At 44.8% G+C, this 71,632-nt stretch overlaps 2 protein-coding genes across 6 annotated transcripts in view; both read right to left on the bottom strand.

Moving 5' to 3' along the window:
* Positions 1-2,787: 2,787 nt before the first annotated feature.
* LOC143485693 (uncharacterized) lies at positions 2,788-27,173 on the bottom strand. 3 transcript variants are annotated; one of them, XM_076985226.1, is made up of 4 exons: positions 8,930-9,774; positions 8,375-8,650; positions 7,150-7,176; positions 2,788-7,042 (listed from the first exon to the last, which is right to left on the bottom strand). In XM_076985226.1, the coding sequence occupies exons 1-4, from the start codon at positions 8,963-8,965 to the stop codon at positions 6,566-6,568; spliced, it is 816 nt and encodes a 271-aa protein (XP_076841341.1). In that variant the 5' UTR covers positions 8,966-9,774; the 3' UTR covers positions 2,788-6,565. The 3 variants fall into 3 exon arrangements, with proteins under 3 accessions (XP_076841341.1, XP_076841342.1, XP_076841343.1); XM_076985228.1 differs by lacking the exon at positions 8,930-9,774 and adding an exon at positions 27,023-27,173 and having other exon boundaries at positions 2,790-7,042; XM_076985227.1 differs by lacking the exon at positions 7,150-7,176 and having other exon boundaries at positions 8,930-9,777.
* Positions 27,174-38,533: 11,360 nt separating this feature from the next.
* The window catches only part of crebbpa (CREB binding lysine acetyltransferase a), a 44,636-nt gene continuing 11,537 nt past the window's right edge, over positions 38,534-71,632 (bottom strand). The window contains exons 2-31 of one of the 3 annotated variants that reach the window (XM_076985173.1): positions 67,506-68,137; positions 61,335-61,493; positions 60,766-61,003; positions 59,976-60,089; positions 58,699-58,962; positions 58,477-58,582; positions 58,014-58,151; positions 56,214-56,331; positions 55,794-55,965; positions 53,143-53,205; positions 52,824-52,945; positions 52,439-52,612; positions 52,036-52,281; positions 51,561-51,728; positions 50,712-50,895; positions 50,440-50,558; positions 49,302-49,541; positions 48,650-48,738; positions 47,993-48,073; positions 47,830-47,886; positions 47,254-47,331; positions 47,105-47,172; positions 46,765-46,915; positions 45,696-45,842; positions 45,475-45,588; positions 45,218-45,383; positions 44,962-45,129; positions 44,404-44,565; positions 43,987-44,268; positions 38,534-41,910 (exon numbers count right to left, since the gene is read on the bottom strand). In XM_076985173.1, coding sequence (XP_076841288.1) covers positions 39,667-41,910; positions 43,987-44,268; positions 44,404-44,565; positions 44,962-45,129; positions 45,218-45,383; positions 45,475-45,588; positions 45,696-45,842; positions 46,765-46,915; positions 47,105-47,172; positions 47,254-47,331; positions 47,830-47,886; positions 47,993-48,073; positions 48,650-48,738; positions 49,302-49,541; positions 50,440-50,558; positions 50,712-50,895; positions 51,561-51,728; positions 52,036-52,281; positions 52,439-52,612; positions 52,824-52,945; positions 53,143-53,205; positions 55,794-55,965; positions 56,214-56,331; positions 58,014-58,151; positions 58,477-58,582; positions 58,699-58,962; positions 59,976-60,089; positions 60,766-61,003; positions 61,335-61,493; positions 67,506-68,137 — 7,064 coding nt within the window. In that variant the 3' untranslated portion in view covers positions 38,534-39,666. Of the gene's footprint in view, positions 41,911-43,986; positions 44,269-44,403; positions 44,566-44,961; positions 45,130-45,217; positions 45,384-45,474; positions 45,589-45,695; positions 45,843-46,764; positions 46,916-47,104; positions 47,173-47,253; positions 47,332-47,829; positions 47,887-47,992; positions 48,074-48,649; positions 48,739-49,301; positions 49,542-50,439; positions 50,559-50,711; positions 50,896-51,560; positions 51,729-52,035; positions 52,285-52,438; positions 52,613-52,823; positions 52,946-53,142; positions 53,206-55,793; positions 55,966-56,213; positions 56,332-58,013; positions 58,152-58,476; positions 58,583-58,698; positions 58,963-59,975; positions 60,090-60,765; positions 61,004-61,334; positions 61,494-67,505; positions 68,138-71,632 lie in introns of all 3 variants that reach the window. The other 2 variants (XM_076985172.1, XM_076985174.1) reach the window with 2 other exon arrangements.

Here is a 71,632-nt window from a genome sequence, read left to right on the forward strand (position 1 = left end):
CCCCCCGCTCAACAGATTACACTCGCCACCCTGTGTCAGTATGACAGTGTCCTTGTTTTTTGTCAGACCTAGGTGGCAACCCTAGTCCCGGGTAATCCCATACTTAGGTTGGGGGGGGGGGGGGGGGGGGGGGTTGGTGTCTTTGCTTGGGGCCCCCAAATACCTTGAAACGGCACTGTATATGGGTAGACAAAACTGAGTTGTCATGTGTGAGGAGTAAACTCACATCACTCTGCAGGCACATTTTGAGGCAGAGCAGTTCATCAGAACCAAACAGGGCAAGACTAGGCTGAGAGCAGATGCTGTTCCCACCATTTTTGTGCATCGCCCCGCACTCAGAAAGAGGAAGCCCCCTGCACTACGATGCACCACTGGACCTGTAAAGACAGGGCCCATAGCTGCTGATCACAGCTATAGTGTTGACACAGGTATAATAAGTATGAACTCCTAATAATTACAGGACTGTCTCAGAAAATTAGAATATTGTGATAAAGTGCTTTATTTTCCGTAATGCAATTAAAAAAAATGAAATGTCATACATTGTGGATACATTACAAATCAACTGAAATATTGCAAGCCTTTAATTGTTTTAATATAGCTGATTATGGCGTACAGCTTAAGAAAACTCAAAAATCCTATCTCAAAATATTAGAATATTTCCTCAGACCAAGTAAAAAAATAAAAAATATAACAGCAAAACAAAATCAAACATTTGAAAATGTCCATTAATGCACTCAGTACTTAGTTGGGAATCCTTTTGCACAGATTACTGCATCAATGCGGCGTGGCATGGAGGCAATCAGCCTGTGGCATTGCTGAGGTGTTATGGATGACCAGGATGCTTCAATAGCGGCCTTTAGCTCATTTGCATTATTGGGTCTGGTGTCTTTCATCTTCTTCTTCACAATACCCCACAAATTCTCTATGGGGTTCAGGTCAGGGGAATTGGCAGGCCAATCAAGAACAGCAATGCCATGGTCAGTACACCAGTTACTGGTGGTTTTGGCACTGTGGGCAGGTGCCAGATCATGCTGGAAAATGAAAGCATCATCTCCATAGAGCTTTTCAGCAGATAGAAGCATGTAGTGCTCTAAAATCTCTTGGTACACAACTGCATTTACTCTGGACTTGATAAAACACAGTGGACCAACACCAGCAGCTGACATGGCTCCCCAAACCATCGCTGACTGTGGGAACTTCACACTGGATTTCAAGCAACTTGGATTTTGCTCCTCTCCAGCCTTTCTCCAGACTCTGGCGCCTTGACTACCAAATGACATACAAAACTTGCTTTCGTCTGAAAAGAGGACTTTGGACCACTCTGCAACTGTCCAGTGCTTCTTTTCCATAGCCCAAGTCAGACGCTTCTTCCGTTGTCTTGAGTTCAGAAGTGGCTTGACCATGGGAATACGGCTATTGTAGCCCATTTCCCGGACACGTCTGTGAACAGTGGCTTTTGATACCTGGACTCCAGCTTCAGTCCACTGTCTTTGAAGCTCCCCCAAATTCTGGAAGCGGCTCTTCTTCACAATGTTGTTAAGGCTGCGGTCATCCCTCTTGGTTGTGCAGCGTTTCCTGCCACATTTCCCCCTTCCAACAGACTTTTTGTGAATGTGCTTTGAAACTGCACTCTGTGAACAGCCTGCTCTTTGAGAAATTTCTTTTTGTTTCTTACCCTCCTGATGGAGGGTGTCAATGATGGTCCTCTGGACAGCAGTCAGATCAGCAGTCTTCCCCATACTTGAGATTTAGTTTACTGAACCAAGCTGAGTGTTTTTCAAGGCTCAGGAAACACTTGCAGGTGTTTCGAGTTAATTAGACGATTCAAGTGATTAGTTGAATAGCCTACTAGGATACTTTTTCAAGATATTCTAATATTTTGAGATAGGATTTGAGTTTTCTTAAGCTGTACGCCATAATCAGCTATATTAAAACAATTAAAGGCTTGCAATATTTCAGTTGATTTGTAATGTATCCACAATGTATGACATTTCATTTTTTTAAATTGCATTACGGAAAATAAAGCACTTTATCACAATATTCTAATTTTCTGAGACAGTCCTGTATATTATTTCTTTAAGTGATAGAATATTTAAAACTTAATCACACTAAATAGTATACGTCTTTTATATCCAGCAGTTTCAAAAACTGAGGAAATACGTTAATAAAATAAAATAAAAAAAACGAAATAAAAAGGAAAATAAAATAAATAAAAGGATAAATAAATAAAATAAAAGGAAATAAAACGTTAGCTGGTACTCCAAAATGGATATCCTCATTTCACCTCCTCGACCCAACACACTCTACAATCACACTCAAATGTTATATTTAACCAATACTTAGCTACCCCGCAAAAATATCGCGTTTAGGTGAAATGGCATTAAGAGAGGAATTTACTATTAATAGGCTGTCAGTCGTTAATGTGAAATCTCGCTAACCGTATTCACGTCGTCTTAGCATAGATTTAGTTCCCTAAATCTGCTTATTAAGAAGTGGATAATTCACTAAAATGCTTTAGTGCACATTTTAATGCACATGTTAATTTGATTCTGATGTCCTTATAATACACAATCTGATTTTTAAGCGTACTAACCTGTAAAAGTGTATCACAGATGGTCCACTGCTCCAGTTTGACTGCGCTGCTTGTATTTGCTGCTAACTTCCGGGAACTACTGACAGGCTCCACGATCCGCCATTGCTGTAAAAAACTGGTCCATTGGAGTGAACGGAGTTGACGCGACTCTCTCTCTATAGGGCTCTGATGTAGGCTATGCATCACATTGTGCTCTGGAGGACAGCAAGAATTTCATGAGCTGTAGGCCTACATGAACAGGCCAAGCTTTTGCTGTTTACACAGCTAGTTTTGAGCTACTGTTGAACTTCGCTCTCTCCACAGCAGGTGGCGCTATAGCTTATAAGCACATGCTCATAGGCAAAAAGCCACATAGGCCTATTCTGACCTGACTGTTCACATGGCCCCTAATCAGAAAAGAATCCGATCTAGGACCACATAGCCTACATTGCAACGTGATGCAAATCTAATGTGAAATTATTGGATAGGTGAGTCTATACAGGACTGAAAAAAAAATCAAATGTGTCCAATTAAAACACAAATACCTACATAATTAAACCAGATTTTGTCACTTCAGGGTAATATGAGCGTAGCCTGAAGACCAAATGTAGTCTTTTTTTCTCCACGTGACAGATTATGATTATTTGGTTGGCAGTACGAATACCAATCAATCATTTTCAATTCTTATTTGGGTCACTTTCAATCTGGATTATGTGGTAAATTACTCGTCATGCAGACCAACCAATGACACTACAACTCCCAGAATTCCCTGTGACCTCCTCCCCTCAATATTAAAGTTCACCTGTTTCCTATTTAAGCACCACTATATAACCTATACATCAGAATATTCAATCACTTCTTTGTGAAGTATTGCTGACAGTATAGCCCACCCTGTTTTTGTTCATTTCCTGAGTCTTCATGGTTTGACCTGGTTTATTGTTCACTCTTCTGTTTTGGCTTTGCCCTTATGTACCCTTTATACTGTTTTGTGAGAATACCAACCTGGGTATTCAAAACGATTAATGCACAGTTTTGTGGTGTTTCCTTGGCATACGCCTGTTATGAACATCAAAGAGGAATTCTACAACATCGCAGGTTTGTCTTTCATTAACAAGGACAAGGAATAAATGAAGCAAAGGAGAAGCAATATATAATGAAATTCATTCCATTTATTTTTTAAGGATTTCCTAGAGTCATTTCCTAAAGTCACGGCCACTTTATTAGGTTCATCTGCCCAACTGCTCACTAACGCCAATGTCGAATCAGCCAATCACATGGCAGCAACTTTATGCATTTAGGCATGTAGACATGGCCAAGACGATCTGCTGCAGTTCAAACCGAACATCAGAAAGGGGAAGAAAGGTGATTTAAGTGATTTTGAACGTGGCATGGTTGTTGTTGCCAGACGGACTGGTCTGAGTATTTCAGAATCTGATGATCTACTGGGATTTTCACACACAACCATCTCTAGGGTTTACAGAGAGTGGTCCGTAAAAGGGAAAATATCCAGTGAGCGGCAGTTCTATGGGTGCAAATGCCTTGATGTCAGAGGAGAATGGCCAGACTGGTTCGAGCTGATAGAACAGTAACTCAAATAACCAGTCGTTACAACCGAGATATGCAGAAGAGCATCTCTGAATGCACAACACATCGAAACCTTGAGGCAGATGGGCTATAGCAGCAGAAGACCACACCAGGTACCACACATGTCAGCTAAGAACAGGAAACTGAGGCTGGAATTTGCATAGACTCACCAAAATTGGACAATAGAAGATTGGAAAAACATTGCCTGGTCTGATGAGTCTCAATTTTTGCTGCAACATTCAGATGGTAGGGTCAGAATTTGGCGTCAACAACATGAAAGCATGGATCCATCCTGCCTTGTATCAACAGTTCAGGTTTGTGGTGGTGGTGCAATGGTGTAGGGGATATTTTCCTGGCACACTTTGGGCCCATTACTACCAACTGAGCATTGTGTCAATGCCACAGCCTACCTGAGTATTGTTGCTGACTATGTCCATCCCTTTATGACCAGTGTACCCATCTTCTGATGGCTGCTTCCAGCAGGATAACGCGCCATGTCATAAAGTGCTGATCATCTCAAACTGGTTTCTTGAATAGGACAATGACAATGAGGTCACTGTACTAAAATGACCTCCACAGTCACCAGATCTCAATCCAATAGAGCACCTTTGGGATGTGGTGGAACAGGTGATTCACATCGTGGATGTGCAGCCGACAAATCTGCAGCAGCTGTGTGATACTATCACGTCAATATGGACCAGACTCTGAGGAATGTTTCCAGTACCTTCTTGAATCTATGCCATGATGGATTAAAGCAGTTCTGAAGGCAAAAGGGGGTCCAACCCGGTACTAGCAAGGCATACCTAATAAAGTGGCTAGTGATGCGTGTATAATTGGTCAGACTGTGTCAATGGAGTGTATAAACAAAAGCATCATTCCACAGTTTATAAACTACAAAGATGTTACTGTTCTGAAACTGTAATGAACATAAGTGTCTGTGTCACAGTGAGGTGGATAAGATTGTCTCACTGTGGTGACCCCAGTGAAGGGGAAAAAAAATAAATATTAAGTATATTAAGTAAATATTAAGAAATGTTAAGAATAAGATATAGTTATGCCATACCATTTTGTACTATATTCTTATACTTCATTTTTATCTGATGCCATGTGTTTCACACCACTCAGATTAGACCTGGAATTAGTAAATGTTCAATTAAAAATTATTTTAAAAACCCAATACAGTATTATAAATGTGGAGAACATATAAAATAATATAATCACGTCCTTTTGCTAAATATAAAAATATAATTTTCTCTCAAGCATTAACTCTGTTGGCAATTTTTTGACATGTTGACTGCCTTTCTCTAGCAGCTGTGGTAGTATTTAATACATTAATACTTCAAGCTCCAGTGGTATGAAATACGATGCTCAGCTGATTTTCGCATTTATGTCCATGGCAAATCTTATTTATCTGCGTTCCATTAAGAATGCCTTTTATATATACGCATGAACGCGCTTCTGTCTGGGTCAACCTACTGAGAGTTGATACCCTGATTACTCCGATCAGCCGTTTTGGAACCAAAAAAACTGAGTATGTCAGAGCGGAGTAAGACAACTCAGAGTTCAGGGTTAAGTTTAGTTTGTTGAACCCGCTTTCTGAAATACCCCCCTGGACTGTTTTTTGTCTTCTCCTCTGACCTGGTTTTGACCCTTGCTTTGTCTGACTATGTTCTTACCCTGTTTACAAAAAGTCTGCATACTTCTGTGAAGTAACATGTACCAGCCATCACATTACTGAAATCTAATACTAATCACCTAATCGTAACCACAGAAATGAGAAGCTTGTGGTGTTGAATGTTCCTACCAATGTATTTAGATGAATCTGTTGTTTGTTTATTTTTTGAGATGTTTAATCTGTTTGTGAAATTGCAGCCAGCCTCCAATGCATTAAAATAGGTGTTAGTTTTAGGATAATGGATGTTTAATGTTGACTTCAATTTTATGATCCATTTGATTTTGATTTTGGGAATTTCCTAATTCATCAGAATATCTACAGAACACTCATCTACAATGTCTGGAATTGGTCTAGATAGAGCACACATGCTTCTATGCATAATGGAGCTTTCTGTGATATTGGTATTGCAGTAACAATGAAAAAGCAAATTGTGTAGCCCTGTTGGAAGTCAATGGGCAGCCCTGACTGGAACGACGGGACCAAAAAAGTAAGACAAAGCAGATTTATTTAAATAATAAATGTACTTAATAATAAAGCTTATTATACTGTATCCCAGGATATATCATATAGGGACATTTTTTGGCAATGCTAAACAGTTAAATAAAATTATTTAGATAGAATAAATATAAAATGTATTTATTTATGTGTGAAAGCATGAGGGGCGGAGACTTCAAAGTCCCAGGATACCAGAGGTATGATAGACATGGGGCTGTGCCAATGATTATGTAGGGAAGTCACCGAGCTCCACGGCCCCTGCAAAGCTTTGCGTGACGCTGGTGGGGGCTCGCCCGTGATGATAGCAGGTACCGGGGCACGCTCCACCCCTGCATGGAGGCCATGCGGCGGCGCATCATCTGGGCCTGCTGGATGCGGTGTTGCAGCTGCCGCTGACGCAGCTTGTGCTTGATGTTGAGGCAGAAGGGCACGGGGCACTTGTTCTCCTGGCAGTGCTTGGCGTGGTAGCAGCACAGGGCGATCAGCTGCTTGCACACGGGGCAGCCGCCCTTGGTCTTGCGCCTGCAGCGCTTGGTGTGCTGCACCACCCGCTTCATCTTCTGGCAGGACGGCAGGGAGCAGTTGGCATCGTGGCACTGGCAGGCGTGCACCAGCGACTGGATGCAGCGCTGGATGCTCAGGCGCCGGCTCTCCTGCGGACTCTTGGAGGCCTCGCTCCTCTGATCATCTAGACTCTGGCAGCTGCTGCACAGGTCCTTTAATGGTCAAAGCAACATGCATATTTGTTTAGTGAATAAAGATAATGTAATGAATATAATTCAAACCTCAGTTCACAAATAGTAAAGTTGGCATTATATCTTACATTTGATATTTCAGTTCCCTCTTTGATCTGTCGCAAAAAAGCACAACAAATTAATAAAACGATTTCTCATTAAGGAAAACCGATGTGGAAAATACAGTCAACAAACCATTGCAACTTTGCTGTCGCTTTTTACTGCGTATAAATTACACAGTATGGCTAATTTATTTTATTTTAATTATTAATTACCATGAGAAGACAGCAGAGTAAAAACGGACATATTGTCAAATAACAATCACAAACTGATTAAATATCAAGTAACTTACAGACACAGAATCTTTTAAATGTAATAGACACAATCCTTTAATCCTTATTTTGCCCCACTAAGTGTGCTCATACACGTAACAGAACTCCCATGTATGAGTAAAACTGAAGCGTGCGATTTAAGAATGAATATAGTCGTACGAGTGGTTAGAGCCCAATTTACTATGTCTGGTAGTGAAGGATATCAAGTTGTGTCATCCAAAATAAATAACTGTCGGATTTAGGTACTACATTTACATTTACGGCATTTTAGCAGACGCTCTTATCCAGAGCGACTTACAAAGATCTAGATCTGTGAACAAACACTTTTCCTGTTCAAGGTACGAGACGTCATTCAGTAAAAAAAAAAGTGAAAGTATGTACTCAGTCTTTTAAATTAGCACTGTCATGATTTTATAATCATGTAATATAATTAAGTTTTATGTATAATTATAATTTTACTACCCTCAAATATTCATCAAAGGTCCGCCAGAAAACCGATCTCAAAGTTGTTGACGGGTAAGTGGAAGTGGGACGCAAGCGCGAATCTTTACATTATTTATTAAGAAAACAAACACAATCAGCAACAACAAAAAACATCTAACGAAAAAACCCTGGCACACAGAGTAACAAAGACATAGAACCAAAACAGCAAATATATCTTAGCATAACCATAAGACGCAATACACAAGGACTTGCAAACAAAATACCAAACACAGAATTTAACAACAAGACTAACAAGGGACTTTAAACAGGTGAAACCATTTACACAGGGGCATGGCAGGAGGTGGACAAACCATAACTAAGCCGTGACAGGGAGAAAGGGGAGGGGCTAAAGCAAACCAAAAACAAGATAAGCAAGTGGGGTGGAGCTAAACGTGACAAAAGTAACCAACTATTACCAAAAAATCCCTTATGTAAACAAAAGAAAAAACCAGCAACTTTCGTTAATAAAAACCATGTTTACATGAAACTGTATTGATACCTGAAGCTTGAGGACGTCCGTTTGCTGTGGCAGCGACTGTTGCTGTTGTGCGGGCTGTGGCTGGGGCAGTTGCTGCTGCTGGGGCTGGCTGGCGTGGTACTTGGCTGTCCTCTGTTTGATGAAGGCCGCCATGAGCTGCGGGTTGGACTTGAGGATGTTGAGGACCTGCTGCTGTTGCTGTGGCGATCTGGGCAACTTGAGCGTGCGCAGGAGATCCTGAATAACGTTGGGGGTGATGCTGCCGGGCCTCTGGTGCGCCTGGGACATCACTAGTCTCTGTCATGGAAAAACAGTATTTGGGTGAGTTAAGACATCTTACCGAAAGGAATAACAACTGTCTGGTTTCTTGTTTAGGAAAAAATAAAACAAAAACAAAACAAACAAAAAAACAAACTTGATCTGTGAAAGAACATTATTTTCCTATTCAAGGTTATAGTTAATAATGTTCAAATGTAAAAGTGAAAGTATGCCCTCCGTGTTTTAAATAACCACCGTCACAATTTTAGTCATCCATCCATCCATCCATTATCTACCGCTTATCCAGGTCCGACTTACTGCCAGCAATGCGAGCCAATCTCCTGCTCTGATCATTCCTTCCACGGTGCGACAATATCCTCAGTCGAGGTCAACAGCTCCCCACCCGCACTGTAAACAGTGTTGACAGAGTACTGCTTATCCCTTCTGAGGTGCCGGACGGTTTGCCAGAATTTCTTTGAGGCCGACCGATAGTCCTCCTCCATGGCCTCACCAAACTCTTCCCAGCTCCGAGTTTTTGCTTCTGCCACTGCCTGAGCCGCCGCATGCCTGGCCTGCCGATACCTATCAGCTGCCTCGAGAGTCCCAGTGGCCAACATGGCCCGATAGGACTCCTTCTTCAGCTTGACGGCATCCTGTACTTCCGGTGTCCACCATCTGGTATGGGGGTTGCCGCCGCGACAGGCACCAGTGATCTTGCAGCCACAACTCAGTACAGCAGCTTCAACAATAGAGTCGGAGTGCATGGTCCACTCAGACTGCATGTCCCCTGACTCCCTCGAAAGCTAGGAAAAGCTTTCCCGGAGGTGGCAGTTGTAGATCTCCCTGACAGAGTGCTCAGCCAGACGTTCCCAGCAGACCCTCACAATACGTTTGGGTCTTCCAGGTCTGTCCAGCCCCCTCCTCTTCCAGCGGATCCAACTTACCACCAGGTAGTGATCAGTCGACAGCTCAGCCCCTCTCTTTACCCGAGTGTCCAAAACATAGGGCCGGAGATCAGATGAAACGACAACAAAGTCGATCATCGACCTCCGACCTAAGGTGTCCTGGTGCCAGGTGCACTTGTGGACACCCCTATGTTCGAACATGGTGTTCGTTATGGACAAACCATGACTAGCACAGAAGTCCAATAACAAAACACCACTCTGGTTCAGATTGGGGGCCGTTCCTCCCAATCACGCCCCTCCAGGTGTCACTGTCATTGCCCACGTGAGTGTTGAAGTCCCCCAGTAGAACAATGGAGTCCCCTGTTGGAGCACTTCTCAGTACCCCTCCCAGGGACTCCAAGAAGGCTGAATACTCTGTGCTGCTATTTGGTCCATAGGCACAAACAACGGTCAGAGCCCTGCTCCCAACCCGAAGGCGAAGACAGGCAACCCTCTCGTTCAACGGGGTAAACTCCAACACATAACGAGTAAGCTGGGGAGCTATGAGAACGCCCACACCAGCCCGCCGCCGTTCACCATGAGCAACTCCAGAGAAATGAGGAGTCCAGCCCCTCTCAAGGAGCTGGGTTCCAGAGCCCATGCTGCACGTAGCGGTGAGTCCAACTATCTCTAGCTGGTACCGCTCAGCCTCCCGCACAAGCTCGGACTCTTTTCCCCCTAGTGTGGTGACATTCCACGTCTCAACAGCTAGCTGCCCTGTCCAAGGATCAGGCCGCCGAGGTCCCCGCCTTCGGCTGCCACCTAATCCACACTGCACCGGCCCCCTACGATAGCCTCTGTGAGTGGTGAACCCACAGGAGGTTGGGCCCACGTCACCAGTTCGGGTTGAGCCTGGCCGGGCCCCGTGGGCAAAGGCCCGGCCACCAGGCGCTCGCTTACGAGCCCCAATCTTGGGCCTGGCTCCAGGGTGGGGCCCCGGCTGCGCCGTACCGGGCGACGTCACTGATCTTTTATTGATGTCGTTGTTCATAGGGGGTCTTTTTTAAGTCATTAAATCTTCTTTACAACATAATAATTTTGTTATCCTCAAATATTCATCAAAGGTCCATCACAAAACCAAGTTCACCGTAAGAAACTATTACAAAAGATAAACCTGCTACTTCCATTAATAAAAACCATGTTTACATCCAGTGATGGCTAAGTTACCTTGAAAAAGTAATCCGATTACTGATTACAGATTACTCCTTTTAAAAGTAACTTAGTTACGTTACTTATGTTTGGATTAAGCAGAAACTGCTTAATCCAAAAATCCAGAGGAGGGAAACTTTATTGATAACGCAACGCTGGCGCGCGCCGTCGCCACCCCCCCAGTGTCACTTAAAGGGCAAAACTCGCCGTGAGGAGTAGTAGTCGCTACAGTATCTCCTGACATTACGTTTGTGTAGCTGCGTGGTATTATTTGTAAATTTATTTGTAAACGTAATACAAGCGAACTGTTCAGTCAAACAGCTTGTGAAACGAAATAACATTACAATTTCAAGCATTTTAATGTAGGCGACGTTAGTCAAAATTCCAGCACTTTTCAAACGTGGAACACAAAGCAACATTAAAATTCATCAGGTAAATGTTCCTTCCCCCGTTTTTGAGGGGTGTTTCTTTATACTACCACATATAGTTTCGGGAGGACACTGCAAAAAATGACTTGTAAAACGTGCTCGCGGTTTCACAGGGTCGCGCGCAGGGTGCGGAGTCGAGCGCTCAGACGCAAAGTATAACTGAGCCAAGAAGAAAGATAAAATATATATTTTCACTAAGGAAAATAAAAATAGTAGTGCTGTCAATTCCAGGTGCCGCGATTAAAAGTCCTCACCAGGATTTTGCTCAAGCTTGCTAGATTTTCTAATTAGCAATCCAGGTAAAATTAGTGGAATCAACACAATCTAGGAAGCCAGAGCTAAATCCTGGTGAGGACTTTTAATCGTGGCACCTGGAATTGACAGCACTAAAAAATAGTAACGCACAGTTATTTGGATAAGTAACTTTAATCTGATTACTGGACTGGAAATAGTAGCGTGTTATATTACTCGTTACCAAAAAAAAGTGGTAAAATTAGAGTAACGCGTTACTTAGTAACGCGTTACTGACATCACTGTTTACATCAAACTGTATTCACACCTAAGACTTGAGGATGGGTTAATAAAAGCTTTGTTTACACGAAACTCTATTGATACCTGCTATAAAATCGATCAGTCTTACCGCTGCAGACGTCATGTTTGAATGAACTACAGAAGTTTGTTTCCCCAGTTTACTAAATAGCAGCAACGTGAGAAGATAAGAGACGTGGGTTCTTTAAGATGAGCTGAACCTTGCCTTGGTGCAGTGGTGGCAGGAGGGAGCAGGGATGAAGAGACGCGTTGCGTTTCCGTTTTAGTCGATTAATTGTTGTTTCAAAACGACCCATTATCTGATTTTTGTATCCAAATAGGAACGTGGAAGACATGAATCTGTCTGTTATCTTGATTTTACATACGACGTTAAGAACAAAAAACGAGAAACAAAAACAAAAGTGTGAATACAAAAGGCACACGAGAGGCCTGGGTGCAGTGTGTGTGTGTGTGTGTGTGTGTGTGTGTATTGTTTCTCAGGCTGGGTATAGTGACAGAGCAGAGAGTTGTCAAACTGGACGTTGGCACCGGGCCTCTGGTACAATGTCATGGTAAAGCAGTACATTATATGTTATGAAATCTAGGAATAAAAAACGTGTTTCCTTAACAGAATGATGTTGTCCAAAACCTTGAATAGGAAAAAGTGTTCTTTCACAGATCTATTATATAGTAAGTAAGTAAGTGTGTCATATTTGTCAGTTGTGATTTTTTTCACCCCAATCTAAATTTGTCCTCCGCTTTTACCCATTTGTACACTATAGATTACTAGGGGGCTGTGGTGCACACGTGACCAGAGCGGTGAGCAGCCCTAGTCCGGTGCCCAGGGAGCAGTTGGGGTTAGGGGCCTTGCTCAAGGGCACTTCAGTCATGGCCTCAGGCCTAGGAATCGAACCCACAACCCTCCGGTCACAAGACCAGTTCCCTACCACAGGACCATGACTGCCCATGACCACAGGTATGGTAGTGGACCTGACTACCCAGGGCCCGAGTAGAGAGAGGGGCCCATTTTGCTCATGTGCTCATTTACTGGCATTTATAGGGGCCCACTGACATTGAGAGTGTACAGGGCCCAGCATTTGCTGCTACACCCCTGCCCATGACTGTCAACAATGTAATATTTTTAAAAGTAAAAAATATGTGTATATCCAGGGCCGGCCCTTCCATTAGGCGACATAGGCAAATGCTAGGGGCGCCCTCGCATGCATGCGTTTTTTTTTTTTTTTTTTTTTTTTTAACAAATGAACAATTAATAAATGTGAAAACAAGCAAATTCCACATAATCATAATTTCATTGTTTAATAATATTAGTCAAATTAATAGTTCTTATAATAACAACACACGACACCTATCACCCGCGCCAACCCGCTGTAACGTAGCTCGCGCTACGGAGCAAGGAGGCGGACACAAATGCTGAGAAGAGCGAGATTTATTAAAGGGCATACCATCATCGGAGTCTGAGAAACAGTCCGGGGTCATTACGGGAGGGCAGTCAGAATAACACAGGTAGACAGGCATGATGAAACGGGGAAACACGGAACAGGCAGATAACACAAAGTACGAAAACACAGAGCAAACTCATGAGCGGGACCAAACAGCGAACAGGAAAGAACAAAGCACAACTGACCGAGTGAACAAAACCATCGATACGGACATGGGCGAAACAAGGACTGATATACAAGGAACATAACAAGACACAGGTGACAAGGATCAAGACACGGGCGTGGTGGACAGACAGAGACCGGGGCAACAAACAAGCAAGGCGGGGTTAGGGGCCCGGAATAACAGAAAACACGAGGAACAGACATTGGAGTGACAGCGGGGAGAGGGGGGGGGGGGGGGCGTAGCCCTACGTGACACCCGCCCTCCCCCACACGCTCTGCGCACCTCTTTACTGTTTCTCTGTACACCACAGAGTGAGTGACATCTCCTCATAAAGACCTCAAAAAGGCAGAAGTCCTCTGGTGCCCAGGGTAGTAAAAGGAGAAAAGTGGAGGAAGAAAGGCGACAAAAAAACAGGTAATAATATAGCCGCAAGCGGCAATTGGCGGGTTCACACACGAATAGGCCACTTGGCTTCAATAGGCAATAGACCCAATAGGTCCTTTAGACGCAAAAGAAGCTGTTTGAGTGGAAAAAATGCACAAATAAATCAATGTGCAAAAAAATGTTCAATTGGGGCACTAAAGGCCCAAAAGGATCAAAATAATGTGTATTGGCAAAATGATTCAAATCACAGAACTAAATCACATGCTGAGATCAGCTTTGTGTGTGTTTTTGTGTGGTGTTTCATGTGAGCAATAGTTTTCAGTTCGTTTCAATGTATGGCCACTAGATGGAGCCCAAGTACTACCATACTGATATCTCATTAATCTCAGTAATGCAATATGACATTTTGGTGAATTAAAAGGTTCATTTCTGGTCAGGCAGTGCACTTTTTGTTATAAGATGCAATTGCAATGTTATAGAACTTATTGATCTGGATCATACAAGACCAATTACTTGTCTGTATTCTGCATAACAAGATTGCAGCATGAGTTTTTATGTTTTCTTAGGTTTTTGGGTACTGTAGCGCCCCCGACAGGCCAATTTGAACCAAACTTGGCATGCCTCACAAGGACTTCAGGATATAAAAGCCTTTTAAATTGGGAGTTGATTGCATACATGGTTTATGAGTTATAGCAATATAGGTCATATATGGCATGGCCACAATGATATAATGGGAAAATGGACCAATCAGAAAAATAAAAATCCAAAATTTTTTTAATCACTTTTTACCTACAGAGTCTACTGATTATGCTCATAGCAATTTTGCCATAATTGGATCAAATTCCTATGACTAGTTCTTAAAGAGCTATTTTCAAACAATTGATGAATGTGACAAAAGTCTGCATTTTTTAATAGGACTTGTAATTGCAAAGTTGTCAGGTCTACTGCAAGGAATAAAAAGAAACAAGTTGCATGTTCCTAAGTGAAAATTTGGAGGAGTTATGCATGATTTTCACAAATAGCGCCACCTAGTGGCCAAATGTTTCAAAACTGCACAGCATGACACATAGTCCTGAGATATGCACAGTGGTGAGGTTTGATGTTGTTTGGCCAATGGTAAGTCTGTCAAATGGCCAATTAATTCAAATAAAAATTAATTGGCTCATGGCGGCCATGTTTTTTGAGTGATGATGTCATCATTGTGTGTCTTGATATCACTTGGGCCCCTGATGATGCCTGTAAAGTTTTGGCTTGATGTGACTAATGGTTTCTGAGATACAGTTTTTCCCATGTTATAGCGCCCCCTATTGGACAATCGTGGCCAGCTTTGACGTATGACCTCGTAGTCATGTGCCCTAACAACGGTTAAAATTTTATGAAGATCGGTCAAAGCGTTGCTGAGATATGGCTGTTTAAGTAAATTTGGCCACGCCTCGGAGCTATTGATTGACATGTGACAACCAGACTGTATGCAAATCTCAAAATGTTTTTAAGCAACTTTGATAATGAGATTCTCCTGAATATTTTGACACCAAGGTTGTGGTGATCCGATGAAAAACCAGGGACTAGTACAAAAAAGTAGGTTTTGCATATTATGCAAATTAGCAAAAAATCTAAGTAGGCGGAGCTTAATGGTTCTTGAGGCTTTTTTGTTTGGCTTGAGCCAAGGAATCCATCAGAAGTGGAATTTTGTTTCTAGGCCCTACGGTTTGGGAGATAAGGACCAAAACGCAAAATGGTGCGCTATAGCGCCACCATCAGGCCAATGTGGGTCCCTGTCTCTATTTCTCTCATTGCACACCTGCTGCACCTTGCTGGCAAGTTTGGTCTTTCTGGGCCTTACGGTCTAGGCTGCAGTATGCGTTTTACAGGGGGAAAAATAATAATAATAATAATAAGAAATATAGCCGCAAGCGGCAATTGGCGGGTTCACACACGAATAGGCTTCTTGGCCTCAATAGGCAGAGGCCCAAAAGGTCCTTTAGACCCCAAAATGTGAAAAGAAGCTGTTTGAGTGGAAAAAATGCACAAATAAATCAATGTGCAAAAAAAGGTTCAATTGGGGCACTAAAGGCCCAAAAGGATCAAAATAATATGTATTGGCAAAATTATTCAGATCACAGAACTAAATCACATGCTGAGATCAGCTTTGTGTGTGTTTGTGTGGTGTTTCATGTGAGAAATAGTTTTCAGTCAGTTCCGGTGTTTGGCCACTAGATGGAGCCCAAGTACTATCATACTGATATCTCATTATTCTCAGTAATACAATATGACATGTTGGTGAATTAAAAGGTTCATTTCTGGTCAGGCAGTGCACTTTTTGTTATGAGATGTAATTGCAATGTTATAGACCTCATTGATCTGAATCATACAAGCCCTATTACTTGTCTGTATTCTGCATAACAAGATTGCTGCGTGAGTTTTTATGATTTCTCAGGTTTTTGGGTACTGTAGCGCCTCCGACAGGCCAATTTGAACCAAACTTGGCATACCTCACAGGGACCTCAGTGTATAAAAGCCTTTCAAATTGGGAGTTGATCACTTACATGGTTTATGAGTTATAGCAATAAAGGTCATTTATGGCATGGCCAGAAGGATATAATGGAAAAATTGACCAATCAGACAAATAAAAATGCAACATTTTTTCCATATGTAGTTAACTACAGTGTCTACAGATTATGCCTATGCCATTTTTGCCATCATTGGATCAAATTCCTAGGACTAGTTCTTAAAGAGCTATTTTCAAACAATTGATGAATGTGACAAAAGTATGCATTTTTTAATAGGACTTGTAATTGCAAAGTTGTCAGGTCTACTGCAAGGAATAAAAAGAAACAAGTTGCATGTTCCTAAGTGAAAATTTGGAGGAGTTATGCATGATTTTCACAAATAGCGCCACCTAGTGGCCAAATGTTTTAAAACTGCACAGCATGACGCATAGTCCTGAGATATGCACAGTGGTGAGGTTTCATGTTGATTGGCCAATGGTAAGTCTGTCAAATGGCCAATTAATTCAAATAAAAATTAATTGGCTCATGGCGGCCATGTTTTTTGAGTGATGATGTCATCATTGTGTGTCTTGATATCACTTGGGCCCCTGATGATGCCTGTAAAGTTTTGGCTTGATGTGACTAATGGTTTCTGAGAAACAGTTTTTCCCATGTTATAGCGCCCCCTATTGGACAATCGTGGCCAGCTTTGACCGTTGACCTCGGAGTCATGTGCCCTAACAACTGTTAAAATTTTATGAAGATCCGTCAAAGCGTTGCTGAGATATAGCTGTTTAAGTAAATTTGGCCACGCCCCAGAGCTATTGATTGACATGTCACAACGACACTGTATGCAAATGTCACAATTTTTTCCAGGAATATTGATAATGAGATTCTTCTGAACATTTTGATACCAAGCTTGTGGTGATCGGATGAAAAACCAGGGACTAGTATAAAAAAGTAGGTTTTGCATATTATGCAAATTAGCAAAAAATCTAAGTAGGCGGAGCTTAATGGTTCTTGAGGCTTTTTTGTTTGGCTTGAACCAAGGAATCCATCAGAAGTGGAATTTTGTTTCTAGGCCCTACGGTTTGGGAGATATGGACCAAAACGCAAAATGGTGCGCTATAGCGCCACCATCAGGCCAATGTGGGTCTCTGTACTTTAGCACGGTCTCGCAAGGAGACTACACCATTCTGCCAAGTTTGGTGTCTCTGGGCCTTACGGTCTAGGCTGCAGTATGCGTTTTATGCGGAGAAAAATAATAATAAGAAGAAAAAAGAAAAATTCGAGCAATTACAATAGGTTTCCCACACTACGTGTGTGAACCCTAAATATAGCCGCAAGCGGCAATTACGGGGTCCAAGCACAGGGTATGGGCACCATCTGGCACGCCTGAGATGCGTAAGCATGTGTGTGTAATCACTGGGTAGGTATGGGTGAAGCAATGTGTATATGAAACCTATAGGTAGGCCATTGCATGTGTGTGCATGTGTAAGAAAGATGTAGGGGTAATTCAGGAAATTCTAGTATAGCGCCACCTAGTGGTGCAATTCCCGTCATACTTGAGTATGTCTTAGAGGGTGTGTAGATGAACATAATATGTGAGTTTCATGTTGATTGGCTTATGATAAGCTTGTGAAATGTGAACTGAAAGCTGATTGGTCGATAGCGGCGGCCATATTGGACATATGATGGTGCAGGTCAAGGACCTGTGTCATAGGTGCATATAGATGATGCGTACCAAGTTTGGAGTTATTTGGCCAATCGGTGTGGGCAGGAGAGTTTTTTGGCCGTTATAGCGCCACCTAGGTGTGCATGTCTGCCAAAATGTATGTACCGGTCTAGACACCCAATAGGTACATGTGTGTGAAATTTGGAGTGAATACATGAAAGTATGCCTGAGATACAGCAGAATATGTGGATTTTTGGCGAAGGAATTTTCTACGCTTGACTTGTGATGCATGTGGCCACGCCCATGTGCAGAAATGTGCACTTTGGCTCCATAACAATTAAAGTTCAGACTCTTGTGAGCGCCTGGATACCACATATGTGCATGTATGTGAAAAATCCAGGGACTAGTACGCGCTCAAAAATTTGTGCAAATTTGCATATTATGCAAATTAGCTCGACATGTAAGGGGCGGAGCATATGGCTTCAATGGAACTTTTTTTAGATGAGCACATGCCTGATCAGGTGAAGTTTACATTTTGTCTCTAGGACATACGGTTTAGGAGAAACACCAGTTTAAACTTTTTCATGCGTTTTTGTGCGCTATAGCGCCACCTATGGTCGGATCGGGCTGGCGCGTTGCGCCTGAGTAGCGGAGAGGAGTACTACAAGTTGGCCAAAGGAGAAGTCTGTAGGTCTTACGGTTTAGGCTGCACAACGCGTTTTAAGGCAGAAAAAAAATTGGCATATGAAAAGCTTGTGAAAGGTGTACTGAAAGCTGATTGGTCGATAGCGGCGGCCATATTGGACATATGATGGTGCAGATCAAGGACCTGTGTCATAGGTGCATATAGATGATGCGTACCAAGTTTGGAGTTATTTGGCCAATCGGTGTGGGCAGGAGAGTTTTTTGGCCGTTATAGCGCCACCTAGGTGTGCATGTCTGCCAAAATGCATGTGCAGGTCTAGACACCCAATAGGTACATGTGTGTGAAATTTGGAGTGAATACATGAAAGTATGCCTGAGATACAGCAGAATATGTGGATTTTTGGCGAAGGAATTTTCGACGCTTGACTTGTGATGCATGTGGCCACGCCCATGTGCAGAAATGTGCACTTTGGCTCCATAACTTTTAAAGTTCAGACTCTTCTGAACGTTTTGATACCACATATGTGCATGTATGTGAAAAATCCAGGGACTAGTACGCGCTCAAAAATGTGTGCAAATTTGCATATTATGCAAATTAGCTCGACATGTAAGGGGCGGAGCTTATGGGTTCAAATGTATTTTTTGTAGAATGGAAGATGACTGATCAGATGCAATTGGAATTTTTTGTTTATGACATACGGTGTAGGCGTGACAATTTTTTGCGCTCTATAGCGCCACCTATGGTCGGATCGGGCTGGCGTGTTGCGCCTGAGTAGCGGAGAGGAGTACTACAAGTTGGCCAAAGGAGAAGTCTGTAGGTGTTACGGTTTGGTCTGCACAACGCGTTTTAGGGCAGAAAAAGAAGAATAATAATAAATATACCTTTGGCAGAATTTGTCAGAAGTTGTGAACATAGCAGCAGGAGAGCTCTTGTTAATGCCCCACATGTAAACCCCACTCTTTAACCCTTTTCATTTAGCTGACAAAATCTGTCACATGTGAATCTCAAACAAACCAAAGAGTGATGGCTTACTATACAATAAAATAACACAAATATTCTTATCTTTGCCTGTTCATGATGTTCTCATCCCTACTCTGACATGTTCTCACTGTTGTGCTCATAGCAGGGAGGCCACTAGGAATGTGTATCTAACAAGACTTTGATGATAAGTAAAGCATGCAGTTATATAGAGGTTGTGTGTGAAATGTGAATTACATATCTCTGTCCTCTCTTATGTCATTTCAGGATGTATAGAGGGCATGAGTTGAGAGTGTGGATGGAAAAATGAAGCTAAATATCAGTTAGTGTGTTGGAAATGGCTAGAGAAATGTATATATGAAGCATATAGGAAGTCATGTGTGAGGGTGTGTGGAAAAAAGAAGCTAAATATCTGTATATTAGTCACTGGGTAATTGGTAGTAATGGCTAGAATTAGTGTGTATGTAAAACCTATAGGCCAGAGAGGCCTTTGTTTTTGTGAGTGCATGTGAAAGAGAGAGAGGGGGAGGGAGAGCCCAAGGGTTGTAAAATGTTAGAAGGATGGGGGAGTGGAGGAGGGGGGCAGCGTGTGCGAGAATGGCACGTGCGTGTGGGCTGAGCAGTTCTCGTCTTCTCCCTGCACAGCTCAGTATGGAAAATGAAAATATTCACTGTAGAGCTGTTTGTGGACGGATTTGGCTCAAACTTGGCAAACAGCACATCAATGGTCATGTGAATGTGGATGTCAATTTTCATAACAATCAGACATACTATGGCGTAGTTATTGAACTGTGAATTTGATGTGTTACAATGGTAGCATTGTGATGCATATGAAAAATATTAATTTGTGAAAACCTTAGGATTTTCTCCCTAATCTTAGCATTTCAGAGTCTGCTGAGTATTACAAGGTGTGATTTAAAGGTGATGGAGTTAAAATGCTAGGACTAGTATGAAAATGACAAGTTATATATATTTGATAATAGTGAAAAAGTGGTACATTTTTGCAAAGCACATGTAATTAGAAAGTTGCTAGGAATTCTGCATACAATCATATGAGTGCAAGCATTTCTTGATAAGTGAAAATATGTAGGAGAAATTCTGGATTTTCTAGTATAGCGCCACCTAGTGGTGCAATTCCCTTCTAACATGAGTATGTCTTAGAGGGTGTGTACATGAACATACCATGTCAGTTTCATGTGTATGTACCTATGGTAAGTTTGTCAAATGGCCAATTAATTCAAAGTAAAATTTATTAGCTCATGGCAGCCATGTTTTTTGAGTAATGATGTCATCATTGTGTGCCTTGATACCACTTGGGCCCCTGATGATGCCTGTAAAGTCTTGGCTTGATGTGACTAATGGTTTCTGAGAAACAGTTTTTCCCATGTTATAGCGCCCCCTATTGGACAATCTGGGCCAGCTTTGACCTGTGACCTCTGAGTCATGTGCCCTAACAACTGATAAATTTCCATGAAGATTGGTCAAAGCATTGCTGAGATATAGCTGCTGAAGTAAATTTGGCCACGCCTCAGAGCTATTGATTGACATGTGACAACCAGACTGTATACCAATGTCACAGTTTTGTTGATATTCCTTGATAAAGAGATTCTTGTGAATATTTTGACACCAAGATTGTGGTGATCAGATGAAAAACCAGGGACTAGTATAAAAAAGTAGGTTTTGCATATTATGCAAATTAGCAAAAAATCTAAGTAGGCGGAGCTTAATGGTTCTTGAGGCTTTTTTGTTTGTCTAGAGCCAAGGAATGCACCTGAAGTGGAATTTTGTTTCTAGGACCTACGGCGTGGGAGATATGGACCAAAACGCAAAATGCTGCGCTATAGCGCCACCATCAGGCCAATGTGGGTCTCTGTACTTAAGCATGGTCCCGCAAAGAGACTCCACCAATCTGCAATGTTTGGTGTCTCTGGGCCTTACGGTCTAGGCTGCAGTATGCGTTTTATCAGTAGAAAAATAATAATAAGAAGAAAATATAGCCGCAAGCGGCGATTGGCGGGTTCACACAAAAAAAGGCAAAAAAGCCCAAAGGGTCTTTTAGACCAACAAATTGGCCTCTTGGCCTCAATAGGCAAAAAGAAGCCCAATAGGTCCTTTAGACCCAAAAGTGAATAGAAGCTGTTTGAGTGAAAAAAATGCATAAGTAAATCAATGTGACAAAACATTCATTTCAACTGAGGCACTAAAGGCCCAAAAGGATCAAAATAATGTGTATTGGCAAAATGATTCAGATCACAGAACTAAATCACATGCTGAGATCAGCTTTGTGTGTGTTTGTGTGGTGTTTCATGTGAGCAATAGTTTTCAGTCAGTTCTGGTGTTTGGCCACTAGATGGAGCCCAAGTACTACCATACTGATATCTCATTAATCTCAGTAATGAACTAGGACATTTTGGTGAAATAAAAGGTTCATTTCTGGTCAGGCAGTGCACTTTTTGTTATGAGATGTAATTGCAAAGTTATAGACCTCATTGATCTGAATCATACAAGCCCCATTACTTGTCTGTATTCTGCATAACAGCATTGCTGCATGAGTTTTTATGATTTCTTAGGTTTTTGGGTACTGTAGCGCCCCCGACAGGCCAATTTGAAGCAAACTTGGCCTACCTCACAGGGACCTCAGTGTATAAAAGCCTATTAAATTGGGAGTTGAGCACTTGCATGGTTTATGAGTTAAAGCAATAAAGGTCATTTATGGCATGGCCAGAAGGATGTAATGGAAAGATTGACCAATCAGAAAAACAAAAATGCAACATTTTTTCCATATTTATTTAACTACAGTGTATACAGATTATGCCTATGCCACTTTTGCCATCATCGGATCAAATTCCTAGGACTTGTTCTTAAAGAGCTATTTTCAAACAATTGATGAATGTGACAAAAGTATGCATTTTTTAATAAGACTTGTAATTGGAAAGTTGTCAGGTCTACTGCAAGGAATAAAAAGAATCAAGTTGCGTGTTCCTAAGTGAAAATTTGGAGGAGTTATGCATGATTTTCAAAAACAGCGCCACCTAGTGGCCAAATGTTTCAACACTGCACAGTATGACACATAGTCCTGGGATATGCACAGTGATGAGGTTTCATGTTGATTGGCCAATGGTAAGTCTGTCAAATGGCCAATTAATTCAAATAAAAATTAATTGGCTCATGGCGGCCATGTTTTTTGAGTGATGAGGTCATCATTGTGTGTCTTGATACCACTTGGGCCCCTGATGATGCCTGTAAAGTTTGGGCTTGATGTGACTAATGGTTTCTGAGAAACAAATTTCCCCATGTTATAGCGCCCCCTATTGGACAATCGTGGCCAGCTTTGACCTGTGACCTCTGAGTCATGTGCCCTAACAACTGATAAATTTTCATAAAGATAGGTCAAAGCTTTGCTAAGATATAGCTGCTGAAGTCAATTTGGCCACGCCTCAGAGCTATTGATTGACATGTGACAACCAGACTGTATACCAATGTCACAGTTTTGTTGATGTTCCTTGATAATGAGATTCTTGTGAATATTTTGACACCAAGATTGTGGTGATCAGATGAAAAACCAGGGACTAGTATGAAAAAGTAGGTTTTGCATATTATGCAAATTAGCAAAAATCTAAGTAGGCGGAGCTTAATGGTTCTTGAGGCTTTTTTGTTTGTCTGGAGCCAAGGAATGCACCTGAAGTGGAATTTTGTTTCTACGACCTACGGGGTGGGAGATATGAACCCAAATGCAAAATGCTGCGCTATAGCGCCACCATCAGGCCAATTTGGGTGTCTGTACTTAAGCACGGTCCCGCAAACAGACTACACCAGTCTGCCAAGTTTGGTCTCCCTGGGCCTTACGGTTTAGGCTGCAGTATGCGTTTTATGCGGAGAAAAATAATAATAATAAATATAGCCGCAAGCGGCGATTGGCGGGTTCACACAAAAAAAGGCAAAAAAGCCCAAAGGGTCTTTTAGACCAACAAATTGGCCTCTTGGCCTCAATAGGCAAAAAGAAGCCCAATAGGTCCTTTAGACCCAAAAGTGAATAGAAGCTGTTTGAGTGGAAAAAATGCATAAGTAAATCAATGTGACAAAACATTCAATTCAACTGAGGCACTAAAGGCCCAAAAGGATCAAAATAATGTGTATTGGCAAAATGATTCAGATCACAGAACTAAATCACATGCTGAGATCAGCATTGTGTGCGTTTGTGTGGTGTTTCATGTGAGCAATTGTTTTCAGTCAGTTTCGGTGTTTGGCCACTAGATGGAGCCCAAGTACTATCATACTGATATCTCATTAATCTCAGTAATGCAATGACATTTTGGTGAATTAAAAGGTTCATTTCTGGTCAGGCAGTGCACTTTTTGTTATGAGATGTAATTGCAATGTTATAGACCTCATTGATCTGAATCATACAAGCCCCATTACTTGTCTGTATTCTGCATAACAAGATTGCTGCGTGAGTTTTTATGATTTCTCAGGTTTTTGGGTACTGTAGCGCCTCCGACAGGCCAATTTGAACCAAACTTGGCCTACCTCACAAGGACTTCAGTGTTTAAAAGCCTTTCAAAGTGGGAGTTGATCACTTACATGGTTTATGAGTTATAGCAATAAAGGTCATTTATGGCATGGCCAGAAGGATATAATGGAAAAATTGACCAATCAGACAAATAAAAATGCAACATTTTTTCCATATTTAGTTAACTACAGTGTCTACAGATTATGCCTATGCCATTTTTGCCATCATTGGATCAAATTCCTAGGAATAGTTCTTAAAGAGCTATTTTCAAACAATTGATGAATGTGACAAAAGTATGCATTTTTTAATAGGACTTGTAATTGCAAAGTCGTCAGGTCTACTGCAAGGTATAAAAAGAAACAAGTTGCATGTTCCTAAGTGAAAATTTGGAGGAGTTATGCATGATTTTCACAAATAGCGCCACCTAGTGGCCAAATGTTTCAACACTGCACAGTATGACACATAGTCCAGGGATATGCACAGTGATGAGGTTTCATGTTGATTGGCCAATGGTAAGTCTGTCAAATGGCCAATTAATTCAAATAAAAATTAATTGGCTCATGGCGGCCATGTTTTTTGAGTGATGAGGTCATCATTGTGTGCCTTGATACCACTTGGGCCCCTGATGACGCCTGTAAAGTTTGGGCTTGATGTGACTAATGGTTTCTGAGAAACAAATTTCCCCATGTTATAGCGCCCCCTATTGGACAATCGTGGCCAGCTTTGACCTGTGACCTCTGAGTCATGTGCCCTAACAACTGATAAATTTTCATAAAGATAGGTCAAAGCATTGCTGAGATATAGCTGCTGAAGTCAATTTGGCCACGCCTCAGAGCTATTGATTGACATGTGACAACCAGACTGTATACCAATGTCACAGTTTTGTTGATGTTCCTTGATAATGAGATTCTTGTGAATATTTTGACACCAAGATTGTGGTGATCAGATGAAAAACCAGGGACTAGTATGAAAAAGTAGGTTTTGCATATTATGCAAATTAGCAAAAATCTAAGTAGGCGGAGCCTAATGGTTCTTGAGGCTTTTTTGTTTGTCTGGAGCCAAGGAATGCACCTGAAGTGGAATTTTGTTTCTACGACCTACGGGGTGGGAGATATGAACCCAAACGCAAAATGCTGCGCTATAGCGCCACCATGAGGCCAATTTGGGTGTCTGTACTTAAGCACGGTCCCGCAAACAGACTACACCAGTCTGCCAAGTTTGGTCTCCCTGGGCCTTACGGTTTAGGCTGCAGTATGCGTTTTATGCGGAGAAAAATAATAATAATAATAAGAAAGAAGAAAAAACCTAACAATAACAATAGGTTTCCCACACTACGTGTGTGAACCCTAATAAGAAAGAAAAATCCGAGCAATAACAATAGGTTTCCCACACTATGTGTGTGAACCCTAAAAATCTCAGCAATTACAATAGGTTTCCCACACTACGTGTGTGAACCCTAATAATGGTAATATGTGGTGAATTAACACTATACCATTGGCGAACCGTCAGGGACTTCAGCGCCTTCTCTGAAGGTTAATTGATCTTAAAAAGGATCTTAAATCTATTATATGTAATATATGTTAATAATTCACCACAGGGGCGAGGCTAGGGTATTTTTAGTGGTGCTAGAGCACCACCGTGAGGTTGCTCAGCACCCCCTGGCTCAACACATTTTTTAAATATTATATTATGCAAAAAACTTGCTCTGCACCTGTGCAATACTTTGGTATTGTGCCTCTGTGAGCACTGGGGGCTGGGCACCCCTAAAGACCAGATCCTAAAATCGCCCTTGCTTCACCAATAATTTGTATTTTTCCTATAAATCGGCTTTCAAATCCACTTTTCGTACTTCAGCAGTGAAATAAAAAAATCAACCAATCAGAATATTTCACACCGTTGTTTCTAGGTAAAAGAGAGAAAGGACCTTTTACATTCAGAGCTAGTTTGGCAGTTTTATCAACCAATCACATTATCGAATTAGAATCGTGGGGGCGTGTTCTAATGTCTCTCATTTTTATTTGAAACAAATCCAAAATGTTGCCAACAACTGTAGCTGTTGTGTTTTTCTTTGAAACCAGCTCGCTTGACTCACAAAAACTGCCACTGTCATCATACTGCCCAATCCTAGTAGGTCTTATGATTAACTTAGATCAGCAAGTTTTAAAATAAATATAAATTAAAACACATATGCTTCTCTGTTCATTGCAGATGCACTTTTGAAATAATAATGTTGCAGTAGGCAAATTGCCCTGATTTGCACTGGTGGTAGCTGTTGTTTTTTAGTAATTTTTATTTATTATTAATATTTAAAAGTTGTTTTCTGCACTACGTTATGTAAAATAATTTTTAAATATTTTTTGTGCAACACCTTTATATTTATTGCTTGTTATATGGTAATATTTAAGTCATTTGCTTTTTATTTGTTTCTTTAATAGTGACACAATCAACCCAATGATTGATGATGCAGGGGGCACCAACCAAAATCTCGCCTAGGGCACCACATTGGTCAGGGCCGGCTCTGTGTATATCAATTAGTTATATCAAAAGTCAAAGTCTTCTCTAATGGTACCCTCAACGTTTATGCTACACTACCCATTTGGATCGTAATATGTTCTTTATAGTTAACTTCTGGCCAAATCATTTTCCAGAGAACGAGAACTACGTGCATTTTTTTCTAAGAAACGCACATTTTAATATATATATTTAAATAGAATTACTAGATTCTATTCCAAAAATAGAATTTTAGCTATGTATGTTGTGGGATATTGCGTTTTTACATCATAAACAACGTGAAATAAACAACGTGTTTCTTTCTTAGATCTTAGGTCTTTCCTCTTTAAAAAGACGTCGTTCAGTTCTAAAGTTAAAGTGAAACTAGGTCCTCGACTTTTAAGTTAGCGCAGTCATAATTTTATAGTAATCAAAACCAAGCAGATCAAATTTAACTATTACAAAATATACTTTACGCTTACGAAAGCTCAACCTGCTATTTCCGTTAATAAAACTATGTTTACAAGAAACCGAAACAGTAACTACTGTAAAAATGGACAGTCTTACCGGTGCAGAAGTCTTGTTTACATGAACTCCTGGAGTTTGTTTCCCTTTTACTAAACAGAGCAGCTACATGAGAAAGCGTGATGAGGCAGAGCTGATCAGATATCTGAAGATCTACGGATCCGGGTAAGCTCGAGAAGAGTTGAACATGTGACTGGTGCAGGGAGGGAGAGAGACGCCTCTTTCGTTTCTCTTTCTGTCCGTTCCGAGAAACGAAAACAAAAGTGCGAGTACACGAGACAAGCGAGAAATAAGTTCGTAATCAATGATCAGTTTATTGTGAATGCAGAAGGTGCATTGAGAAGAGCAAGATTTATTCAGATTTATTAAGGGCGAATCCATAGGCAGAATCTTGTACACGGACACGGTCAAGGGTGATTTTACCAGGAAAAGCAGACACGACCAACACATTGGACTATCACTGTATTAACATCATCATTAACGAACTGCAAAGTAGAAGACAAACCACAAGGTATATAAATACACGATATAACGAGGAAACTAAACGGACACAGGTGATAACCTGAGGGGCAGAGTTACAAATGATGAGGTGTGAACAAATCAAAATACAATGGCATTTGGAAGATGTAAAAGACATGACTATAGTGATGTGTCGTTCGCGAACGATCCGGTTCAATCGCTCTTTGAAGTATATATAATGTAATATAGACTAAATATAATTTGTGCCTCATGGTGGGTTAAAGTGAGACAGTGTTTCACTTTACCCCACAGCATTTGTCTCACTTAACCCCACAGCCACCATTTTAGAAAAAACATCATCTCTAGCAATTCAGGCTAATCTTCAACTAGCATCAATCACATGGTTTGATATGTTGAAAGTTCATCAACATGTATGATATAAGTTTTTCTACCTGAATCATTTTACTTTGATAAAATAGTTGATTAACTTAAAAGCAAAAAAAATTACTTTTGCATGCAGAAAACACATTTTTGTGAAAAAAAACAAAACTTAACAGCACCAGCAACAACTTTCTCTTCCTAGTAGTGGGAAATGGGAGGTACTTGACAACATATGGGTCATATGACCACAATAGTGTTCAGTTGCCAGGATACAAGGGGTGTCTCACATTACCCGATGTCTCACATCACCCCGCTCTCCCCTATATCAAGTGTGTTACTGTTCTCGTAATTCTTAGTTTGAAAGGCATTCGCTCCTCCTGAGTGCTACGGTAACAACAAACCTCGTACTTTACATTTTATTAAAATATTTAACACCCGTGAATCAGTGTCTTTATTTGGATATAGATAATGCTGCATCGTTTCCTGTGGTAGATCATTAAAAATGAGTCCTTATTTGTGCATAGAAACACGGAAATCGTGATTATCGTCTGAAACGTCTATATGCGCGTGCACGCGAGGGGAGTAGGATTCTGCCGGGGAGTCGGAATTCGGCACAACACCTGTTCCACAATGGGAGCCGTTTTAGGATCCTATTTGGGAGCCGCTTTTTCCTTCAGTATTGCGCTTGTGCTCTGCAAGTGCCACAGTTTTTTTTCCAACATCGTTTTTATTTGTCCTTCGGTGCCTCGCTGTCTCTCCCTCTCCTTGCGCGTATTGCCAGTGGTAGAGCATACTTGGCGCGTCGCGACCAGCGCGAGGGTCCGTGCGCCGAAAATGACGATATCGCGGTGGCTCCGCCCCTGCGTGAGGACCCCCGTGCGAAGCGAGGTCGTGCACCTCTTCAGCGCAATGAACAGTTATGTATGCCGGGTTCATACACCTTTACAAGGTGGAATTCAAGCACTTGTACGTCACTTTTCAATATTGAAAAAGGCCATTTTCAATATTTCCCAGCACCTTAAACTTTAATATTTATACATATACTCGAAATTATTCGAAATAATTCGCTTTTTTATGACATCGATTCAGTCAGACATCTATTTGTTGTGAAACAAAATACAGTTACATTTTCAAGTACTTTAGCCTACTTTAGCACTTTTCAAACCTGGAACACAATGCAACATTAATTTTCGTCAGGTAAATGTTCCTTCCCCTGTTTTTGAGGGGTGTTTCTTTATACTACCACACATATTGTTTCGGACAACACAGCAAAGAATGACTCCACCGCCCTTATGTCAAGCTTGTGCTCCACATATCTGACCAATCACACGCAGCTTTCAGTTAATAACGTGGTGGGAAAACACTGAAAAAAAAAGTCTCCACTTTTTTTGTGGAAACGGCAGGCAATTGGCCAAGTTTTATTGCGTTGTATTTTGTGATAATTTAATAATTGGTTATAATAAAAGTTTTATTTATAAAGCATTGTTATGCAGGATTTTTACTCATCACAAGTGCATAACAATGTCAATAATGAAACAAAATGTTATAAAATTAGGTTTAAGCTATTAATTAATTAATAATGTAAAAATAAAAAAAAAAGAGCCGGCTCTCCACAGTAAGAAGAGCCATTAGAGCCGCATCTCAAAATAGAGCCGAAAATCCCATCACTACATGACTAACAGATGGGGCGGGGCCATGCATGACACTGTGTGTGTTAGTGTGTCTCAGACTGGGTATAGTGACAGAGCAGAGAGAAATGAAAACTTTTAGAAATGACCTCTCACACTGCGCATGCGCGAACAGCAGAAGAGGACGTAAAATCCTCTGTGTGTGCGTGCATGTGCGAGTGAATTTCTTTTTTTATGAAATCATTGAAATATTGTTTGATTAGCAAGCAATAATTGCTAGTTGCAAATATACATCATAAAACACAAGTTAATGGTACTTTTTCAGTGAATGAGGTGAAAACCCGCGTCTGCCCAGCCATTTCTTTGTCCATGCACGTCGCCTTTTTTTTAGGTGTTTCTAGACACAGAATGGCACAAATTGACAAGGCAGCGCTTTTTTTGTGGACATTTCAGGTGAGCATCTCTTCACTTCCGGGCTCTTATACTTTTTCTCCTCCAGTTTTTATGATGAAGTTCCGGATACAAGAGTCCGATATGTGGTGTAAGGACGTATAGTGTGAGCAGTCAGGTCGCATGAGAGTGTCGGGTTGTATTGTGACGGGCAGGGTGAGCGAAAATAAATGGAAGCGATCACACCAAGTCTCAGGGAAATAGGATGGTTTAATATGTAAAGTGCGCAAACCAAAACCCGTGAACTGATCCGAATTAAGGATATAATAACCAGCGGTCAACTGGTACAAAGACACGACATATATAGACGAACAAACGACCCTCAGGTGAGACGGATCACGGGCTCCGCCCACTTGAGGGACGAACATAACACCACACCCACAGGACAAGCTACTGCTGTAGACGGGGGCAACCAGTAGGGGGCCGCCATACCGTGACACGTATAGTGTGAGTATATGAATCGTGAGCTGTGAACTTTTAAACCCTGCGATTTAGTCGTACAGTTTGAGCTGGAACTGAGTACACGATTTAAAAATATCGTACAGTGTACGCCCCAATCCTAGTTTACAGCCTCACCTGTGCTCACTAATTGATTGGTTAATTAGTGGGTGTGTATAAAAAGAACTCCAGCACCCCAGACCTTCACTTGCACTGCAACTTGACCAGTGTTGGGAACGTTACTTTAAAAAAGTAATTAGTTATAGTTACTCACTACTTGTTCAAAAAAGTAACTGAGTTAGTAACTGAATTACTCTATAATAAAAGTAACTCGTTACCAGGGCAAGTAACTATTTGCGTTACAGTTAAAAAAAGGTTATATGCTAATTAATTACGTTTTTTTAAGCAGTTTTCAGTCAGTTGAAATGAGTAGATCAGAAAGTTGTTTAACTTTTGATATTTATTGCACATCCACAGACCAGTGCAGGATAAAATCCTTTAAAATCCCAAATCTTTGTAAAAAAATCTTTGTAAGAAAACAGTTACACTATATAAAGTGCATTTACATCTATGAAATTAAATTAAATTCTCTCAACCTGAGACAACTGGTTTGTTCACAACAGAAGTAAACTTAACAATTAAACCTATATTCTTAATTAAATAAATCAAATACCCAGTCTGGTAGACATTCAGGAACTTCAAGTATTTTCTTAAATAATGTTTAGGCTATATCGCCTTGAAAATGCTAAATTTTCTTCGGCTTGCACCTGACGCCCTTCCGGCCTCTTCTTCATTTGTGTCGTGTCACTCGCGTGCTTCGGTGCGCGTGTAAAAACACTGGCTCTGATTGGCTATCATCACGCTGCCTTAGCCAATCGCTTACTGACTTGTTAAGTTAAATGGGCGTTACACGGAGAACTGACCAATCAGGATCTGTTACTCCTCACTAGCCTGGGCAGCGGTCTGCTCGCATTAGTATATCGATATATAGTAACGCACCGCTTTTAATGACCAGTAACGTCAACGGCGTTGTAACGACAGGAAAAGTAATTAATTATATTATTCCGTTACTGACAAAATGACGCCGTTACCTAACGCCGTTATTCGCAACACTGAACTTGACCTCTGACAACATGCCAAAATCCATCCTGCGACCAAAGCCTTGATTATCAAGACGCTGAAAACCAAATCCACTGCAGAGGTGGCACCATCCACTGGCACCTTTAATGTGTCTCAGCATCAGGTACAAAGAATTAAAAAAAGATTTGAAGAGACTGGAGATGTTTTAGACAAGCCCAGGGGCCTCATGTACGAACGGTGCATACGCACAAAAACATTGCTTCACGCAAATGGTCAGATGTACGAAATGTGATTTGAACGTAAGAAAGTGCGTATACCCACGACACTTTCACTTCATGCATACACAGGTTTCTAATGTGTTTTTGTCAATTAGCGACACTTAGAGGTGATGCATTGAAATTACAACTATTAAGATAGTGTAGCGAATCTGCATTAATGTCCGTGTTTATTAACAGTTGAGAATGCTCCTTTGTGTTTAGGGCATAAACAAACATGTGATTGGGGGAAAGCATAGGGGGGCTGGGCTAGATAGCATGGTTGTGTGTGGGGGGTGGAGAAATAGGGGAGAGAGAGTCGCTGTACGTTTTTTTTGAGAGTTCAGTTCGGAAGCTAGCTGAAGCCTTAGTTTTGTTAGCTCAATAGCCTGTTAACAATAAGCTTTGTAAGTTTACTTAATAAAGCATCGACTGCAACGCCTTTTTGTCCGTCCTTTTAATGCGTCTAGTGAGGCGCTACAATACCATTTACGCACATATTGTAATAAAGCCCGTATTGTGTAAAATAAAGTAAATTAATCAGAAAATTAAACAGTACTGAAATAATCATTCAACGTGTTTCCACTTAGCCTAGATTATATAAATGTTGCGCTGGAGTTCTTGGGAGATGGCAGCGTTGGCATTACTGGGAGACATTGTTAATGGACGAATTCGCCAAGAGCATGTTTTCCGTGACCATTATGATTTTTTGGCCCAATTTTTGAGAGAGAAACGCGAAGAGTCGTGCATTGCCAGTTCCTTTACAGGTGTTGACAATGCTCGGCTTCCTGGCGACTGGCTCATTTCAAAAAGAACTGGCAGACCGGTCTGGGATATCCCAGTCATCTTTGAGCCGGGCCATGTCAGCTGTTTTGGATGGGATCATCTGCATGTCAGCTAGGTATATAAAGTTCCCATATGAAGCGGTTGACCAGGCAAACAATAAAGCGCAATTTGCAGTGATAGCTGGTTTCCCGTAATTGTAATTGGAGCGATCGACTGCACACACATTTCTATAAAGACACCATCTGAGGAGGAATTTGCTTATGTGAATAGAAAGCACTTTAATTCCATAAATGTGCAAATAATCTGTGATGCAAAAATGTGCCTTACTAATGTAGTGGCAGGTTGGCCTGTACAAACAGCATGGTTGGGATAAGATTACAAGCTAGCAGAGTGTGTGACTTTTGCGCTTTGCTGTAATGCCACAACGTGCCAAACAGAATTTTTTTCCATGCCTCTACCTTATTCAGGAGCGTCTCCACTTCACATTCGGTGAAGTTCCTTTTCTTTCCCCGTTTAGACATGGTTTGTGATGGATCAGAGAGGAAACTTCTCTGATGCAGGGCAAATTTTAATGAATTTGCATATTTATAGGGGGGCATGTCACAGGAGGAGTCAGCCACTCTCTTGTGTGCGTTCAATTCCACATTGATTGGGATGTACAAAAGAAATGTGCATGGATTCCGGCATACGCACGGCTTGATGCATCCGGATTTTTTATGCGTACGCCATTTTCTGGATTTGTATGTATGCCAATTTTTAATAAAAATCCACGCAAGTCTTTGTACATGAGGCCCCAGGTCTGGCAGACCCCACAAGACAACTGCTCGGGAGGAACGTTTGTTGTTAGAAAATCCAAAGCCAGTCCCTCTTCCACTGCAGCAGAGCTCCACCAGGCCTGGTCACCTTAAGTCCCTGTGTCAACTAGAACAGTTTGTAGAATTCTGTCTCGAAATTGCCTCCGTGGTTGAATCAGTGCCCAGATGCCAGCACTAAACAAAAAGAAAAAGTGGCAGAAGGTGGAAAAGTGGCAGAAGGTGGATTTCTCAGATGAAACTTCAGATGAATTACACCACAGCCGCCGCAAATACTGCAGGAGACCTACTGGAGCCCGTATGGATCCAAGATTCACCCAGAAAACAGTTAAGTTTGGTGGTGGAAAGATCATGGTCTGGGGTTACATTCAGTATGGGGGTGTGCGAAACATTTGCAAGGTGGAAGGCAATATCAATAGCTTAAAATATTAAAAGTATTAGCTACATCTTACATTGCCAATCATAAAAGGGGTCAAATTTTGTAGCAGGATGGTGCTCCATCTCATATATCCATCTCTACAGCAAAGTTCCTCAAGGTGAAGAAGATCAAGGTGCTCCAGGACTGGTCAGCCCAGTCACCAGACATGAACATCATTCAGCATGTTTGGGGTAGGATGAAAGAGGAAGCTTGGAAGACAAAACCAAAGAATTTTGGGGGGGCAAGGTTGTCGTAAGACTCCCCCCCTCCCCTCAGGACAGTGGCAAGGAAAAACTCCCTATGATGGTGGGTATTAGGAAGAAACCTCGGGAGGACCAAGACTCAAAAGGGAACCCATCCTCCATTGGGCGGTTCGTTAGCACAAGTCATGGTGCGCAGGGTGGTTCTACAGTTCTACAGTAATTGTTAAGGTTCTTGTTCCCCGGCCAAGTAGTCACAGTCCCTTTGGTGCAGGTGGTGGGCCTCAGGTAGGAGCTAGCATCAGCACGACCTCTTGTGGCAATGGCACATCCAACCCCAGCATCAGTACATCCACTGGCAAGCCAGACCATCTCCCAGGTGCTTGTATCCAATTGTCTTGGGTAGAGGCATGCAAAAAGATATACAATACAGACTGAGTGGACATCTAAAGGGAGGGGTTCAGAGGTGACCACAGTCATGAGGGCTCACTGAGACATTGCTTTCCAGTCAAGTCATTGTCACAACTAGAGTGATGCCATTACACAGCTGGATGACAGCATCAACATATCAGATTACCAGACATCTCAACGTCTGGGGGCCCCCGAGCCCCACAACTTACAAGGAGAATATTAACTGAAGGCTTGAATAAATAGGTGAGTCTTAAGTCTAGATTTAAAGATTGGAACTGTGTCAGAATTTCGGATTGGAGCTGGAAGGCTATTCCATAATTGAGGGGCTTTAAAGGAGAAAGCTCTGCCTCCTGGTGTAGTCTTACAAATTTTTGGAACTAGGAGAAATCCAGCATTTTGGGAGTGCAAAGGGTGATATAGGTTGTAGTAAGCAATGAGTTCACTCAGATATTGTGGGGCAAGACCATTTAACGCCTTATAGGTTAACAGAAGAATTTTTAATTAAATGCAATATTTAATCGGAAGCCAGTGTAATGTCACGAGAGTGGGACTTATATGATCGAATTTCCTAGCCTTAGTTAGGACTCTAGCTGCAGCATTTTGTAAGCTTCTTTATGGACTGTTTAGAGCATCCAATAATAATAATAATAATAATAATAATAAGTTAAACTTATATAGCGCCTTTACAAATCCCAAGGTCGCTTTACAAATACAAAGCAAATTACACAGAGCCCGAAGAGGGTGCAGGGGAAAAATGATGAGTTTTCAATAAAGTTTTAAAATGAGGGAGAGAAGAAGTAGAGCGAAGAGAGGGGGGGGAGAGTTCCAGAGCAAAGGGGCCGCGACACTAAAGGACTGACCACCCATAGAGCTGAGCCTGAACCTAGGGACCACCAAAAGGCCTGCTTCCGAAGACCTGAGGTTACGAGAAGGCTTATAGGGTTTTAGGAGGTCGAGTAAGTATTTAGGACCCAGGCCATGAAGTACCTTGAATGTTAGGAGTAGAACTTTGTAGTGTATACGTAAGGTAATGGGCAGCCAGTGAAGTCTCTCAAGAACAGGAGTAATGTGCTCAGATTTTTTAGTGTAAGTGAGAATCCGAGCTGCAGAATTCTGCACTATTTGTAGTAATCTAAGTGACTTAGCAGGGAGTCCATATAGCAATGAAACAGTAGTCTAGACGGGAGGTGACAAAAGCATGTATCAGAGATTCAGCTGCAGTAGTGGGTAGTAGAGGATGAATACGTGAAATATTACGAAGGTGGAAAAATGCCGACCTAGACAGGGACTTGATGGGCGGTTCTATAGACAAAACAGGGTCAAAGAGAACACCTAGGTTTCGGACAGTGACTGATGGAGTAATTGGAATATCATTTACCGTGAGAAGATTTTTGAAAGAGTTAACCATGGACTTGGATCCAGTGATTATAAACTTGGTTTTGTGTGCATTTAACGAAAGAAAATTCGCCCTGAGCCAGGAGTTCAGGTCAATAAGACATCTTTTTAACTGGGGTGGGTGAAAAGGTGCTGTTGGTTTGAAGCTGAGGTAGACCTATGTGTCATCAGCGTAGCAATGAAATTGTAACTTATAACTACGAAAAATATAATCAAGGGGGAGAATATAAATTATAAAAAGGAGGGGACCAAGGACGGAACCCTGAGGGACACCATGCTTAATGGGCACTGTATCAGACATGTGGTTCCCAATTGAAACTGAAGCCTGCCAGTCAGATACAAATGGAACCAAGATAGTGCGGTTCCAGAGAGACCAATCTCAGTGAGCCTAGTCAAGAGAATATTATGATTCACTGTGTCAAAGGCAGCAGTAAAATCGCATTTGGGCATCTGCTACCTGTTTGTTGTTGCCATAAAGGCAATCCACGCCATCGTCTTGAGATCGCGGTGCGCGATTTCAAAATAAGAGTGGATAGCGCGATTGAAAAAAAAGATTCCTAAAAAAAAAAAAAACATTTCAAAACAGCTCACAGGCCGCTATTTGAGTATGGGGGATCTAGGGTAAGGGGAATATCAGCCCAATTGCTTCTAGCAGCTTTAGGCCCAAGAATCAGCACCTCAGTCTTATCGGAATTTAGTTGAAGAAAATTAAGACGCCATCCAGATTTTAATGTCCTGGACGCAGTTCTCAATATTGAGAGTTGTAGTGATATCATCTGGATTAGAAGATGTATACAACTGAGTATCATCTGTGTAGCAATGGAAGCTAATACCATGCCTACGAATGATAGTGCCCAGTGGTAGCATATATAATGATAATAATATGGGGTCCAGTACAGATCCTTGTGGGACACCATAATTTACCTTAGAATGCTCTGAGCATTCGTGATTTACTAGTACAAATTGGTAACGATCTGTCAGGTAGGACCTGAACCAGAAGAGTGCTTGACCTCTTGTCAATGTCAAGCTTTAGAAAAGATTAGTCTTCCTTACTTCCCCAGCTTTTGTTTTGGATTATTTTTCTTGGCTGGCTCAACAATAGTGGGCAGCATCATGGCTTGGTTGTTAGCACATTCAAGTTTGAGTGTTGAGGTGGAGTGTATTTTTTTTGGGGGGGGGGGGGGGGGGGGGTTCCATGTCCTTCTAGCTTCCCTCCACAATCCCAGTTGTCAATTGGTTGCCCTAAAGTGTCCTGGTATAAGTATGACCGATGTGTTTGTATGCCCAGTGAATAATGGTGCTGTCCTCTGTATTATCCTCCCTCCTCTTCCCTGTGTCCAAATAAATGAAACTTGCTTTTATCACTGTGAACTTTGTACTACTTCTCTTGTCCGCACAACATGGCCCTCTGCAAAATATCAGTCTAGCCCAGTGATTCCCAAAGTGGGGGCACGGCACTATTGCAGGGGTGCATGGTAAAGGCAAATCAGCTACGCACGTTTGAGCATAGCTAGCAAAAGATGGACGGGGCAAACCACTGGTCAATCCTTTTGAATACTTCTGCTAATGAGAAATTTTGTTACATCACACAGAGTGGGCTTTCAGTCCAAATGCTCTTAGATGTCAAGACAGATCCTTACCCTGTTCAGTGCTGAACTGACATGCAATTCTGGCTGCATTGTTCAACCATTTGTCTATTGAGATTCTACTCATTATCTTATCCTTGTGTGTTTGTCCTTCGTAGAGTTTGTGGTGCAAGGGTGCAATTTTCTAGAAATTTTCTAGAAATACAAATCTAGAGATTTGTAAAGACCCAAATTCTCGTCCTGTGGCTAATAGGGTTGTGCTTTTGTCCTTCATGCAGATCACCAGCTACCAGAGGGTTTCAGTCACTTTAGACTCACCATCTTGTAAAGTCAAGGAACACCAGAAAGTTGGGCTGCCAGTTAAATAGGGGTTGTCAAATAATTAAGGAAATCAGCAAGGCATTCCAGATTGACACCAATAACTAATCTCAAGGTTTTCTCTCATTTTGATCAGTATTCTTTTTCAAACATCTCATTTAAGATTTTTACTCTGCTGTAACCCATAAAATATGCTTAAAATATTGTTTTTATAGGACAACACAGTGACCTCAACATTTAAGAAATAGAATGTTCTACAATTTTGATCTCCAGTGTACAAATATCTTTTGTACATTATTTCTTCACTTTAAAAATGTAATTTATTTTTCTTTTTTGTCAGATTTTCATCCACCATTATGGCCTATGTGCTAGACTCACAAAACCCATTACTTCAATCGCCAATTTTCAATCTCCAGATGACAGTCCCTTGCATCCCAGGCTCATGAACTCTGCCTGCATTCTGTGACACTCACTGAAGTGGGTAATGTTATCACATGGAATATGAGGCTACCAATGTACAAAAAGTGCTAGGGGACTTGAGCTCAACCTGTTCCCATGGTAACATCGATGGTAAAATACGATACCGGAAGAAAGATGTACACAGCCACTGCTGTGGTTGTTGACATTATCGTACATTTAATAATAGACGTTGGCACTTCGAGGCAGATGGTTTTATTACCCGACACCATCATTTGGGGTTTAGCCCTCCAAGACCAGTTGGAGGTACACAGTTCAATGCAATTGTTCTGTAACACACTTCACAGAATAAGCAATACTGTTCTAGCCATTGGACCTGTTGTTATTGAAGACCAGGACACGACTGGCCGTACTGCATCAGAACTCTCTTCCTGGTAAAACAAGATCACCGTCCACTAGTCCCTATACACCAGTGCCATCAAATTCATGAGCAGAAAGAATTAAAATAGGGAAAGGTAGATTTGATCTGTTGCACACAGTTTATTTAACAATATGGTATATAAGTAAGAAATAAGTTTTTTTTTAACCAGTTTATACAGTGATTCCATTCTCTCTTCCTTATATTTATAGTATTTTGCTTAATAACTTGCATGATTTACACCGAGAGGAAAGGCGGAGCCCCAGTTCAAGTGTGTGTGTGAGAGGAATGAGGGTCGACAGCCGACTCCTTGCGTTGCGAGCTCAGTCGACCAGTGATGGCTCATTCCAGACCCACGCAGCTTGGGGCCTCCTCCCCTCACGCTTTATACTCATAGATCTGTGTCACAAAATCAGGACAAAAAGCAACAATTTTCTACATCTGCAAGACAGAAATTCTGGATCCAGGCCAGTGAGATGGTGGTGTTTACACATACTCTTGGGGTTGTTGATGTATTGTGTTTCTGACATGTATGAGCGCATGTGTTTGTGTGTGTGTTGGGTTGTGTGTGTGTGTGTGCCCAGTTCCTATCAACACAAACAAATAGATCTCCTCAAAAAGACTTCACAATGAGGAAAGGAGGGCTTCCTCCAAAATGCATGTCTGAAAAACAAAAAGGTACAACACTAGAATACAATCGCCAGGAAAGACAAGAGCAGAAAAAAACTTGCCCAAATTCCCAGACAAATTATTTTACAGTCTTTGAACACAAACATTTTAAAGTTAGGGTACAAAATAAAAGGTATGAATAATATAATGAACTTTTGTAAATTTTCTTAAAAAAGAGCAGGCATGAAACCATACGCCCCCCCCCCCCCCCCCCCAAAAAAAAATGCAAAACAAAACATAACACCAAAAATGTGAAACAAAACAACGACCACGTTTGGTCTCAACCAAAAAATATATTCTTTGTGATTTAAATTTATTTTTAAACAGCAATTTCTAATTCCTTAACTCAAAGGAAGAAATATCAGTCTTGCTTTAGGAAACAGAACATTCCTAGGATTGATGACTTTTTTTTATTTTCCATCCCTTGGTTTTCTTTTTTGAAAAAAACCAAAACAACAACAATAACATTAACAACAAAAAAAAAAACAGTCAAAAAGGGAAGGATAAGGGACCGTGGGGGTGGAGGGATCAGTGGGCAGGTGGTTGGAGCATCATCGCAGAAAACGCTACAATCCCTCCACAAATTTCTCCAGCGTGTCTCCCGTGGTGTCTCCGACCATGGCTAAGTCATTGGCCAGCCCCCCCCGGGCTGGGGTATGGAGTTGGGGGAGCATGGCACTCTGCTCGGGTGTGCCCAAGTGTCCCTGCTCCATGGTGCCTGGCATGGGTGCTCCGAGGCCGGGGTGCGGCGACCCAGAGTGGGGCGGTGCGTGCTGCGGAGACGGCTGCGTCTGCACCTGCGGCGAGGGGCTGGAATGCGGTGGCGGCTGCCGCGACGGGGGCCGGGGCGACTGCACGGGCGCGGGCGAGCGTACCTGGTTGCCGAGGGCGTTAGCCATGGGCTGGCCAGAGAGCAGGTGGGCCTGTGGGCTCATGGGTCCGGGCGAGCCCATCTGAGGCTTGAGCACTGCAGCTTGTTGCTGCTGCTGCTGTTGTTGTTGCTGTTGTTGGAGCATACGCTGGTGCAGGAGGTTCTGCGTGCTGTCCATACCCATCCCCGCCTGCCCCATCTGGGCCATGGGTGGGAGCTGGCCCATGGGCCCGCCTCCGGCCTGCATGGCCATCTGCTGCTGCTGCTGCTGCTGCATGCGAAGCTGCGAGTAGCTTGCGGCGGCGCCCTGGGCCTGGGGGAACGGGCCGTGTGCCTGGGCCATCCCGCCCTGCTGCTGCTGCTGACGCAGGAGCTGCCTGCGGTAGATCTCCTGCAGCTGGGGGTTGTTGGCGTGGGCCGGGTTCATAAGCTGACCCTGGGGGCCGAGGGCCGCCATGCCCTGAGGCGCCTGCTGGGGCTGCGGCTGCATGCCCGGCCTCTGCGCGGCCTGCATGGCCATGGCCTGCATGGCGGGCTGGGCGGGGTGCATGCCCTGCGGGGGCATCGGCGCTTGCTGTTGCGGGGGCTGCGGCTGGGGCGGTTGCTGCTGCTGGGGCTGGCTGGCATGGTACTTTGCCGTCCTCTGTTTGATGAAGGCCGCCATGAGCTGCGGGTTGGACTTGAGGATGTTGAGGACCTGCTGCTGTTGCTGTGGCGAGCTGGGCGACTTGAGCGTGCGCAGCAGGTCCTGCAGGGCGTTGGGGGCGATGGCGCCGGGCCTCTGGGGCGCCTGCGGCCGAGGGCCCTGGGCCGGAACCATCATGCGCTGTTGCTGTGGTTGCTGCGAGGGTGGAGGTTGGGGTATCATGGGTCTCTGCAGGGGCATGGCTGCCTGGGGACCCGGCGCCACCTGCTGAGCGGGCACCTGCGGTTGGGCCGGCTGCATGCCGGGCTGAGGTGCCCCGGGCCACTGGCCCGGCGACATGGTGGGAATGACCTGCGGCCCGCGGGGCCCGACCATCTGCATGGGCGGCTGCATGGGGCCGGGCATGCGTTGCTGCTGCTGGTGGTTCATGGGAAGGCCGTTTATGGTCATGCGGTAGTTCTGGTTCTGCTGAGCCTGAGCCACCATCTCTATGTGCCTGGCGATCTTGACGGCGGCGGCCGGCGGGTGCTGCTGAGGTGGGGGCGGTGGCTGGGGGGGCGGCTGGGGCGTCTGGGGGGTCTGTGGGAGCGGGGACTGCTGCTGGTGCAGGGGCGAGGCCTGTGGGCCCGGCTTGCCCTGCGAGGAGGTGGCGGTGGCGGGCGGCTGGCCGTTGCGGGGGCCGGCGGGGTAGCCGGGGGACATGACGCCGCCGGCGTTGGGAGTGGTGGGCTGGTTGGAGAGGGGCTGCGGGGTCTGGGGCGTGTGCGGCTGCTGATGCGGCGTGGGTGTGCTGGGAGCGGTGGAGGGCGGCGGGGAGGGCAGGTTGCTCTGGGGCATGCTCCGCCCCTGCATGGAGGCCATGCGGCGGCGCATCATCTGGGCCTGCTGGAGGCGGTGTTGCAGCTGCTGCTGACGCAGCTTGTGCTTGATGTTGAGGCAGAAGGGCACGGGGCACTTGTTCTCCTGGCAGTGCTTGGCGTGGTAGCAGCACAGGGCGATCAGCTGCTTGCACACGGGGCAGCCACCGTTGGTCTTGCGCTTGCAGCCCTTGGTGTGCTGCACCACCCGCTTCATCTTCTGGCAGGACGGCAGCGAGCAGTTGGCGTTGCGGCACTGGCAGGCGTGCACCAGCGACTGGATGCAGCGCTGGATGCTCAGGCGCCGGCTCTCCTGCGGACTCTTGGAGGCCTCGCCGCTCTGACCGTTGCTGTCGTCGTCCAGACCCAAGCCCCATTTAACCATCTGGTGCTCGTGGCCTTTAGTGTTATAACAGTTGATGCACAAGTCAAAGTCCTGAAAGGGAAGAAAATGAAATACGGTTTGAGGACTGAGACCACAATCAAACAAAACTGTGGACCCAATTCCTGGGCAAGTATTGGACCTAGTCTGACCTAGAAGACCTAGTCTGACCTAGAGTCGAAGACTCTTGTCCTTTTAAAAAGAAACCTGAAGTTGTATTGGATGTTAGCCCCAGCCTTTTAACACAGCCAGTAGGGGTGCAGGAAAAAAATAGATTGGAGCTCGAATTGCATTTTTAACGTTGAACGATTCAGAATCGATTCTCATTTTCAAAAAATCCATTTTTTTTCCGGGTGCGGGTGTACCTTCTCAGCCACCGTAGTGCTAGGCAAAACAAGGAAACAGCTTTGACTATGTACAAGCATGCAAGCCTAGGCTACAGAGGGTTGTGTAGTGTACGGTATTTGTTGCGCAGCTAAAGTATGAAGAAAAAGAAGTCCAAACAGCTCCGCCGTCTTTGAAAGCAACCATTTGGAAACACTTTAGATTTTACCGTCAACCCGGCCTGGGTAAGAATGGGCTTGATCGTTTGGACACGCATAAAGATGCTACAGATGATATTCGGGAGTTACAGTGACTATAACTTAGTTCATTGAGCACTCTAGTTTTGTCCTAACTAGATATTTAGACATAATACTGCTGTAATACTGCAAAGTCATGGTCAGAGGTGAACTTCGGTATACCCTGTGTGTATTTGATTTAAAATAATTAACACCCTTGAGCCACTGTGTCTTTGGACATAGATAAAGCCGTGCTGTTTATTGTGATGGATAATTAAAGTCTAGCTATTATTTATGCATAGAAACGTAACTCGACAATATAATCTGTATCGTCTTTATGTGCGGATAAACGAGGGGAATTCGCCACAACACCAGCTGAAAGCCAAATCTGTTGCACATGAAATAATACAGGCACCGTTAAGAAACTGATTCAGTTCAGTAGATATATGCGGCTTTTAGAAAATACGGTGTATATATATATATTTTTTTTCCATCTGTGAAGTGGAAGTTCTGGCAGCTAACGTAAGCCTACCCATTTTATTAATGTAACAGCACTTTTATTTTTGGAAGCACTTTCATATATTTAAAAATTTTGTGATTTGTTAAGGAAAAACGTGTAATTTTGTTTCTGGAAGTGGCATGTTCTCAGAAATAGGCAGCTAGCCTAAGCCTAATTCTTGTACGAAGCAATTTGTTGTTTTTACAGAAAGAGCAGTATTTTTGTATAATTAAATTTTTGAGTAGTGGCCAGATCTGGCAGCTAGCCTAAGCCTACCAATTTTATTTATTTTACTACAGTTTTATTAGTTTAATGTAGTGTTCTGAGTGTCAGCCTCAGACATGTTGTCTTGGATTTACCTTTGTGTGTTTACATTATTGCAATATGTTGATAAAACTTTTACAATTATAATATCTTTATAAATGTACTCTGCTTTCATGTCAGCAGACCGGAGTAGCTCGTTTTGAATCAAGAATTGTTTTTGAATCGGAAAATAATCGTTTTTGAATCGAATTGTTGGGATCTGAAAGAATCGGGGGAAAAAATCGAATTGTGACCCCAAGAACCGATTCTGAATCGAAGCGTGGGATTCCCAAAGATTCACAGCCCTAATAGCCAGATTTACTGTGGAGCATAAGGTATAACACATATGCTACAAATAAAACACAAAACACCTATATGAAGACAAAGCAAATTACAGCACTGTGAACATGCAACTCCTGTTGCCTGAAAACCTCGTTTACCTTCTTAAAAAAATGTGCAGTAGAAGTTCAAAGGGTTTCCTTTCATGTCAATTAGATAATGTATCCCAGATACAAGAAACAAAATCCATCTACATAACATGACAAACTACAGATTGTCTTCATCTCCCCCTTTCCCAAAAAGATGCTGTTTTCATTTTTCTTGTTTTTCAAGTTTCGATGTAATCTAACCCCCGCAGCCCAGACACCGCCAGCCTGCCAACCCTGTCTGGAGATCCCATGGCACCCCCGCACATAACCCTCGCCCAACCCCCAAACCCCCCCCCCCCCCCCCCCCCCCCCCAAGGGGTGTCCCGTGTCTGGGCCTCACCTCGCAGACGGTGCAGTGCCAGCGCGTCTCCACGTGGTGCTTGCACTCGTTGCAGGTGTAGACGAAGCGGTCCTGGCCCTGGTTGTGCAGCTCCACCAACATGCACATGCTGCTCCACTTGCAGCGCCGCAGCGAGCTGAACTCCCAGTGCTTGTCGCGCGCCAGCGTCAGGAAGGCGTCGCGCCCGTCCATCAGGTCGCAGGTCAGCATCGGGTCCGGGTCCATGATGGGCGGCAGCGTGTTCACCATCGGGCCAGAATGCAGGTGGATTACGAAGAACACCTGGAGAGAGGGAGGGAGAGAGAGAAGGCGGGTAAGAGAGAGAGAGAGAGAGAGAGAGAGAGAGAGAGAGAGAGAGAGAGAGAGAGAGAGAGAGAACACCTGACAGAGGGTATAAAAATAAAAATGACACTACACCTCTTTGTGTTTCTCCATGGTGGCGTAGAGTTTCTGGGACAGATCATTGGCTACATTCGGCATCCCGGGCTTCTTCTTATTGGCCCGACTGACGCTGCTCTTATTTTTATTGGTCTTCTTACTGTTCTTCTTCTTGGCATTCTTGCTGTCCCCAGGTGTGCCCTATGAGAGGAAAGGACAGGATCGCAAGCCGTAGGGGGTAAATAAGCGAGACTGCAGACACAGCAAGCTAACGTTGTTACTGTGAAAGTCAGCGTTCTTCCCCATCAGGATTCTTAACCCTTCTTAAGCACTATTAACTTCCTCCCCCATTTCTGAGCAGATCCAGAACATGTCCGTCCTTTTTACACGCTACGTCGACTGTAAGACCGAAAACACCACACTTATATAACTACAAGAAAACCCACGTCAAATCTCTAAAATAACAATTTTAGTACCATTGCATGTGCAAGGATTACACAATGGCGACTGTAAGGTCACACACAGATGGGGACCAAGACCGCACGGAGAACGACTGAGGGCGCAGCCTTAAACGCTGGTTTAAAGGCCAAGGTTCACCTCTGGGGTTTCGCACGCCGCCGTGTTCTCCTCCTTCTTCCTCTCCTCCTCCTCCTGCTCCAGCTCCTTAATGCTCTCCTCCAGGACATTGGGCCAAAAATCTCCCTCGAAGTACGGCAGCTCGTTGGCGCTCGTCAAACGGTCCTCCGTCGCTTGCTTGAAGATGTCCTGTCAATACACACACACCATGTTTACGACCCCACTTGTACGTCCTGTGTTAAAGCCCCTGGCGGGAGGCGTGTCTGGCCGGTTGTACCTTATAGTCGTGCAGTATCCGTTCTGCGAAGGCCTTGTCCAACATCTTGCGGTACCATTCCTGCAGGCGCTTGGGCTTGGGGATCTTCTGGTCAGCAGGGTGACAGTGGAAGATGTAGTCGTCACCTTCACTTGGAGGGCACGCCCAAATGTGCCCCGTCACATACCTACCGAGAAACATGACGACACGATTTCTATTACTTGTTTTTAATGACAAGGCTACATACACAGACAAAAAACGTTAAAAAAGAAACGTACCCGAGTTTTTTGACGTATTCCAAATAACCAATGAGGATTTCGTGATAGACAGCTGTCCTAAGCATGCGAGGTCTAAAGAAGTGAATACTGTCGAGGTATGATATGTATACCCGTCTGCAACAAAAACGAGAAAACCATCAGTATCACCTGGGAGGACTCAAGATAAAGCTGATGGGTGTGTGTGTGTGTGTGTGTGTGTGTGTGTGTGTGTGTGTGTGTACCTGGTGTTGGGGAAAGGGCAGTCAGAGCCGTATTCCTGCACATGCATGCCGAAGAAACACACGTCAACTCCGTCAATCTCCTCAAAGGCGAAAAGTGCTTTGGTTCTGTAGGGGAAGCTGTCCGCCATCTCACCCGTGTCTACAAACCTGTCAGAAGAGCAGCCGATCAGTGATCCTCTTTCTTAAACTCACCATATGATTTTAAAAGAGAAGTTCACCTAAAATCACGTTCAATGTAATGAGGAGGCTGTTGGCACTACCCCCCCCCCCCCCCCCCACGTAGTCATATGAACTGACCGACTGTGGTTATATGAGCTGAGACCCCCCCTTGTAGTTATATGAGCTGAGACCCCCCCTTGTAGTTATATGAGCTGACCACCCCTTGTAGTTATATGAACTGTCCCACTGTGGTTATATGAGCTGACCCCCCCCCTTGTGGTTATATGAGCTGACCCACTGTTTCTATTGAAAACTAAATTCTACTGAATTTAGTTTCTATTGGAAAGATTTAAATCTCACACTGAACCAGACACACAAGGTGCCCCACAGGGGTCTGGGCCTTGTTATTTATCTTCTACATTCCTTCATTCCATTATTCTCCACCCTGGACTAAGCACTCAATGATCACACCGATGACCATCAAATTAATCTTATTACCTGATCTACTGCTCCACTCCCCTCTGCCTTTCTAATACAAGTCTATAAGACATTAAGCAATGGAGGACACCGTCTAGGTATAGATGGACTCCTTCCACACCCGCTCAAAACCTTGGAATCTCTGTTTCATTCTTGCTTAGTGCACGTGACCCCTTGCTACCTTTCAGTTATTAGTGCCGCTGGCATGATTTTGGTGAAGTACTCGCTCAACCCCGTTTAAAGAGGATGAAAACATGCACACATGGCCCTATGATTCCACTCTGCTCCCTCACATGCAGCCAGAGGCTTTGCATGGCTCCGACATACAGCCAGAAGGTTCAACTGGCTTCAGTATATAGTCAGAGGGTTTACCTGGCCCTGATATACAGCCAGAGGGATTTCCTAGCCTCCACAGTCAAGTGAGTGGGTTTACCTGGCCTTCATGCCGGGTTTGACCTCCACCGTCTTGTCAGAACTAGCGACCACTCGCACGAACACCTCGCCAGCTTCTGGATGATTCTGTCTCTTCAAGTACTTGTTCACCCGGTCCTCTATGTATGTGCCCAATCGCGTTGACTGCAGCCCTGATACACACACAGGAATAAGACTTGGTGAAGTCTGCCATGACATACTTTGACAATAACAAATTACAGTCAGTTCCCCCATTAGCCACAATACAAGCACGTTTAAGTAGCATTTCACAGCCTTTGCCTCATCACCAATATCTTTCAAGCACAATAAATTAGAAGCACGTTGCAGAATTTGTCACTTACGCTTTGCAGAAAACTTATTTTCCTTCTTTGTCTTGCCGCTCTTCTTTAAACAGTTATCACAGATAAATCTGTAGAGGCGAAATCAGAATGGGTTCAGACACATTTCCAACACGGGCACGGACGCGTGACTTTATGACTGAATGACTCACCCAGCCGGCCAGATCACTTCGTAATGTAGCACACAGATCTGGTGCATCTTGCGCCCACAATCTTTACATTCAACAAACCTGGATCGAGGATACAACGGAAATAATTAATTGTCATCAGAGCAACGTGATTCCGCTTGTGTTCGATTACACGTGTCCCAATTGTGATGCACTAACGAAGTACTGTTAGCAAACGTGAAATAATCCTCACGCTCCATCCCTCAAGTTCTTATATATTTGCAAACACACGAATGCAAGCACGACTTTGGTAGAGGACTACTTTGTGTTTAACGTATCTGACATCTGGAACTTAACGGACGAAATTTCATCCTCATTTTTGAATACGGCTGGGGTTGATCTGCATCCAGCAAACTTCAGAGTTTGACTGTCCAACACCAGAGTGCCCACCACCACCAGCAGGTGGCACAATTGAGCAGCATTCCCACAATGTCACGGGCCTTCAGAGTTACACGGGCCTGATGTTAAAGGACTTTTTTTCACACTCTGACAAGAACGTTAGATCTGGCTTCAGGCATGATGGGAAATGTAATTTCTGCAGACAGTATACGATGTACTTACGGCTCAGGGTCTAGTGTGTCATTCTTCCTCCTCTCAAACTGGTCCTTAGAAATCATACTAGATGGGGGAAGAGGGTAAAAAAAATTGCTAAACAATTCACAAGTTTTAACATAACAAAGATTGATCTCTCTCTGTATGCAAACACACACACACACACGCTCACGTTTGTGGCTGTGCAGGATCGTCCCCCAGTGTCACGCTGTCTCCCTGGATCTCATTGAAACACTTCTCACAGAAATGATACCTGCGCACAGAGGGGGTACACAGTCAAAAACAGCAGTTAGTACTTTGGCACTTATATACTATCTGGCTACTAGTATATATCAGCACATTTTATTATCATTCTTGCTTTGATTAAACAAATAAAAATAAAAATCCAAAAAACAAAACAAAAAAAATAAATTGTCTGAGTTTCTCTGCAGCAGGGATGGCTTGCAAATTGTCTGCAGTAACAGTGTCCATACTGCAGAGGGTGCAAGGGAGTCTGTTATGAGAAATCAGATATTAAACTGGAAAAAAGTGTGCTTCTATAAGCCAGTGTGCATAATACAACTGTCAATCACTTCAATTGGCAACGAAAAGGACCGGGAGTTAAGACGTGAGAGAGAAAAAGACTACAGTTCTCTACGAGTCACCATCCTCTAACAAGATGCAGCCAAGATATGCTCTCACAATCTACAGAAAAATGCACAAATAGTGTATTTCAGGGAACCTTTGAGGTATTACCAAATTAAAAACAAAACAAAAACAAACAAGATAAAACCCTCAACCCCTCCGACACTAGTGTGTTCAGCGGGTCTCTTCTAGGAGAGGCCTTTACCTGTTCTGGTAACTGTAGTAGGTGCCGTCTCTAGGAATGGTGCAAAGCTGTTTACCATAGCAGCACAGCGTTTGAGGGGAAAACTCGTACTGCAGGGGACAGAGGTGGAAAAGGTGAAGAAGGGAACAGAACACGCACACCCACCCTCCCACCAACATGCACACCCCCACCCACACGCAAATCAAACCAATTAAACGTTCATTAACTACGTCTCAGCCTGGAGCTTCTTCATTTCTAGCCATGAAGGAAAGCAGTAATGCTTCAGTGTTGAGTGTGCCGTGTTGACTCCTGCCCCTCACCGCAGCTGCCCCAGCACCACCCTGCTCTACTGATTAGCCAACAGGCAGCTGGGCAGGAACTGATGCCTCCACACAGCCAAATGGCCTTTTCTTGTGATGCTTCAGTGGGGTGTTAAGTTTTGTGAATGGCTAAAAATCACTTGTTTCAAACCACTAATGATGTTTATCGACAAACCCATCCTAACGCCAAATCTCACTGCCCCATCCAAGTTACCACTTCACCCTCTTCACCCACCCATCAGTCCACCCTCACACCCACCATTAGACCCCCACCCCCACACACTTCGCTCCCTCACACCCCCTCGTGTTCTCCCGCCCACGGACCTACCCACGCGCTCCTTTCACACACCGACCTTCCTTCCGCAGCAGTAGCCGAGGCCCTGCATGACCGGGTCGATCTCCTGCTCGAACACCTCGGCCAGCTTGGAGCAGTACTTGTAGACGCGCGAGGTCTTGCGGTTGTAGAGCCAGGCGTTGTTGAACATCAGCCACACGTCGTCCACGTACTGCCAGGGCTCCTGGTACTGGCCCGTGTCCAGCTTGCGCTTGATGGTGGACAGGTCGATGGGGTTTTTCACTATGTCGAAATAGTCCTGTGCACACCGAAACATGAGCGAGAATTACCCCACAGTTACCCCGAAAGGACAGGACAACCTTGTGTTCCGAGACGTCTTTCAAACGGCCATGACCTGCGACGGTGTAAAAGCCAATAACCGTCAACACAGGACAGCGTTGTCGGACAATGGTAACTGGTGAATCTGTGCGATTCTGTGATGATAACCGCTAGCTGATGTTAGCAGTATCGTTACGTTTTGGAATGCAGTGACTCCGCAGGAATGTCTGGTCCCTCGGTGCTTGTGAGTGATTCCTTCAGACACGACTCTTAACGGAAACATCTGAAACAGGCCAGCGAGCTTGCCACTTACTCAGGGGACATTTTTGTGGTTTGCCTGAGAGTGCATTGACTCGGTAGCAAAAGTGTGTCTGGTGTAAAAAAAAAAAAAAAAAACACAACAACAAAAAGAAAACAGGCCCACAGACACATGGATCACAATCTGTGGCCTTTTATGATTGCAGAGGTCGTCCGGTAACGATAAACCAACACACGACAGCAACAGGGAGAAGTGCACGCGTGGATTTATGTAGATGGCTGTGGGCAGGTGTGCGAGAAAGCAAGCTAGGGTTGAGTCAGGGGTTCAGCACAATGATGAGTGTGGAGAGTCACGCTGCACTGACAACCTATACATCAAGATGCTATTACCATACTTCAAGAAAATGTACAAATAAATAAGATAAATAGCATGTTTGGCTAACCTCCAATCAGCTCTTTGATGGCAACTTTTAATCGAATTTTTAATTGAAAATTGTTTGTAAAAATGTTTTTAAAATACGAAATATGCATTTGGTCATGAGAGCCTACTGTGAGGTGGCCACACCGGCGTGGTAGCCACACCAGCGTGGCAGCGCCTGACCCTAGTGAGGAGTACTTACGGGGATGCCCAGCAGGATGGGGTCCACGGGCTGACGGAAGGGCAGAGACTCGGGGTCCTGTCTGTAGAGGGACTCCAGCGTGGGCATGAGGGCCTGCCGAAGCTCCTCGGGCTTAAAGACTGCAGGAGGGGTGGGGGTGGCATGGAGAGACGTGGGTGGGGAGGGGGCAGCAGGGAGAGATGGAGACAAAGAGACAAGACTCATTCTCAGGGCTTATTATTTTTTTGCCATGACAGAACTCATGCTAGCATTCAGCAGACGCAAACACTCACTCTTCCTGCGAGACTGCGATGGCGACGACGACGACGTTGTGCCGTTCGTCCCGCCCTCCTCCTCCTCTTTGGTTTCCGTCTTGATGTCGGGCTTCTTGTCCTCCGTTTCCATTGGCTCCTGCTTGACCTCGGGCCCGTCCGACTCCGCCTTCTTGACCAACAGGGAGACGGAGTCCTCCTCCACCTGCGGGAAAGGTCACAGCCATTATTTTTAATGCTCCGCACCACTGGGCTTGGTTGGTTATTCAGAGAATGAAACCTAAGCAGCAGATCAATCTCATGATCTGGCAACATCCTTACCCTCCGAACCAGGCCGGAGCAGGCGATGGCGTTTGAAATGCTGGAGAGTTTGTGCACCTTTTCTTAAGGCATTGCTGATTGTGCCTTTGGAACAACACTCGCCTTCTATGCACGTGCTATTAAACTATCGCTTGCTTATCTTACACCATTGACGCGTGTGGCAGTAGGGCGCCCACCTGACTGTGACGTTACTCTTCCCTGCTGAGCAGAGTTTTATGAGGCCCCAGAAGGTGCCGTCGGTCGGTTTACTGATCTTCAGCACGTCAGCTGTTAACCATCACTGCAATAATTACAGCTGCAGTATGCAGTTCAGCAGTGAAAGGTTCACAGGGCGCTTCAGTCACACAGGACAGTCTCGCCCAGTGTCTACAGAGACGCGGCCAAAACTATTAGAGGTAGATTCTCTCTTTCTTTCAAGTCAGCCATTAGCTTTAGAATTGAAGTTTGGCTTGCATATTAAAATGCATATTTTCTTGCAGCAAGAAAAACAAAGAAAACCTCCCCAAAACAAACAACAACAACAACAACAACAAGCAAACACTCCCCCACCTCCATCTTGCAGTCGGTCTCCACAGCGCCGGACTCGAAGTCCTGCTCCTCCTGCTTGGGCTCTACTTTGGGTTCGACCACGGCGGTGGGCAGCTCGGACGTGCCGTGTTGAGAGTGCAGGTCCGCACTCCCCGCCGATGCTGGGGTCAGCACTCGGTTATCACCACTCTGAGAGAGACGGGGAGAGAGAGAGAGAGAGAGAGAGAGAGAGAGAGAGAGAAGCCAGTTAATGGAATAAAACTGGAATAAAAGAACAGGGTTCCTAACCCGGTCCTCAAGACTGCCCAGCTGATCCTTATTGTTGCACTCTGAACCAGAACCAGGTGATAATGGTTCTACAGACGTCCTATGAGGTTAAAATCACACAAAAAATAGTGTCTAGCTGTGGAAGCAGTCCAGGGCTGAAACTTTCAAACAGATGTGGTGGCTGAAGGTGTGTGTGCGTGTGTGTGTGTGTGTGTGTGTGGGGTCTCACAGGGGTGCCAGGGTGATGCAGTGCCTGGGCAGAGAGCTCCGTCTGGGCCTGAGTGTGTGGTGGGGTGCCCTGGGCGGGTGCAGGAGTGGGCGTGCCGGCCTGGTTGGGCTGCAGCGGCGGCAGGTTGGCCGTGGAGGCGGAGCCTGCATTGGGGGGCGGAGTTGCACCGAGGGGAGTCTGGGGGGCCGTGGGGCAGGTCATCTGTGGGCCCAACGGGCCAAGTGCGTTCAGAGGAAGGTTCTGGGGCTGCTGGGAAGATGGCAGCAGGCACACACGCACATTCACGCACACGCTGATGCAATAGGGTTGCAATATGGAACAGCAAATGTGCATATTTTAAGTGGTGAACGCGTGGTTGTTAAACACGTCCGCGCATTTTGTGTGCGCGTGTGTCCTCACTCACCTGCGTGACAGCTGCCTGCGTGTTGGGCTGGCCCATGTTGACATTCATGGTGTTTGTGTTGGCGGGAAACTGCTGCATAAACTGCGTCTGATTGGTGGTCTGAGCCACCATGTTCCCACTGTGAGCTCCCATCATGCTTTGTGCCTGTGCCATCCGTGTGGGTGACATACCCATCTGAAAACAGCAACAAGTGTGATTCATTTAAAACTTGAGGCACTGAGCACAACGTATTCCAGGGAGCTGCATCAAGGTACAAAAGCGCATAAAGACGGAAATTCATCTTGATGGGAGGGAACCATTAAATCCACGTTTGGAAGATGGTCCTGTCAAAACACTGTGCCGGTGAAGGAGTGTGCATGTGCGTGTGTGCACGTGAGACGCTGACCGGTGGACCAGAGCTCATGTTCATCTGCTGTGCGTGACCCATCGGGGACGCAGCTCGAGTTGCCATGGGAGCCTGAGACATTTGCACATTCTGCATGGACATCGCATTAAACTGGTTCATCCCTAAATGACACACACAGAGACACACACACACACACTAAGAGGCAAAATCAACCTGCGCATGTACGCACAGTACAGAGCTGTTCATTCAGCCACATATAACACACAATGTAAGTGAACACACCCGTCCAAACTTCATCTCTCTTGCACGCACACATGCAGAAAAGGAGCATCAGTAGCTGAGATAAGCAGAGTGGTACCTTGGGTAACCTGCATGCGGTTCATCATCTGGTTTGGCACATTGGGTATAGGCACAGGACCATCTGAACACAAAGACACACACACACACACACAAAGGTAAGAAAGTGTACAGAAAATGCCTATCTTGCACAGACAGTCCTGTCTTGGAGGTGAAAGTCTTGGCGTACGATTACAACCTGTAACTGGCCTGGATCACACACAGTTTGTTAGTCCCACAGCCAAGTGTTTGACTACAGATCCCCTGCTCACCAGAGGTCATGTGAACACAGGACCAACATGAAATGAACACCGATATGGTATTGGCACGGTTGTTGGGCTTGAACAGGTACTGGTTGGACTGGTAGACGTTGGTCAGGCCCAGTAGTGCTGCAGGAGTTTACACACGTGAGGGTCACTGTGGGGTTCAGAGCGTTCCACCATCCCAACAAACAATGATGAAAGCTCAGCGTGGCCAACAGAAACTATGCCTGACATAAGACTCTAGACTATACTGTAAACGCAAAGGCTCTAGACTACAACTGTAAATGTAAGGGCTCTAGACTACAACTGTAAACGTATGGGTTTAAACTACAACAATGTACATAAGGACTAACAAAAATTATGGGCTCCATTCTATAAACAAACATGAGTTTTAGAATAACTGTAAATATATGTGAAAAGTTCCAATCTAGATTTACCATAGCCCTACCATAGTGAAAGTAACAAATGATCTCCTTCTTGCCTCAGATCAAGGCTATGTATCTCTATTAGTGCTTCTCGTTCTTAGTGCAGCTTTCGACACAATAGATCACAGGATCCTGCTAGAACGGTTAGAAAACTGGGGTGGAATAACAGGGACAGCCCTTTCATGGTTTAATTCTTATTTAACTAATTGTTATCAGTTTGTAGAGATCAATAATATTCCCTCCAAATGCACAAATGGGTAATAGGGAGTCCCACAAGGCTCCATCTTAGGACCACTACACATGCTACCATTGGACATAGTTATAAACAAACATGGTGTGTTCAGTGCTATGCAGATGACACCCAATTTTACATATCAGTCAAACCTGTTGACAAATCCAGGTTAAGAAAAACTGAGGCTTGCCTAAGAGATGCTGGATGTCGCTAAACTTCCTCCACCTTAATGATGACAAAACGGAGGTTCTCCTTCTGGGCCCAAAGGCCACAAGAAAGAAAATTCCAGATCTAATGCTAAATTTCGCAGACTACCCCATTACTCCTGGCTCAGTAGCCAAAAATCCCGGCGTCATACTCGACTCCAAATACATAGATAATACTACTAGGATAGCTTTTCTACATCTCTGCAACATTGCCAAGCTAAGAAATGCGTTATCCCAGCATGATGCAGAATAATTGGTAAACGCCTATTAGCTCCAGATTAGACTACTATAACTCATTACTGTCAGGATGCTCAAATAGGAATCTAAATAAACTTGAAGTAGTTCAAAATCCCGCAGCCAAAGTTCTGACTAGAACTAGAAAATTCAATCATATCAGCCCAGTCTCGTCAGCCCTGCATTGACTCCCAGTTAAATTCCATATTGATTTTAAAACTATTCCATTGACCTATAAAGCACTGCATGGGCTTGCTCCTGACCATCTCCAGGTACTTAACTCCTATTATGAACCCCCACGTCCACTAAGATCACAGGGTGCTGGCCTCTTATTAGTTCCAACAATTAATAAGGTAAGAGCACTTTCATTTAAGGCCCCCCAACTATGGAATAACCTTCCAGAATGTGTCTGGGACTTTGACACAGTCTCAACATTTAAGTCTAGGTTGAAAATGTACTTATTTAGTTTAGCGTTTGGTAATTAATGTGTCCCTTAGATAAAGGTTACAGATCCAGGGGTTCATGGGTGAAGAGTTTTATGGTAAACTGGGGTGCTGGTGCTGTCATCCTGTCATGTGGTAACTCAAGTTTGTTGACAGTGTAGTGGATGGATGTCAAGTCTGTGTTACCATCTGGTTCTGCCCTTTTAGCCATTTCCTCTGTCCCACATATAATCTCATACAGAGTGAACTGTCCCTCTTTTCTTTTTCCAAATGGTTGCCCTCCTAGCCGAGAAATACTGAGACGAGGAGAGACGAGCCTTTCCTGATATCCACCCTGGGCCAGCCACCTCCTGCCTAACCTGCCCTGGCCCCTCTTACCACCCCGAATTCTTCCCAGCTATGGCTGAATCTCCGTGGCCCTGAACTACTATTACCGACCATTAAGACGTTTAGGACTGAATAAGAATTACATAAGAAGACATGTAAATAAATACACACAAAGATGAGAATAATTTATCATTCCCATCTTTTCTTTGTTTATGTTTTTCTCTAAATGTTATGGTGACCCCCCGAGCCTTGGTTCCTCTCAAGGTTTCTTCCTCATGCTCTTAGGGAGTTTTCCCTTGCCACTGTCGCCCTTGACATGCTCACTGAGAGCTTGGACTCGGACACTTGTAAAGCTGCTTTGTGACAACAACTGTTCTAAAAAGCGCTACATATATAAATTCATTAACTGTACACTTGAGTGTTTCCAATTCAGGCACTGATTTACTAATATGCCAGCATGGGAGTGTGCATTGTTCAGTTGTGTGTGTGTTTGTGTGTGTGTGTGTGTGTGTGTGTGTATGTATGTATGTGTGTGTAACTCACTCTGAGGCCTGGGACCCAGGGCATTGGGCTGGTTCAGTGTGGACTGCTGTGGACTTGCTGTGTTCATGGGCGCCTGGTTAATGATCTGCTTCTGGAGGCGAGACCGTCTCTTCTCCTCCAGCTCCTTCTGGATCTTGTAGATCTTTTCTGCTAGGAAATGGTAATACTCATCCTACACACACACACACACACACACACACACACACACACACACACACACACACACACACACACACACACACACACACACACACACACACACACACTTGATTACAAACAAAACATACCAATATACTAAAGTACTTTAAGACCAACAAGAAGGATGCTGAACTTCATTACTGATACTCGTGTGCTTACAGTGAGGTTTACCTGAAGCAGTACGTGCGTGCGGTGTGTGTGTGTGTGTGTGTGTGTCCTCACCCTGCTGTTGGCAGACTCGTACATGTCTCCCTCCACCTTCCGTGCATACGCCACCAGATTCTCCATCCGTCTGTCTTTTAGAGCAGCAGGGTCCGGAGTAGGAAAAATGGCCTGCACTCTGTGTATTTCACACCCAACACACACACACACACACCACCGTTAATACTAAATATATGGGAGTATATGGGGAGTGGACACAGAAGGTGAGCAGTAATCAGCAAAATATTAGCAGTACTAACGGGAGATTAGAGGAGTACTAACAGCAGCAGTACTAACGGGAGATCAGTGGAGTACTAACAGCAGCAGTACTAACGGGAGATCAGTGGAGTACTAACAGCAGCAGTATTAACGGGAGATCAGTGGAGTACCAACAGCAGCAGTACTAATGGGAGATCAGTGGAGTACCAACAGCAGCAGAACTAATGGGAGATCAGTGGAGTACCAACAGCAGCAGTACTAACGGGAGATCAGTGGAGTACTAACAGCAGCAGTACTAACGGGAGATCAGTGGAGTACTAACAGCAGCAGTACTAATGGGAGATCAGTGGAGTACTAACAGCAGCAGTACTAAAGGGAGATCAGTGGAGTACTAACAGCAGCAGTACTAACGGAGATCAGTGGAGTACTAACAGCAGCAGTACTAACTAGGCCTGTCGCGATAATTACATTATCGACTTATCGCACAATAATTTTTTTTACCGCGATCATTTTTGCTGATGTTGATAATTGGTCATTGGGTTTCCACGCACATTTGTTTACAAAAGAGTAAACCGCAACTACGTTAGATTTCAGAAAGGCACGCAGTGCTGCTCTCTCGCACCCTCCCCCCTTAAGGGAAGATGAATCTGTGATCAGAGAGCGACATCTACAGGTTAGGAAATGAGTGCGGTACACGGAGAGCGCATGCGTCAATAACAGTGCCTCCACACACACACACACACACACACACACACACACACACACACACACACACACACACACACACGTGGAGATGTGTTTGCGAACGTATTCGAGGCTAATAGGACTCGAAATGATTCGAAACAATTCGCTTTTTATCACATTATTTAGTGGTTGTTTATTATAGTGACCATAGCGCGCGACTCCGCCTACCTCCGCGAACGGTGGAAGCATTTATACTTGCTTTTCTTTGCAGTATTGTTCGAAACGATATGTGGTAGTATAAGAAACACCCCTCAAAAACAGGGGAATGAACATTTACCTGACGAACTTTAATGTTGCTTTTGTGTTTCAGGTTTGAAAAGTGCTGGAATTTGTTCGTTTCACAACAAATATCTGTCTGACTGAACAGTTCTCTCGTATTACGTTAACAAATACGAGCCTCTTGTAATTCGAGGACGAAACATGAGAGAACGTGAAGACGTTAAGATTGGGCGTTTTGAAAATAAACATCCATTAAATAATGTGATAAAAAGCGAATTATTTCGAGTATATATATAAAGATTTAACTTAATTAAGTTTAACGTGCTGGGTATTATTGAAATGGACCTTTAAAGTGACGTACAAGTGCTTGAATTCCACCTTTTAAACGTGTATGAATCCTGCAAACATGACTTTGTTCATTGCGCTGAGGTGCGGCGCGTGCGAGGTAACAAAATTTGAGAGGTGCACGACCTCGTGAATCGACAGCGTGCGACACCCCCGCGCACGGGTGGAGCCACTGCGATATTATCGTTTATCGCGAAAATTTCTGGGACAATATATCGTTATGAAAATTTTGTTATCGTGACAGGCCTAGTACTAACGGGAGATCAGTGGAGTACTAACAGCAGCAGTACTCACAGCTTGTGGACGAGGTGGTTGCGGAGGTCCTGAGTGACGTGCTCGTGCCAGGGTTTCCTCACTCCGCCCGTGGGCAGCGGCGCCGCCGTGGGTGTGGTACCCAGAGCACCCACCGCCGAGCCGTCTGGCATCAGCTGGCTGCAGGTGGGGGGGAGAGAGAGATGCTCATTTACTAAGAATGTGACACTCCCCTCACGTGGGACTTCAGCTGTGAATGGAGCGTCTGTGTTTACCGTGTAAGTGTCTTTAAAAAATTTCAGTTATCGTTCATTTCAGACCTGATTTAAGATGATTTAAGTAACCAGTGATTTAAGTAATTAAAAACTTAATAAAGTGTGTACTAAATGTTTTTTTACTGTATCATCTACAGAGCCTAAAGCTCTGTGTAGACTGGTTGGAAACAGGACTCATCAGACAATCCAGTGTGTGCCCCAATGTCAGGAGTGTGTGTGTTGGCTCTTACTTGTGGGTATTGAGGGTGGATGGTACGCTGGTGTCTGGATGTAGCTTGGCCTGCTCCGTGGTGGACACCCCCACCGCCCCCCCGCTTAGAGTCATCTGGTTAGCACCTGCGCAGAACCCACAACACCGGTCAGGAACACCACCGACCCGTTTGGTTTGACAAGCTTGGGTTTGGAGGTCAACGCCATGCCTGTGTTCTACAGGAAGGTTGTGCGTGTGTTACCGAGCGTGTTGAGCGGCCTCATCTGCTGCTGGTGCTGGGTCTGCGTGGGCGGTGTCTGGGGCTGGCCCGGTCCGGGTGGCTGTGTGGGCGACTGCGTCTGTGCGGGCGTCTGGTTGCTGTAGGGGAGCCCCAGGGCGGCGTACGCCCGCTGCATGGAGCTGGGGTCGATGGGCGTAGGGGTGCTGAGGGCCGGCGTCGAGGGCTGACCCGAACCCACCGGGCCCATCGAGCTCTGCACACCTGTGGTGGGGGAGCTCAGCATCGCTGGGAGAGACACAAACGTGGTGTCAGAACGAGATGGGGACAGAGAGACGAGAGGAGGAAGACGAGTAGAGATGGACTATTTTGGGAAGGAGAGGAAGGAGAAGGCGCAGAGCGGTACGGAGCACGGAGGCGCTGCAGCGCTCTGCTGAACATGTCACGCTTCACGCTCCAGTGAGTCGTGGGGCCACAAGACAGCCGCGGGTGAAGGTGGAGGTCAGATTATTTTTGACACCCGATTTGACACAGCACTGAGAAAGGGGGCGTAGTTTAAGGGGGGGGGGGGGGGGGGGCTCCCACACCCAAAGTCCCCCAGAAAAATTACCACTTCTGTCCTTGTAGAGGGGATTCACAGCAGACACAATTCATAGAGGAAGAAGGAAGACCCCCCCTCCTATTCCAAGACACCGCTGTCATTATTGTAATGTCTGGGCCTTCCAATACAAAAACCCCACAGAGAAGAAACAGCATCAACAAACTCTAGTTTTAAATTCCTTCTCCCTGGCTATGGTGCAAAGCTCACAAGAGAACAGAAAGTTTTTTATTTTTATTTTTTAAGTCAAAATAAAAACAAAGAGGATGGAGGGAGAGAGAGAGAGAGAGAGAGAGAGAGAGAGAGAGAGAGAGAGAGAGAGAGATAGATGTTGCTTAGCAGAAGACAGAACGGAGGCAGAAGGCACAGAAGCAGCAGAGGGGTGATGAACGGCACCAACAACGGCAGCAGAATTCTTTCAAAAACAACCAGACATTACTGTCAGGGTACCAGCACGCCTACAGGAGACAAGGAGGTCTGGAGGGTTAGGAGGAGGAGGTCTGGAGGGTTAAGAGGAGGTCTGGAAGGTTAGGTAGTGGAGGAGGATGTCTGGAGGGTTAGGAGGAGGAGGTGGAGGAGATCTGGAGGGTTAGGTGGAGGAGAAGGTCTGGTGGAGGAGGAGGTCTGTAGGGTTAGGAGGAGGAGGAGGTGGTGGTGGAGGTCTGGGGAGCGCGCAGGGAGGCGAGGAGGGTCAGGTACTCACGCTGCTGGTTGCGTTTGTCGCTGGCGTTCTTGAGCGGGAGGCAAACGGGACAGTCGTGTCGGGTGCAGTTCTTCCAGTGAGAGATGATCTGTCTGGAGGAGGCACAGTGAGCCACTGCAGAGGAAGGGAGAGAGAAGAGCGCCAGAGCGTTAGAGAACCCGTCTCCTCGCCACGCGGGACCTCGCGGCTCAAAGACCTCGCAAAACACGCACAAACTCAGACTCTGTGCTGCTGGGGCGTGCGTGTGTGCCACTGCCCTGGGACACAGAGCAGTAGATGGCATGTCTGATAACTGCTTCAGTACCTGACACGCTGCTCGAAGGATCGGTTTGCATAGAGAGGAAGCTTTTAGCACGCACACACACACACAAACACACACGAACACACACACCCCTAAAGCCAGTGGCTCAGAAATGCAAAGATCCTGGAGCATATCAGATCCCAACCCCCACCCCCACACACACACATACACAAACACACTCCCCAATGGATGCGTACATGTCTCTGTGTGACAGTTGAGTGTTTGCTGTGACGGTGTGTGAGTGAGCAGGTAAACGAAAGGAAAGCGAGAGAGGGAGAGGGGGAGAAGTGTGGAGCTGAGCAGTGTGTATGTGTGTGGCTGCATGCTGTGTTAGAGAGTGTGTGTGCTTTACGTGCGTGTCTGCCTGCTGAAATGACACCTGTCACTCTAAGGCCAGTGGCTAATGAATATCAGAGCAGCATTAGACACACTGTGTGTGAGAATGTAGTTCGAACACACACACACACACACACATACACACACACTCACCCTGGCAGGACTTGCCGGCCTGGCAGTGGGTCATGTGGTTGAGCACGTTCTTCATGGTCCTGCAGTGGGGCAGGGCGCAGGGCCGCACCTCCCCGTTGGCCTGCTCGCGTCGCTGGCACTTGTGGGCGTGGAGCAGCAGGACCAGCTGCTGCTGGATCAGCTTGCGCTTCTCCGGGTCGGCCGTGGGGCCCGTGGCCACACCCTGACCCATCCCCACAGGCACCTGCTGAGATGGAGGCTGGCGGAGGGAGAGGAGGGTGAAATAAGGAAAGAAAGAGAGAGGTGGTACGAGATGGAGAGAGAGAGAGAGAGAGAGAGAGAGAGAGAGAGAGAGAGAGAGAGAGAGAGATGTATGTGAACATGCAGAAGCTCCCAACAACACAAAGGGTTTTTCTGGTCAGATTCAGAAAGAAAAACAGAAACTAACCCTCATCAAAACAAACAAACAAACAAACAAACAAACAAACAGCTGCTGAGAAAAATGAGGAAGAGGAGGAAGACGAGGAAACTCGGCCCTGCCGCTGAAGCTGCCCGGGCCTGGTGCACTTTGAGGGTGGCGGGACGCTCACCATGTTTGGCACGGTGGTGACGGCGCCGCCCTTCAGGTCAGCGGGGAAGGGTGGCAGGCTGTTTTGCAGGGCGGCTTTGCTCTGCAGCTGCGTGTTCACAGCCGCTCCCGCCACCGTCGGCCCTCCCGCCTGGTACTGGCCAAACGGACCACTTCCCATCTACGGAGGCAGGGAGTACGACACACTCAGGATGAGCAAAGGGCCCGTTACAACTCTACACTCGGGACAGAAAAAGCATCCGGGTCGTTCTGTCCCTTCAGAACAAAATGAACAAATGTACATATTTAGGAAGCACGGAGGCCAAAGCCTGATTGATTTTTTTTTACAACTATTTTATAAATAAGCAATTAGACACAAAATTGCCAAACTCAATAAAAAAAGGAAACATTTATGTTATTTATGATCCATCTACAGTGCACTTATTTACAAAAAAAAAAAAATTCAACCAAATAAACAAACTGTTTTAAATGAATGGGTTATTTTTCACCTAACAAGATAAAAAACCTTCTGCCAGAAAAAAAAAAAACGTGAGCCGTGTCCCTGTAGAGGGCTGCCAACCTCCACCATTCCTACAGCACTGTGTGGAGAGTCTGCAGCCTGCTCAGCTAGTATCAGCTTCTTCCATGGAGGTCCTGTGAGAATGATCCCCCCCCCCCCCCCCGAGCCCACCGCCCCCCTCCTCCAGGGCCCCTCCTACCTGCCCTCAGCAATCAGCAGCACGCCGGCCGTGCGCCCTCCGTCACGGACATCACCGGATAAAAGAGCCCAGCTGAGCACCCCACACACACACACACACACACACAGAGGAGCTCTACGCCAGGCACCTCCCCCACCCGTGCTCACTCATTCACATATAGATTTGCTACTCACTGTTCTCGCTCCCATCCTGTGTGTGTGTGGCTACGTGCTGGGATGGTGTTGTGCCTATAATGTGTAGCTATGGTGGATTGGTATTCACCAGTGAGTATTCACACTACTGCTGTCGACGAATATTCAAAACTTCTATAATCTGATTATTTCATTTAAACTTTACATTTAACAGATGACTTACAATTTCAGTAACCATGTTACAGTTGAAATGTAGTATTGGGAGTCTTGCCCAAAGACCCTGGTCTGGGTAGTGATAACATGAGTGAGGCTTGATATTCGCCTCAAATGCTAGCTGGGACTTTGGGTGTTATAGCAGCAAGCACACAAGCCGAATTCTTGCCCATTTTAATAGCACTCTAAAGAAATTTAAGACACACAATTCTGAAACTTCAAACACTACTTCATGAGAGGTAATTCACAGATTTTTATGTATTTTAAACAAAAATACACGTGTAGGATACTGTACTGTACTAAGAAGTTTTGTGCGCCTCAAAAGTTAAAAGGCACGTTTATGTTGAGCGAAAACATACCAATACGAGTACTTCTGTCTCCAACTCTATTAGTTGACACGCGCAATGAGCACGAAACAGATTTTCAAACAGTTAGAGTCTAGGCTTTTGAAGAACAAACCCGACCAAATTGGCCATTATTACAGCTGCAGTGCATCTTAATGTGTGCACGCCGAGCCTCCATCACGACCCTCTCAAAACCAACACGCAACTCCTCTTGCTCAAACTCTTGTGACAAACACACAGGCACCAAGTTCTCAGCTGATATTTAGGCACAGTGCCATACAGAAACACAAAGCCATGGGGAAAGAGGCCCCCCAATGTGGTAAGCAGTCACACACACATGCACCCCAGCCACACTCTGATGTGGTGGGACTAGGTAGCGATACATGAGAGCGAGACGCTAGAATGCCTTCCCTTCGATTTCCTGTGAAACCACAGTAGTGTCTGCTCTGAGGCACACACACACACACACACACACACACACACACACACACACACACACACACACACACACACACACACGCAAGGACGAAGGCAAGCGTCAGCCTTCCGCTTATCTACAGAAATGGCAACAGGAGAAGCAGCTTCAAGTTGGTCCCAACACACCTGCATCACACCACCACACCTCGGTTCCCAACACGGGTACAGCAGACAACCGGCGGAGACCACATTCACCATACGCCAGCCGCTGCATTTGTGCACCACACACTGAACCCTCTGGTCACCGACCAGCTATGTTTAACTAAGGCTAAAGGCCTATCCTGACGCTGCGCACACCAAACACCAAGTTCCGTTTACAACGCAGAACCACTTGGATCCAAACAAGGCTTTATACAGTAAATGGGAGATGTGTCGAACCACGAGAAATCATAACTCGGGAACCTCGTAACCCTGGGACCGCCTATATGATGTTTATGTTGATTGAATCAGAGCATTCATGTCTTCGGCATGACCAAACAAGTTGAAAACATAAACTGACCAAAACAAACTGGACTTAAGGCAGGAGGGAGGTAGCTTTTTTACGTAATGTCCAAAAATCTGAAGGCGGGATAACCCGCAAGTCAATCAAGTGACACTGCCGTCATCCATCCAGTGCTGATGATCCAGTGAGAGGATCATATTTCGGCCTCAAAACGGAATTCATAATTATTTCCTGCTTGTGTGCTCACAACTGGAAGCAAACTGGAATATTACTGAAGTGTTGCAAGAATATAACCGTCCCACCAGGATTTTGCGGGCCTTTTTTGTGATTGTTGCGGGCTAAAATGTTTGATGTTGTGGGTGTTTTTCAAAAAAAATTGCGGTGCAAGTTGCAGTGTGTTTTTGCTTTTTTTGTGATTACATTGCAATAGGGAGTAAATGTTGTATGGTTTCCTCTATTTAGTAGTCCATTTTAATTATCTATTTACCTATTTATTTACCCATGTATTTATTGTCCATTTATTTATTTGGATCTCCCTATAGGTATTATGCTTCTTATCCTGTGTTTTACCCCTGGTTTTAACACTTCAAGCAATGATTTTATTTCTCTTACTCTATGTGGTATGAAGTTTTTGTATGCCCCGCCCCCTGAAACACAGGTCTTGGGACAGAGAATGCACAATGATCCCTCTCACTTTCTTGAAATTATCCCTCGAAGTGCAACAGCTCGGTGGCAGAAATGGACTTTCCGTCTCTTAAGACTATTGGAGTGGATGGGCTGGTACTAGAAATGTTCAACTTGTTGGAAATACATGTATGAACCCATCGTTGTGAAACAATAAAACACTTAAAACTAAAAAAAAAAAAAAACAGTTTACTCCCGCTTTCATGTAGTGTACCGGGATACTGCTTTCCCGATCTTTTGCCGTTATTTTTGTCAGTAAGTGTGAAACGTTCGCTTCGCTCATGCTGCTTTCAGTCTGCTCCTCTTGAATGTATACAGGGGTGATAGTAGGGATGCACCGAAATGAAAATTCTTAGCCGAAACCGAAAACCGAAAATTAGGAAACCAAGGCCGAAAGCTGAAAACCGAAACACCGAAATAGCCTACATTATGCCAATTATTAGTAACATTGGATTTATGGCTAACCTCACTAAAATCAAGGCATTGCTATTCAAAGAATAAATCAACTACAAAATTTCAATTGAAAATATTTATTTAGCACTGACATTACAGTAATGCATATTATAAAATAAAATTAGTGGTGGGCCGATAACGACGATAACGCTGACAACGGCCGACCCCTAATTAAATTTTACTCGCTTGCAGACCGTTTTTATCTGAGAGGATAAATATATGTATTTTATACGAGTTAAATTTAATTATAACTGACTGGCCTGAAAGATAAATATAAATTCTCTCATAAAAATGTGACGTGAGTTGCAACAACATTAAACAGCTCAGGTAAACACGCTTCTGAGAAATGTCGTCTGATCGGCAAAACATAACGGGGCTCAATGTGCTCTATTAGCCTACGAAATCCCTACGACAGAGAACGGCTGATCGTCTAAGGCAACGAGTTCCATAATTTTTGGTGTAATGTCCTTTGCCTCGGCGCCATCACTGGAAAACTTTTTTGCTAGCTTTATCCAAATACGCGCGTGCAGGTGGCGATTTTTGCTTGCGTCATCACAGTACATTGTTTCGGCCGTGTTGTTTCGGTGATGAAAGTATTTCGGCCGAAAACCGAAAATGCAAATTTAAGCCATTTCGGCCGAAAATTTTCGGTGGCCGAATTTTCGGTGCATCCCTAGGTGATAGTGGGAAAACTTCCTGAGCCTGAACTTTTTATGAGCGTGAGGGGGGGGGGGGTTGGTGGTGGAGTGGAATTGTACCATATTTAGAATATTTAATAATTAATCTTTAAATTAATTAATAATAAATATGTCAGGTAAGCATTATCGTGAAATAAAAAACAAATTTCTATTAATATTCTGAGAAAATGCTGTAACCTAAAGATTGTTAACACAATTAGACACAATATGTTAAAAACAGGCATGATTCATTATTTATTCATTACTGTTAGTAAATTATAGGATACCAGACAACTCAAATAAATTATGCAAATAAAGTTTAAAAGAATTACAAGTATTATGATTATAGTTAGCTTAAATATATAAAATATTTAATCAATATTTTGTGTTGGTTTATTAGGACATACATTTTGTGCTTTTGTTCATGTATTACACCTTACGCCGTAAGGCGGCCAGGATGAACCAGATCGTCTGACCACCTGTACCAGCTCAAAAAAAAAACCATTTCTTATATTTCTGATAAAAATTTAGCTTAATCAGAATAAAGATAAAATACTGAATTTATCTTGTTTCTACCTCTGAAGCTCTTCCGATGTCTGAAATACAGGCGGTCCCCGGGTTACGACGTTGATCCGTCGTAAATCGATTTTCGGTGTAAATCGGAACATACGTACATACTGTACGTAAATAACGTACTATACGAAGTTATCCTATCCTAAAGCTAGCCTTTTGGCAAATACCTTTATCCATAACTGTGTTTAACTAATCCGCGCACACCAAACACCAAGTTCCGTTTACGACGCAGAATCACTTGAGTCCAAACGAGGCTTTATACAGTAAATGGGAGATGTGTAGTAACCACGAAAAATCGTAACTCGGGAACCTCGTAACTCCTGGACCGCCTGTATGATGTTTATGCATTAATGTCTTCGGCACGACCAATCAAGTTGAAAACATTAACTCACCAGAACAAACTGGACTTAAGGCTGGAGGGAGGTAGCTTTTTTACGTAATGTCCGAAAATCAGAAGTCGGGATGACCAGCAAGTCAATCAAGTGACACCGCCGTCATCCATCCAGCGCTGATGATCCAGTGAGAGTATCATATTTCAGCCTCAAAACAGACAGCACGCGCGTGTGTGTGGTTTATTATTATGATTTGACAGATTTTTCCGTCAATATTTTTAATATAAAATATTTATAAAATGTTTTTTTCTCGCGGATATGTCGGTACGCCGGAATTCCGGCGTGGCGCCTGAAAACTATCAGGCCTGTGTATACATGGAAGTAAGGCGGGAGTTTGTCGACGTCACATCAAGACGACATCAATGATTGGTCAAATTTGCGGGAAAGTTGCTGTGATTGGCTGAAGTTGCAACAACGCCCTGAATTCGCGGGGTTTGCTTGAATTTACGTTGAAGTTGCAAATCGCAACATCGCGAAATTCTGGAAGGTCTGATATAACAGGATTCTGCCTTTAGAAAAGGTCTTGAAGATGTTCTTATGCTACAGTGGCTGAATTCACACACACACACACACACCCTCGAAACCTTCTCCACACACTGCCAGCTCGGCCTGTCCAGTTCATTACAGACGACACATTCTCATCTGTTGACCTGGAGCAGTCAGCACACCATAGTCCAGACAGCATAGCAGTTCAATCACTCCCTCCATTCCTGCACAACCAATAATATTTACACCCACAGCACAGCCGACGTCTGCCCCACCCCACAAAGCCCAAGTTCGAGCTCAGTCACGTGGGCAGTGTTTCCACCGCAGTCTCAGTCATCACTGTTTTAAACAAAGCAGCACCTTGGCTCAGCGGGGGGTGCGCCATGTCCCTATTCACCCTAATTAAGGACGACCAAGAACGCAACTGTGAATCTTTAACACCTGCTACAAACAAGGAACCTGTGGTACAGTTTAGCAAAAAACCTCCGCTCTGTGTTTTCCCATAACTTATTTTGTTAGGTGATGTTTACTGTGCTGCATTCAAACACACGCCGCTGTGAAATGAGTGGACAGGAAGCAGGAAGGATGTTTGGTAGACTCACCTTGTTCATGCTGCTGGCCTGCTGGGGGTTCATGCCCATCTGCTGTGCCCCCTGCGTGAGGGTCTCCGCCAGCACACTGCCGGCTCCCCCCGCCGCCCCCACTGAAGGTGCCCCCTGCATGCCGGGGCTCTGATACTGCATGGCAGCCCCTCCCCGGCCCCGCCCGGCCGGCCCCAGGGTCCCGTTGATCACCTGCCCCTGCTGGGCGCCCCCGCTCTGTCCCATCATGCCGTGCGCTTGGGCGTTGTTCAGCACGGCCTGGCCGAAGCCCGCGTTGAGGCCCATTCCGGCTCCCGCGCCGTTGCCCTGCGCCCCGCCGGCCGCCCCTGGCTTCTGCGTCTGAGAGGGGTGGGAGGGCGAGCCCTGGCCCAGGGGGCTCTTCCCCAGGGGCCCCATGGGGGTGGGCGTGGGGCTGGCGGCGGACAGCCCCGGGGGGAGGCTGGAGCTGCTGCCCGCCCGGAGGAGCTCAGAGAGCTGCTTGTGTTTGGCGGCAGCGTCGGGCACATGGACGGCCCCCCCGCCGCCGTTGGAGGGCAAGGCCATCAGGTTCAGGTCCCCATTGGGGCCGTTGGGGATCAGCTCGTCGGGAAGGTTACTCTCCAGGTCATCCCACGACAGGGAGTTCAGCTCTCCTGGAGAGGGGGAGAGAAAGAGAGAGGGAGGGAGAGGGGTAAGTGCATGATTCTGCCTCCCTTTTGCTGTGGTCAGTAGAGCCAAAACAAATACAAAAAAATGTACCTGAAAAAACTGCTCATTCTACCACATAAAACAATCATCCAATATATTACTAAGTTTGTCCTGCACCGAGAAGAAACACCATGAAATAAAGTTTCGCAGAAGAAAACTTGCCCGTGTGTTCAGTGCCTGCGCAATGCTCCAATTAGTCTAGCATGTGCATTAATGCATGAGGACGTGTACTTGTGTACACCATGGTCAGTTCTCTTACACACACACACACACACACACAAACACACACACACACACACAAACAAACACACACGCTATCATGACAATCTCCGGGCAGGATGCGAGAGCTGCTTCCAGCTGTTTCAGGATCAGCCTCTCTCCCGGGTCCAGTGACCGTATGAGGCTACGGAAGGAACCGTCCTGACCCCAGTGTGCTGCGCACGCTATCTTACCCGCCGTTAAACTCTATGGCAAAGGGGGCAAATAGTGTTGTGTGGGTGCAAACCGTTCACACCACGATTCACACCTGCGACTCAGGTTACACACCTACAGATGTGAAAATTAGCTCACGGTTTTTGGTTTGGCTGATGGACGTGCACAAACTCATTTTTAATACATTTTCACTAAATAAAAAGTGCCTGCACGACTCTGCCACCGGTCATTATTCGATAACACCTACCTCGCACCTCTGGTCTGTAAATACTATAAGACACAGCCTACATAAACATCTAAAATGTTTTTTGAACATAGAGCAAAAACCATCCAAATCCTTTTTAACTACGAGGCAAAAAGGAGCACGCCAGCTCTGCTCGACTGGAAGAAAGCCCCCCAGGGACAGAGCGGGTCTTCACCCACACTCACGGCATGATTTTAATGAGCACGAAGCGCACGGAAACAACTCAAGCTGACTTGGAGATCAGAAGAAGTTGAACCCAGCTGGTACTGTTCCTCATCATATTAGATTGGTTATATCAGATGACACGCAATTGTTTGCCAAATTGACTGCATGTCAGCTCAGAAGTAAAGAGCTGTTTTCCAGTTATTACTGAAGTCTTTCTTGTGTGTTGTTTACACTTGGATCTCACAAATAAATAAGTAAACAAGCAAACACCAACTGACCATGACAATGAGATTCAGGGCATTCTGGACTGGAGATCAGATGATACACAGGACGGAGTGTCCAGCAGTGGAGACGCCACTTCTCCGTCTGCCTCCCAGAGTAAACACACACGCCAGCATGTAGTCACGTGGGCACACGTGGGCACACGCAGTGGCTGGCAGGTGCTCTAAACACACACACACACACAGACAGACAGACACACACCCGCTCACTAAAGCTCACCCCCGTCTCATTCACATGCCCACGGACTCCCAGGGCAGTGGAGACTTCACACATTCATTTCGCTGCCAGGCGGACACTAGAGCTCTCTCTCACACACACACACACACACACACACACACACACACACCTCCCTCTTGAAGCAGCGCCAGGAAGCAGAGCATTGTTTTGGTAGCACTGAGACGCCGGGAGTCCCAGCAGGGAACCAGTCTGATGAGACGGTGATTCTCTTTTACACACACACACACACACACACACACACACACACACACACACACACACACACACCCCTCTTACCCTCTCAAAAGTGACCCCCTCCAATGTACTTCCGCTCTCCTCAACGTTACACACTTCATGCTCTGGTACTCCAAAACCACCCCCAGCACAACACTATCCTAGCTGCCCCCCCCCACCTCTCTCTCTCCTCATTCACTCTTTACAACTCCCCTTCCCCCACCCCAAACACTCCCCCTCCCCCCAGCTGGCCACAGACACGCGGCTGGTGGACTATAAATAGCCTGGCTGGGCAGCTGCAGCTGTTGCCTGATGGTGGGTGGACGGGTGTGTGGGCTGGGTGTCTGGGCCGGGACAGGTGCAGCACTCCTGTGGTCCACAGGAACCCCAGCACTCTGCCTGCATCACTGTCCCTGAGCCCAAAACGCTCTCCCCCTCACCAAAAACCCATGGGCCCTGGCTCTGTAACTAAACGACGGGTCACTGGAAGAAAATTCCAGACTGCTCTCTGGCTGAACAATTTTTACATGACACAACGCACGTTCAATCAAGTCAGAGTCAGAACTATCCCACCAGAACGAGGCAAAAGGTGCCCAGCCCCTTGAGTGCAAGCACAAAAAACAAACCAACTCCCCCAGTTCACTTACGCTGGTGAGGAGACGCGTGAAGACTCGAGGACACGGCGCGGGGCGGGCGAGCCTTTCGTTTAAGGCTACGCGGCGCACGTGTCTGTGTGTGCGCACACCTGTCTGGATTTGGCTGGCCTCCCACTTCTTTGCAGAGCGTGTGTACACGCGGGTGCGGCGCACAACTGCTCGGGTTTCTGGGGGCCCGCGCATAGACAAGCTGCTCAGAGCAGAGTCGTGACGCCTCACCTCGGACCAGAACCACGAACAGCGGACCGGTGTGACCGCAGATCATTAGAAACACTCGCCGCGTCAACGTTCACTGACCGCACAAACAGAAAAAATTACCTCATAGCTACGTTTTACAGACCACGTGATTAGAAACACTGATTTGTATCAACATTCCACTCAGATGCACTTCAGGACATCAGGACATTGAGGCATAAGAAAGGAGAAAAATCGTGCTAGGTCATCTAAATCTGAGATGAGATTTGATTTCTACTAGCATGTCCATGCCACTCTTATTGGGGTGGTTTAATCACAGTACCTTCTCTCCCTTATCGGCCAGTTTCTACCCTCAAACGTAATGGTTTACGCTTCACATCTGTTTAATAAGTAGCTATTGGCCGGTTGGCTCTTAATATGACTGGCCAAATTGTGTGAATGTTTCATCTTATAGGTCAAATTTTTTAAAAATTATTGAGCGCGTCATTTGCAGTGTGTTTACTGTACGTGTTCGTATTGTGTTGACAAAAATACATCTTATCAGACAGATTTCTGTCTAGAGAAGCCAATAAATCTTAGGAAACAAAAAAATTATTTATAAAATGCATCAAATGCAAAACTAACACAAACATGCCAGAGGATGAGAGACATGAGAAAATGTCTTGGCAAAGCTTCAGCAGAAAATCATTTGTAAAAAGCAGGTCTGACAACTGCTCTCCCAAAGGATTGGTGCCATCCCTGCCCAGTTATAGTGGGCACGACCCGGGTTCTCTCTTTTGGAGAAGTAGGCTGGCAGTTCTGGACCAACACTGGTTAATGAAACGCCTTTGAGCATGGGCAAGCTTAGTATTGGAGAATTCATTTGCATACCTTTTTAACGTAATCTACAGCAGAAGAGAGGAAAATCTACAACATTCATAATTCGATCATTTACGCTACGAAATCACTAAAGCATTCTATGAGCCTAACGAATGTGACATCAAACAAACAAACCTATGGGGGATTACAGGTTTTCT

The sequence above is a fragment of the Brachyhypopomus gauderio genome, unplaced genomic scaffold, assembly GCF_052324685.1.
Source record: "Brachyhypopomus gauderio isolate BG-103 unplaced genomic scaffold, BGAUD_0.2 sc37, whole genome shotgun sequence".
NCBI lineage: Eukaryota > Metazoa > Chordata > Actinopteri > Gymnotiformes > Hypopomidae > Brachyhypopomus > Brachyhypopomus gauderio.

What these genes read in the sequence shown, in the direction of transcription:
- LOC143485693 (XM_076985226.1), bottom strand. Translation starts at nt 8,965, where the DNA reads ATGATCAGAGCAGGAGATTGGCTCGCATTGCTGGCA. An exon ending in CGGACGTCCTCAAGCTTCAG is followed by an intron (nt 7,177 to 8,374) that starts GTATCAATACAG and finishes TTTTTGCGACAG; the next exon opens with ATCAAAGAGGGAACTGAAAT. An exon ending in AGGGAACTGAAATATCAAAT is followed by an intron (nt 7,043 to 7,149) that starts GTAAGATATAAT and finishes TGACCATTAAAG; the next exon opens with GACCTGTGCAGCAGCTGCCA.